This window comes from Helianthus annuus, chromosome 15 (assembly GCF_002127325.2).
Source record: "Helianthus annuus cultivar XRQ/B chromosome 15, HanXRQr2.0-SUNRISE, whole genome shotgun sequence".
Lineage (NCBI taxonomy): Eukaryota > Viridiplantae > Streptophyta > Magnoliopsida > Asterales > Asteraceae > Helianthus > Helianthus annuus.
In genome coordinates, this window is record NC_035447.2 from 116,815,752 (window position 1) to 116,887,840 (window position 72,089).

At 40.3% G+C, this 72,089-nt stretch overlaps 1 protein-coding gene across 1 annotated transcript; it reads left to right on the plus strand.

Annotated features, from left to right (window-relative positions):
- The first annotated feature begins 27,178 nt into the window (after nucleotides 1-27,178).
- On the plus strand, nucleotides 27,179-27,523 carry LOC110914125. Its single transcript, XM_022158942.1, has one exon. The coding sequence runs from the start codon at nucleotides 27,179-27,181 to the stop codon at nucleotides 27,521-27,523; it is 345 nt and encodes a 114-aa protein (XP_022014634.1).
- Nucleotides 27,524-72,089: the final 44,566 nt, after the last annotated feature.

Consider the following 72,089-nt stretch of genomic DNA (forward strand, 5'->3'; position numbering starts at 1 on the left):
TTATGGGACCTTTCCCACCGTCAAAAGGAAACAAATATATACTTGTGGCGGTAGATTACTTGTCTAAATGGGCCGAGGCCGAGGCACTTCCAACAAACGATGGAAGAGTCGTGGTAAGATTTCTAAAAAAAATATTCTCTCATTTTGGCACACCTAAAGCATTAATAAGTAATAGAGGTACCCATTTTTGTAATTTTCAACTTGAAATTTTTTTAACAAGATATGGGGTCTATCACAGGGTCTCTACAGCATATCACCCTCAAACAAATGGACAAGCCGAAGTGACTAATAGAGGTTTAAAACGAATACTTGAAAATACTGTAGGGTTAAATAAAAAGGAATGGACCGATAAATTAGATGATGCTTTATGGGCTTTTCGAACTGCTTCTAAAACAACAATAGGTACAACCCCATATAAGCTCGTCTATGGAAAAAGCTGTCATTTGCCAGTAGAAATAGCCCACAAAGCCTACTGGGCAATTAAAAATGTAAACTTAGATTTAGAATTTGCCGGTAAAAATCGATTTTGTCAATTAAATGAATTAGACAAATTAAGGAATTATGCATACTCTAACTCTAAAATTTAAAAGGAAAGAATGAAAAATTTGCATGATAAAGACATTAAACCTAATGAATTTCGAGTAGGAGATCAGGTTCTATTGTTTAATTCACGACTGCGATTGTTTCCTGGTAAATTAAAGTCTAGGTGGTCAGGACCTTTTTCCATCACCCATATTTTCCCACACGGTGCAGTAGAAATTAAATCTCGGAATGGAATTCCATTCAAAGTCAATGGCCAACGGCTGAAGCTCTATCAAGGATTCATTGAGGATGAAGAGGAAGAAATCTCGCTTCAAACGGTCGAAGAGTAAAAGGATCAACATCATACCTGGTAAGTTACGAACAAGCGGGTTGACATCTTAATCGGTAATTCTTCTAACCAAGTTTTGGGAAAACAGGGCACTCACACGAGCACTAAAACAAATTTGCTCGGCACGAGGCCGTGTCCGCACGAGTGTCGAGATGAAACCCCTTTTCCAAACAGTTTCTTCATTTCCACACGCCCCGTTTCCCCGAAAACTCTCTGGTTCAGGCGATTTTCTGCAGAATTTCGACGTCTCCTCTACTTCTAACAACATCAAGGTATGATTCTATCATCATTAGTAGTTAGATTAAGCACTTGCATGTAGTTAAAACATCAAAAATTTGGGGAAAAATCTAGGGTTCTTGAACTTCATCCGGATCGAACCTCAAATTTTTGCATAAATCTGTAAGCATTAGTTTAGATTAGTGTTATGGGAAGTAAATCCACTTGTATTGTTCATAGATTTGCCCGATTTCTCACAAAACCCCAAACCCTTATTTTTGAACCGAAAAAAATAAAATCGAAGGGGTAAACGGTTTGTTTTGGGAAAAACGGCACTTGGGGTTTCATTTTCGGGGGAAACCGCACCTACTGGACCAAAAATTTTCAAGTTTTCGGGGCCGGGTCGAAAAATGAAGTTTTTGAGTAACAGACGCATGGACACGGGGTCGTGTCCGCTGAGCACGGGGCCGTGTCCAGCAAGCTGTTTTCAGTTTTCTCCGAGTATTTCACTGTTTCATGCTAACTTTTGGTGTATTCTTTCAGATGTCGAAGAAATTCACAAGGTTCAATGCAAATGAGCTCGATGCTAAAGGAAGATACGACGTGCTTCAAACCAGGCCGGAGGAATACCCGAGACAAGTATGCACGGATCTTTTGGGATTAGTGAACCAATGGGACCGCTTCAACAACCTAGTCACCGGGCCGCTGAGAGTCGCCCTTACTACTCGCCTTCGCTCGGTCCCCGAATATACTCTGGAATTCTATAGCACATTCGTGTTCAATTCAAAGTGCGACCCATTCGATAACGAGGGGGTAGAATTCCGATGTGGGGTATGACACTCTGGGTTTTCCCGAGCATAAATCTTGTAGTGACAATGTGTGCGTATATATTATTAAATGAAAGTTGTGTATTATCTTGATGTGCTATGTGTTGATAACATGTACGTAGAATGTATATATATATGTGTATATGTATGGGGTGAGCCGAGACCTTGAACCCGACTCGAGACCACTCGGTCTCGAGTAAACAGTAAACAGTTGGGCCGGTTGGGAGCATGCACAGCTGGGCCGGTTGGGCCGCAACCTTCCTTAGCCCACTCGGTACCCATTAGGGTACACCAACTTGGAACAAGTATAAAACTCATGCTCCTAGCCAACCTTGCCATTTTTGGGCAACCAACATTCCCTCACACTCACTTCCACACTCTCCTTCTCCCTCTTCTCTCATCTTTCTCTCACTAGAAAACCCTAAAGTTCCACCATCATCCTCCTCCCTTCTACTCGGAACCAACCGGCAACAAAAGGGCCTTCGGATCGGCTTGTAATCATCACTCGGAGACTCCACTTTATCACCTTCTTGCACACCTTTGAGTTGCACAACAATCGGTTAGTTGTTTCTTTTGAACAAGATAATATTCTATGCAAAAAGTGCTCATTTGTGTGGATAGTTTGATGTATGATGATGATAATATATGACAAAAATGTGTGCTTGATGAATAATGTACATGCTTGGTTTTAAATGTCTAAGATGAACAATGCTCTTTTTGTGAAATGTTGTATGATAATGTCTTGACAAGATATTTTGATCAAAGAATGATAGTTAGGGTGCTCATGACCATCCGGTTTAGGTTAAACATTATAAAACAAACACTTTGTTGATGATGGCTCACATGATTAGGTGTAGGATGAGCATGTTGATTTGATAAGAAAACCCTAATGAAGAACATTATGAATGTGTGTTGAATATGATATGAATATTTCAAATTATTGTGTTTGATCCGTTTTGTTGAGAATTAGACAAAGAAACATGTTTGTGTGTTTTCATTGGATAGTACACAAAATCATAAATGGAATTCTATTGGTTACTACAAGGGATTGCAGGTGTGCCCGAATCAGCAGACAAATGAGCCGAGACCTCTGGTTTCGACTCGAGACCATTAAGTTACAACTCGAGACCCCGGTGATTGCGACTCGAGACCATTGAATTCCAACTCGGGACAGACTTCAGGGACTCGAGACCAGCTTGGTCTCGACTCGAGATCCCATGATCTCGACTCGGGATTGGGCTCGAGACCTCTGAGGTTGCGACTCATGCCTGCACAACTCGAGACCAGAAGTCCATGACTCGAGACCTCCTGGTTGCGACTCAAGACCGCGTGTTCTCGAGTCAAGATCACCTGGTCTCGACTGGGTTGCTTACCTTAGTTATTGGGCCACAATGTGTTTTGGTTTGGGCTGCCTGTTGACTGGACTACGTGTTAACTGTTACTGTTTAACTGTGAAATTATTAGAACGGGCCCAATAACTCAACAAGTAACTGTATGCCTGCTATGTGTTAGCTATGTGTAGAATATACGTGATCTACCTGTAACCAAACCTGACCTATACTGGTAACCATGTTAGGACGTGGTGACCAGCGTACTTAACCAAGTAAACTGTCTGCCGAGCAACCCAAGGTGAGTTCACAACTTCTAAAGCATGCGTTCCCGGTGGTTTGGGAAAATGAAACTTAAAACAACGCTATCCCTTGTAAGGGATAAAAACTTATTTTCTCCCCTTGTGCGGGACTCTTAGTTAATTACTGTTTATACGGAATGCAACGAGCAACACTAAACGAAACTCTATCACTCAAGTCCCTACTACTTAATACCGATTAGTCGCCGGGGCCAGGCGAACGGGTTATTAGTTGATAGCGCTATTTAGGATCGACCAACCTCACACCGACCCTTGTTACTGGGAACGGGCGTGAACTAATAGACTCTGGCAACCATCAATGATGATAGAACATTGACAAACGGGGCACTGCGAAAACGTACGGTCAAGTAAGGATTCGGTATTGGAAAAACAGTTTAGTCGCTTACTTATGGGGTAGCTCCCCATGGCATGTATAAACGGATAAATTAACTGGTGAAACAAGTTTTTGGTAATTAAAAACTGGACAACTCGTGAACTCGCCAACATTTTTGTTGATATCCTACTGCATGCTTTGCAGGTACCCAGTGACTCAGGAGCTTGCTACTTGGGGATGTGTAGTGGTCGTCTAACCCATGTGTTGGGTTCTAAATAAACTTGAACCATGAACTTTGTTTTAAACTGTTTGTCTACGCTTCCGCTACTTATGTTACTATTTGAACTTAAAACTCTTAAACTTGATTATGATATTTGCTAACCCTGTGGTTGGTGAATCATACTTATGCTATTAATTAAATTGCTCAGTATAATTGGTGGCTGGATCCTGGTCAGCACGCCCCCAAGCGGTGGTACTCCGCATGTGGATTTTGGGGGTGTGACATGGGGGAACCAAGTACTCAATTTCGATGGCACACTTTGGGTCGATGGTGGGCTTGTATGCGGAAGCAGATGCGGGTAATGAAGAGAACACCGGAGGGTTACAAGAATTATCAGAGAACGAACGCCAAGCCGCTTGGGCTTAATTAGGAGATGGGTAATACAAGTTGTTAGACCCGAATGAGTCGTTCAGAAGAGTTGTTTATCCGAATCAGAGGTGGAATCAATGACACGGACGCTCAATTAATATAAATGTCTCTGATATTGATTTAATAATGTTTACAGCACCTGGAGACAATTCGGCAGCACTTCGTTACAAATTCTGAAGCCGTACCAAATGAAACAACAAGTACCCTATTTATACTAGATGGGGGTTCGCTTGAAATGGTCAAGTCCATTTCAAGCGGAATCACTTAGTTCTGATTTCGCTTGAAATGGCACTTGATCATTTCAAGCGGAATCACTACCATTTCTCTTAAAAACTGTTTCTCGAACCTCGGGTACTGAATATCCTATCCTATCCGATTACATGATACAAGACGAAGTCAACAGACATAGTGCACTAACAGACTCCCCCTTGGATTTGACGAAGTCTTCAGTGTCTAGTCTTCAGCATGACACATCTTCAGTCTTGATCATTCTGCCTTCTCATCCAAATTGTAACATTGTGAAAATCTTTTAATCTTTATCTTCGTCTATCAGCTTCAGGCTCCCCCTTTCGTCAAGCTTCCGTGCTTTGGGATCGACACCTAGCTTTCCATCTACAAGCTCCCCCTTGCTTCAAGCTTGTCTTCAGACTCCCCCTTAGACTCTTCTCTCGGGATCGTAGTCTGGACTATCTGCAATCACTCAAACATCTATAAATATAATGTTTTCAAATCATCAATCAAATTCTCTAATCCACTCCCCCTATCAATAGACTTCATTGATTTGGCAATTTCAGCAAACAGGATCGTAAACTGGCTTTATAATAATATAAGCATCCAGATCCAACTCCCTCACATTTAATCATCCAAGTCCAAATTAATGACCTTGGAGATATCACAAACTGTTTTTGATTTTTGATAAAAAAAATAATTTCAAGTTTCAACTTAATGAACTTGATTTATTTTCAGAAACACAATCAGCTTAATTAAATTTTGAAACTCAGCATTTCAGACCTCGGTTGTCGAAAACAAAGCAGAATCAAAAATCTTTTTGTATTTTTCTGAAAATATAAAGCAGTAAAGAAATATGTACAAACATATTTACAGACAATATTTTTGTTTGAGTATGCGTCAGAGGATCATATCAGTTTTTGACAAGTCACAAGTACCGTTGAGCTTAGTTACACATTAAGACTTAAACAATTCACTTAGATTGTCGATAAACTGATCCACTTAAATTTTCACACAAATTTCAACTGATTCAGGATACGAATTAGGTGTTTTAAGAACTTAAACTCATTCATGTGTCCCACCTCTTGAATATACTCCCGTATCCAGATCCCAATATTCAGTCTTACAGGCGAGTATACCTAGATGATATCTGTAAGGGGTTAGATGCGAAACCGTGAGAGCTCAGGTCAGAACTTCCGTTCAGCAGAGAGATGACGGTTCGACTTTAGGTGTGTCCCCTTTAGAGGATCTTTTCTTCAACAGCAATGATTATCAATTTTATTGTTTCATCATTTTTGCTGAGGGTTGTGCTATGTTTCAAGCAATGCGGAAGGTATTATTCGGGGACTAGGTCAGAATTTCCATTCAGCAGAAGTCCCGGAATAATACCCCAGATATCACTAACCATAAAGACCTAGTGTCTCAGAAAGAGGGGTCCTTCAAACGAGATTTCAGGGGTTACCTATATATCCAAGTAGTGTTCCCCACGAAATAAGTAAGTTTGAATTTAGGTTTATATCCAGAAAAAGTTTACTAAATGTATAAAAACCGATCGGCATATCATCAGTGAGACTGTTTAACGCTATTTAATCATTACATTTCTTTAGCATACTGTAACTGTCTACTGATGTACTATCATGTCCTCTTTTTTTCACAAAAACTCAATTTTCAAATTTTATCATGTTTTTGGATTTTTCAAATTTTCCAATGTTTTTGGATTTTCTGACATTTTTTCTCCCCCTAAAATGCAAAATCATTAAAAGAAAATTTGACAACACGATACCGATAGCTTTGTCTCGCTATCCATATTCTGCTTAATGTGCTCTGTTTTGCAGAAAATCTAATATAAAGTACCCCCATGATTTACAACCCATTGATTTTCGACAGTTTGAAAATCGTTTTTCAATCTTGAGAAAGTAATCATGTTTGTTCCGTTGTGAGGGTTTCGGCATATTCAATCAACACATATATATTTTTTTTTTAATTTTCTATTTTTGACAAGAATTAAAAAACAAACACATTTTTGGTTTTTCAAGTTTTTAACAAACTAAAAACATATTTTTGGTTTTTAATTTTTCAAATTTTTAGGGTTTTTGAAAATATTGTTTATTTATTTACAGAAAAACAAATAAACTCCCTGTTTCACCCAACACAGGCTCCAGCAGCCTTCTCCTCCTCTCGGTGTGCCAGACTGCTCCAATTTTATTCTCACATTCTTCATTCACCTTGAGCACCTGCACATTTAACTAACTCAATTATTTGAACAATTTAGTCTACGTCTGTTGGACCTTAGGCAATTCAACACAATATGCATTCAATGCTGGAAACTCTTTATCATCATTCACAATGACTTTTTCTACGTTAACTTCAATTTTCTCATCTTTTACCGAAGTCACTTGTTTCTTAACAGACCATTTTTGACCTTTTGGAGTACCACGTTTGTAAAAATGTGAATCTTTTTGAACCTTTTGATTTTGAACAACAATTTTTGGTTTCCAAAACTCTTGGAGTTTTGCCATATCGACTGATGTTTTCCAACTCTCTGTTGTTCTGAATCTGGGTTTGTGAGAATTCCAGGTCTGTCTTGAATCGAACCTGTTCGGGTTTAATTTCCAATTTTGATTTGAAGCAAACTTGTTTGTATTGTACCTCCAAGTTTGTTTCGAATCAAATATGGTTGACCTTTGTCTCACATCCTCAGATTTCTGTGTTTCCACATTTTCAGACTTTGTTTTTAAATCAACATCCACAGGTTTCAAATTTGGACACTTTCGTGCAAGATGTCCAATTTGATCACATTTGAAACATGTTCTTTTGGACACATCTTTGACCTGTGGTTGTTGCTTTTTCTTTTGAGCTAAGAACTCATCAATAGACTGTCGTCTAAAATTTAGTTCTTTCTCTTCTTCTGATGTTATTCCATGAACAAAACTCATCTTTGCCTGATAATTTGGCACTTCATTTTTCTTCCAATTCTGTTTCTTTTTATAACCCAACCCAGTCTTCATGTTTTTCTTCTTAAATCCTGGTTTGTTATAAAAAGTTTTGTGACCTTTACCAGCAAACTTTGGAATCTCAGAATTTTCAATCTCAACCATTTTGAAAACTTTGTCCATCTTTTCTGAAATCACATTCTGAATTGTGAATACAACATCTAAGAATAATTTGTCTGATCCAATCATGGTATAAACCAATCCTTTTGAATCATCATTCAAATTTTTCTCGGATTTTGTGTTTTTCAGATATCCATCATGAAAATTACCTTCATTTTCATCATGTGATTCTGATTTACCTGTATCAACCGACTCTTCTTTCAACCCACTTTCAACGACTTTACCTACCACCTCTGAATCATGAGAATCATCAGATTTCGAATAGGTAACATCGATGTTGTCTGGCAATTGATCAACCAGGTTGAAAGCTTTTTCGACCTTTTCTTCATCATAAAACACAAACTTTTCCGGTGGTGGAACTTGATGAAACTCTGAGCCGATGCCTTTCTTGTTTTGCTCAGACTCACCCTGTCACACCCCCAAAATCCACCTGCGGAGTATCACCGCTTGGAGGCGTGACATGACCAGGATCAAGCGACCAATCATATTGAACATGCAATAAATAGTAATACTCATCAATTAATACGAATGGTGTTTATCAAAACCAATGTAAATAAGTGTAGCGGAAGCAATTATGTAAATCCCAACAAAAGTATTAAGGTTTAAACATGTCATAAGTGTTCAATAAGTATTCATAATCCATCTGCCCACAACGACCTGCTCCTCCTTGTGCAAGCTCCATAAAGTACCTAAGGTCCTGCAAGGCATGCAGCAACTAATCAACAAACTAGTTGAGCGAGTTCACAGAAAGTAAGTTCATAACAGTAATGCGTAAGTTCATCTAGTGGTGAGGGATTCTCACGATTATCCTTAACAATGGGGGATTCCCATTATAGTACTTACTAGACTAGTGCAACCATGTGTTCTTCTTAACCCGAGAACAGGAATACGTACAGGGTCACGCAGGATTTACGTGACGTGCCCTTCCCCGAGGACAGTGGTACGTGTGGGGGGCTGCGCAGGATTTACGCAGCGTGTCCTTCCGACCCGGAAGACAGTAGAAGGTATTGGGTTACGCAGGATTTACGTAACGTGTCCTCCCGACCCGGGAGACAATTGGCATTTACTGGGTTACGCAGGATTTACGTAACGTGTCCTGACTATCCTGAGGACGATGGTCTATAGTCTAGTGATTACGTAAGTACGAGTAATCATTCCATATCAAATCATTCCAACCCAATTCCCACCCGGGAATCCCATGCCTTGGCTGTGTGAACTCACCTTGATTTGCTCGGCAGATACACAAAAGAGTACAGATAAGCTAGTAAATGGTCAACCACGTCCTATCATGGTTGTAATACAAGTCAGGTTTTGACTAAGGAAATGCACGTATGTGTCACATAAGATAACATGTTAAAAGCACATATAAGTCATGGCAACACTTATTGCACGGCATCAGTCAGTTTGTATAATAGGATCATACTTTGAGCGATTAAACAATTGGGCCCAACAACTTAACAAATTCAATAACAAATCTCGGCCCAATAACATACACGTGTGACTTGTGCGATCCAACTTGTGTTGTGCGATCTAAAGTAGCCCAGCCCAACATTTCATCCGGCCCAAACAATCAAATAACCATCTTTACATGTACGGCCCAAATAACGAGACAGTTAACTTGTGCGGTTAGTGTAAGCTTGTGCGTCGGGAGACCCTTGTGCGATCAGGGCCTCTTGTGCGACTGGGGATATGTTGTGCGGTCAGTGTGGGCTTGTACGGCCCAAACTGTCGTCCGGCCCAACATCACAGCTTGTGCGATCCAAGGGGATCTTGTGCGACCGAGAGACCTTGTGCGGCTGGGTCAGCTTGTGTGATCGGACCAGTTTGTGCGAGTGGGCTTGTGTGATCCAGCCTAGTTATGTGATTGGTTTTACATATCCGGATAACAAGCAATCGGTTAAAACTAATTTAAATGGTTTCCATACTTATCCTTTCAATCAACAGTTTCCTTACACAACAATTATCAATTAACACCAAACCCACAATTCAATTAACAATATGTCGATCAAAAAGAACAATTGCAACATTAATTCACATGAACCCTAAAATTATTCATCACATAACTATCAACTACAACATTCATACACTAACGGATTCAAGACTTGGCACAATTAAATCATCCGATTAAAACACATTCACAGCCGATTATTCCAAGCATTCGGTTCTTGGTTAGCATCATGCAACCCGATTAGCATTTATATGTTTCTAAATCGACAATATGCAAGCTGAATTATATGATCATCATCACATCGAGAACCATTCAATATTCATACAAGTACACTAGTTATCTCATAACATCATGGCAACAATACTCACAAGAACATCATCATATAGCAGCCGATTCATCAACAACATTCAAAATAACAACCAACATATCAAGTACTAACCGGATTAGAGAAGAAACAAGAGTGATCCGAATAGGGATCTTGAGCCGTCGGGTTCCAAGCAAACGAGAGAGAGAAGTCGTCTAGGGTTGTGTGTGTAGATTGTTTGGTAAAAAGTGAGAATGGTTACAACATCCCTAAGTGTCATTCGGTTTAGGGAAGGATGGGCCGAACCCACCACTTGGGCCGCCCTATAGCTCAATTACAAGTAACACGGCCCAAAGGCCTTGTGCGGGTGATGTGTGTGTTGTGCGATCCTTGTGCGGTTCAATACATACATACATACAATATATACACAACACATTTTTCACAAAGTTCACGTAACATTCATTAGTTCAAGGTATCGCATAGACACGTAACGTTACATTAAAGTGAGTCTAAAGTTCGAGTTGTCACATTATCCCCAACTAATTGGAAATTTCGTCCCGAAATTTGGTATGCACTCACTGAGGAGGCTAGGTAAGTTCAATCGTTCACTGGTTTTCCTGGGGTGTCACATCCTCCCCCCGTTGATCTGGAATTTCGTCCCGAAATTCCGAAGTAGTAGCTTCAGCCTCAGTAGTGGTTGCACTGGTTTCGAATAACTGGGGGTACTTTTCTGTCATCCTGTCTTCGCGTTCCCAGGTGTACTCTGGGCCACGTTTGGAGTTCCAACGTACTCGAACAAGAGGGATTCTCTTGTTTTTGAGGACCTTTACATCCCGGTCCGTGATTTCAACTGGTTCCTCGACGAACTGCAACCGCTCGTCGATAGTGAGTTCTTTGGAAGGAATGATGAGGGTTTCATCTGATAGGCACTTCTTTAGGTTCGATACATGAAAGACATTGTGAACTGCCCCGAGTTCAGCTGGTAGGTTCAACTTGTAGGCTACTTTGCCAATCTTTTCTATGATTTCGAATGGTCCGACGTATCGCGGATTCAGTTTGACCCGTTTGCCAAAACGTACTACACCCTTCCAGGGTGAAACTTTTAATAAAACCCGGTCCCCGACCTGAAATTCCAATGGCTTTCTACGCTTGTCCGCGTAGGCTTTCTGACGGTCGCGTGCTGCCGCCATGCGTTGTCGTATCTGTGCAATCTTTTCTGTGGCGTCCACTACAATCTCTGGACCCGTGATCTGACTATCCCCCACCTCTGCCCAACAGAGAGGTGACCGGCATTTACGCCCGTACAATGCCTTGAATGGAGCGGCTTGAATGCTGGTGTGATAACTATTATTATACGAGAACTCCACCAAAGGGAGGTGCTTTTCCCAGCCGTTGCCGAAATCAATAACGCATGCCCGAAGCATATCTTCAAGAGTTTGGATCGTTCGCTCAGACTGTCCATCCGTCTGAGGGTGATAAGCTGTGCTCATGTCTAATCGTGAGCCGAAGGATTTGTGCATCGCTTGCCATAGCTCTGACGTGAATCGTGCATCGCGATCCGAAATGATGGATGTGGGCACCCCGTGCCTCGAAACAACTTCTTTAAGGTAGATGTCTGCGAGAGTGGAGAACTTATCCGTTTCCTTTATAGCTAGGAAGTGTGCAGACTTGGTGAGTCGATCCACGATCACCCATATGGTATCATTCCCACGCTGGGATCTAGGTAAGCCTGTAACGAAATCCATGGAAATTTCTTCCCATTTCCATTGCGGTATCTTAGGCTGCTGAAGTAGGCCAGCTGGTTTCTGATATTCAACCTTGACCCTTGCACAGGTCAGGCATTTTCCAACGTACGTAGCGATGTGGGCCTTCATACTAGGCCACCAGTATGTAGTGCTGATGTCGTGGTACATTTTGTCCGACCCTGGATGTACCGAGTAGCGAGACTTGTGTGCTTCGTCCATCACAAGTTCGCGTAGACCGCCATAAAGTGGAACCCAAATACGCCCCGTTACATAGTAGGCGCCGTCTGCCTTCTGTTCCATTTGCTGTCGTGAGCCGCGTAAGGCTTCAGCCTTGACGTTTTCGGGCTTCAATGCTTCTATCTGAGCATTTCGTATATGTGTAGAAAGGCTAGACTGAATTGTAAGCTGTAGCGCTCGCACGCGCCGAGGTAAAGTGTCTTTCCGACTGAGGGCATCGGCCACAACGTTGGCCTTGCCTGGATGGTACTTGATAGCGCATTCGTAATCGTTCAGTAGCTCGACCCATCGTCGTTGACGCATATTCAAATCATTCTGCTTAAGAATATGCTCGAGACTCCTGTGATCGGTATAAATCGTGCACCTGGTACCGTACAGGTAGTGTCGCCATATCTTAAGCGCGAAAACAACAGCTCCCAGCTCTAAATCGTGCGTCGTGTAATTCCGTTTGTGAACCTTGAGTTGACGTGAAGCGTAAGCAATGACCTTGTCGCGCTGCATTAACACACATCCAAGTCCCCGAATGGATGCATCACAATAAACCACGAAGTCATCTGTGCCCTCTGGCAGAGAGAGGATAGGTGCGCTGCAAAGCCTATCCTTTAGGTACTGAAAAGCAGTCTCCTGGGGCTCTCCCCAGCGATAAACGACACCCTTCTGTGTCAGTAGTGTAAGCGGCTGAGCAATCTTTGAAAAGTCCTTGATGAACCGTCGATAATATCCTGCCAAACCCAAAAATTGGCGTATTTCTGTCGGTGTACGCGGTGCAGGCCAGTTTCTGATCGAATCTACCTTGGATGGATCGACATGGATCCCATCCCTGTTCACCACATGACCTAAGAAGTGGACTTCACGAAGCCAGAAGTCGCATTTAGAAAGCTTGGCGTACAGCTGTTCCTTCCGAAGGAGTTCCAAAATAAGGCGAAGATGTTGTTCGTGCTCCTCCTGACTCTTGGAGTAAATCAGAATGTCGTCGATGAATACTATAATGAACTTGTCAAGATAGGGTTTGCACACCCTGTTCATAAGATCCATAAATACAGCAGGCGCGTTTGTTAACCCAAATGGCATGACGAGGAACTCGTAGTGACCGTAACGAGTTCTGAATGCGGTTTTGGAGGCGTCCTCATCCCGGACTCTCAGCTGGTGATACCCTGACCTCAAATCTATCTTGGAATAGTAACTCGACCCTTGCAACTGGTCGAATAAGTCGTCGATGCGCGATAGAGGATAACGGTTCTTCACCGTCACCTTGTTGAGTTCACGGTAGTCGATGCACATTCTGAACGTACCGTCTTTCTTCCTTACGAATAGTACTGGAGCTCCCCAAGGCGAAGAGCTTGGACGAATAAAACCCTTTTCCAAAAGCTCTTGCAGCTGTTTTGACAGTTCTTCCAATTCCGATGGAGCTAAACGATATGGTGCGCGAGCTATGGGTGCTGCTCCTGGAGCGAGCTCGATTTGAAATTCGACCTGACGATGAGGCGGTAAGCCAGGTAAGTCTTCAGGGAACACCTGAGGAAAGTCACGTACAACTGGTATATCCTCCAGTCTCTTTTCTTTCGCCGATGCATCCGAAACAAGAGCCAAAATGGCTGTGTGACCCTTACGTAAGCATTTCTGAGCTTTCAAGAAAGAGATGATGCCGACCACTGCACCACTCTTGTCACCTTGGACTTCGATAGGTTCTTGACCAGAACGTGGAATACGAATGATCTTCTCACTGCATAGAATTTCTGCCTGGTGTTGGGATAGCCAATCCATCCCAATTACGACGTCGAAGCTACCCAAAACTATGGGAATGAGATCGATAGAGAAAGCTTGACCAGCTAGGATAAGATTACAACCCTGAACTACGTGCGTGGCTTCTAGACTTTTACCGTTAGCTAACTCTACTACATGCTTGGTGGGTAAAAGTGTTGGTGCACGTTTTAACAGTTGACTCATTTTCACAGACATATAGCTTGTATCCGCACCCGAATCAAATAAAACAGTAACGTAAATATTGTCGAGGAGAAACTTACCCATAACCACGTTGGGATCGTTCACTGCGTCACCTCGACCTAGCACAAAAGCGCGTCCCCTAGCCTGGTTGCCATCATTGTTGTTGTTCCCACCGTTGTTGTTCCCGTTGCCCTGATTGTTGTTGCGGTTCTGATTCTGGTTCAACTGAGGGCAATCGCGCTTGAAGTGACCTTCAGCCCCACACTGAAAACATCCCCGGTTTCCACGCTGTGGCTGTTGTTGCTGGTTCTGGTTTTGCGGAGCTGGTAGTTGAGGTTGCTGGTTCTGATTTGCAGGCCGTGGGCTCCTACAGTCTTTAGCCTCGTGCCCCATCTTGAGACACCTTTGGCAACGACCCTTGTTGCATGGGCCGCTATGGTGCCTGTTGCAATTGTGATACTTGGGGTGAAAACCCTGATATCTTCCCCGTCTATGACCACCAGAGGATTGCTGACTGGGACTCTGGTAATGGTCAGTCTTCTGTTGCTGAGCTTGAGACTGAACGGATACTGAACCTTTACTAGAATCTCCATCCCACTTTCTTTTGCTGTCACCAGTAGTAGCGGGAGTAGCTGAAGGAGTGACTGTAGCAGTAGCGCTGACACGCTTAGGCAGTTTATTCTGATCCACTGCCTGGTCGGTGATACGATGAGCGAGGCGTTGAATTTCCTGGATGTTGTCAAGATTAGCCGAGGTAACATGGCTCTGGATTTCTGGCGCCAATCCCTTGAGATACATCTCAATGCGCTTGTATGGAGGGTCCACCATGGTTGGACACAGCACGGCCAGCTCATTCGACCGTTTAGTATACGCTTCGATCTCTGACCCAACCATTTTCAAATTATACAGCTCGTCTTCCAACTTGTGAATATCTTCACGTGTACAATACTCCCTCTTGATAAGTTCCTTAAAATCGTTCCAGGGTGTGGCGTTAGCAGCTGCCAACCCTAAGATCTGAACTTGGGCGTTCCACCAAGTTAATGCTATCCCTTCCAAGGTGCCAGTTGCATACTTAACCTTGCGAGCCTCAGGGCACTCGCACATTTCGAACACTGACTCTAGCTTTTCAAACCAATGGAGGAGTCCCACTGCCCCCTCGGTGCCACTGAAGGAATTTGGACGACAGTCCATGAAGTTCTTGAAAGTGCAGACAGGCTGCTGCGCGTGTTGACCTATTGTGTACGAATAGGACGAGATTTAAATTCGAGAGTTAATGCTGGATCTAAGGATCCTAGTATGAATCTATACTGCAGGGTATACTACCTGCTTGAGCAGCTGCAAGTGCCGCAGCAACTTGAGCTTGAACGAGAGCCTCTAGCTGGGCTTGAGTCATGTTGATCCGTCCAGACATGATCTTCATAGTAAAAGTAACGTGAGTGAGAGTGGTTCGCGAGTAGGGCGATGACAGAAAAGTGTAAGCACGTAGGGATTCTCATGCTATAGTATCATGTGTATCTAAACGTAATGCGAGCAAAGTTCTAAGCAGTTCTAGCAAACAGGCAATAAACATAAACCTTATTACCTAGGATGTCGAGTCTTGCACGTGGAGCGAAGCGTCGTTGTGGATCGTTGAGAGCACTGTTCTGGTTATAGTCTGGTTTTAATAAAACGTTTTCCCATATTAAAACCAAGTTCTCTATAACCAATGGCTCTGATACCAATCTGTCACACCCCCAAAATCCACCTGCGGAGTATCACCGCTTGGAGGCGTGACATGACCAGGATCAAGCCACCAATCATATTGAACATGCAATAAATAGTAATACTCATCAATCAATACGAATGGTGTTTATCAAAACCAATGTAAATAAGTGTAGCGGAAGCAATTATGTAAATCCCAACAAAAGTATTAAGGTTTAAACATGTCATAAGTGTTCAATAAGTATTCATAATCCATCTGCCCACAACGACCTGCTCCTCCTTGTGCAAGCTCCATAAAGTACCTAAGGTCCTGCAAGGCATGCAGCAACTAATCAACAAACTAGTTGAGCGAGTTCACAGAAAGTAAGTTCATAACAGTAATGCGTAAGTTCATCTAGTGGTGAGGGATTCTCACGATTATCCTTAACAATGGGGGATTCCCATTATAGTACTTACTAGACTAGTGCAACCATGTGTTCTTCTTAACCCGAGAACAGGAATACGTACAGGGTCACGCAGGATTTACGTGACGTGCCCTTCCCCGAGGACAGTGGTACGTGTGGGGGGCTGCGCAGGATTTACGCAGCGTGTCCTTCCGACCCGGAAGACAGTAGAAGGTATTGGGTTACGCAGGATTTACGTAACGTGTCCTCCCGACCCGGGAGACAATTGGCATTTACTGGGTTACGCAGGATTTACGTAACGTGTCCTGACTATCCTGAGGACGATGGTCTATAGTCTAGTGATTGCGTAAGTACGAGTAATCATTCCATATCAAATCATTCCAACCCAATTCCCACCCGGGAATCCCATGCCTTGGCTGTGTGAACTCACCTTGGTTTGCTCGGCAGATACACAAAAGAGTACAGATAAGCTAGTAAATGGTCAACCACGTCCTATCATGGTTGTAATACAAGTCAGGTTTTGACTAAGGAAATGCACGTATGTGTCACATAAGATAACATGTTAAAAGCACATATAAGTCATGGCAACACTTATTGCACGGCATCAGTCAGTTTGTATAATAGGATCATACTTTGAGCGATTAAACAATTGGGCCCAACAACTTAACAAATTCAATTACAAATCTCGGCCCAATAACATACACGTGTGACTTGTGCGATCCAACTTGTGTTGTGCGATCTAAAGTAGCCTAGCCCAACATTTCATCAAGCCCAAACAATCAAATAACCATCTTTACATGTACGGCCCAAATAACGAGACAGTCAACTTGTGCGGTTCGTGTAAGCTTGTGCGTCGGGAGACCCTTGTGCGATCAGGGCCTCTTGTGCGACTGGGGATATGTTGTGCGGTCAGTGTGGGCTTGTACGGCCCAAACTGTCGTCCGGCCCAACATCACAGCTTGTGCGATCCAAGGGGATCTTGTGCGACCGAGAGACCTTGTGCGGCTGGGTCAGCTTGTGTGATCGGACCAGTTTGTGCGAGTGGGCTTGTGTGATCCAGCCTAGTTATGCGATTGGTTTTACATATCTGGATAACAAGCAATCGGTTACAACTAATTTAAATGGTTTCCATACTTATCCTTTCAATCAACAGTTTCCTTACACAACAATTATCAATTAACACCAAACCCACAATTCAATTAACAATATGTCGATCAAAAAGAACAATTGCAACATTAATTCACATGAACCCTAAAATTATTCATCACATAACTATCAACTACAACATTCATACACTAACGGATTCAAGACTTGGCACAATTAAATCATCCGATTAAAACACATTCACAGCCGATTATTCCAAGCATTCGGTTCTTGGTTAACATCATGCAACCCGATTAGCATTTATATGTTTCTAAATCGACAATATGCAAGCTGAATTATATGATCATCATCACATCGAGAACCATTCAATATTCATACAAGTACACTAGTTATCTCATAACATCATGGCAACAATACTCACAAGAACATCATCATATAGCAGCCGATTCATCAACAACATTCAAAATAACAACCAACATATCAAGTACTAACCGGATTAGAGAAGAAACAAGAGTGATCCGAATAGGGATCTTGTGCCGTCGGGTTCCAAGCAAACGAGAGAGAGAAGTCGTCTAGGGTTGTGTGTGTAGATTGTTTGGTAAAAAGTGAGAATGGTTACAACATCCCTAAGTGTCATTCGGTTTAGGGAAGGATGGGCCGAACCCACCACTTAGGCCGCCCTATAGCTCAATTACAAGTAACACGGCCCAAAGGCCTTGTGCGGGTGATGTGTGTGTTGTGCGATCCTTGTGCGGTTCAATACATACATACATACAATATATACACAACACATTTTTCACAAAGTTCACGTAACATTCATTAGTTCAAGGTATCGCATAGACACGTAACGTTACATTAAAGTGAGTCTAAAGTTCGAGTTGTCACACACCCTCTCCCGGTTTTATATTGAAAATTCTTTCAAGCACATATGACGACACGTGATAACTTTTTAACTTGTTGTTGTCCTATTCTAAATCAGCCATCTGTCGCTTTAGCTTAGCAACATCCTCAATATAAGAATTTACAACACGTTGTTTAATTTCATACATTCGTTTAAGCTCTTTAGTTGTTTCAGAAAGATAATTCATTCTAGATTGAGCAAATTTCATTTCATCTTTCACTTTTTCATATGACTCTTTTGTAATCTGATATGCCAGTTTCATTAAGTCATATTCTTTCTTCAATTCTTGACAAACATTTTCTTTTTGATCACATTCTTCTGTCTTTTTCAAAACATTTTCTTTCAAAGCTTCATTTTCTTTTTCTAACTTTTTAAATTTATCTAAAAGTTTTTCATCATTTTCTTTTAAAACTTTTTCTTTTTCAAGCATATCTTTGCATTTTTCTTTGAAAATGTTTTCGATTTTTGTGAATTCAAGATCTATTGTTCTGAACTTCTGATCTTTTTCAGTACAAGCTCTGCATGTTTCCATGCATTTCTTGCACTGTTCAATCGATTGTAAGATTTCAGAATCAGAATTTACCTCAGTGATTGGCACTTCGGTGTTTTCAGCTATCTCGGTCTGCTTCATCTCAGCAACATTCTGCTTTTCTTCAACACTTGATTCATCACCAGCATCATCAGCTTCCAAAATCTCATTCTTTACCTCTGCCAAACTTTCAGTTTTCTTCTCATCTTCTCCAATTTGCTGTTCTTCAGTAACAGCTTTCTCAACTTCTTCTTTCAGTTCTTCAACATTCACAACTTTGATTTCTTTCACAGCCTCAACTTCAACATCTTCAGCTTTAACCTCTTCAGCAACTTTCTTCAGATTGTTCACCATTTCTTCAACATTCTTCTTCATTCTCTCTTCATCCCTTTTTCTCAGACATGATGCCATGGCATATCTGATTTCCTTTTCATGCCTTTTTGCATACGTGTCATCTTTCAACACATTTCTATAGTATTCGGCTCTTAAAGGAATTATGAGAAGAACATCTTCAAAGATTATGTCTTTCTTTGGAAAAACTGGTTCACCTTCTCGGTTAAAGTAGCATTCTCTCTTCTTATCCCATCTCTTGTTGCTGACAGCACTCTCATATTCTTCTTGCATGTCATCCATTTTGTTCAAAACAATGTTTCTTTCGCGATAAGTTTTCTCACTCAAAATCTCTTCTCGAGTTTTCTCCTTGACCTCAACAACAACATTTTCTTCTTTGTTTTCAGCTGTGTCTTTGTCTTTGTTTTCATCTTTAATTTCAGCAACCATAACTAATTGTCTTTTCTCTGTCATAGCTCTGCCATGAGCTGTTTTTCGAACATTCTCCAAACGGTCTTCTTCTGGACAAATCTCGGACCAATCAAAACCTTCATCATCTTGAATTACAAAACAAGCTCTTGATTTTTCTCTGGGTTTGTCTTCAATCATCTTCGGCTCTTCTCTGCTTCGATGATAAATTGCCTTTCGGTAGTAATCATCATTGAACGAATGTTCATTTCCACCAACTGCAGAATTAGTACATTCTCTCTTAAAATGACCTTTCTGCTTACATTTGAAGCAGGTCACTTTGGCTTTGTCAAATCCAAGTTTTGTTGATGCACCTCCAAGAGATTGTTTCCCAGTAATTTCCATATACCTCTGCGCTCTGCGGATGCAACTAGCTAAACACCAACAGGTGTTAATGAGTTCCATCTCTTCCGGATCAATCTGGTCGTAGTCTTCTTTGATCAATTCGGAGTTTCCAATTTTTCCAGCTACAAGACCCTCATATGATTCCAGAATTGATGCAAGAAAACTCATTTGTTGCTTAGCTGCATTGATGCTCATTGCAGGAGAATTCTTCAATTTGAGAGCAATGTTGCAAAGTATCTCCTCTGCTTCTTCCGAACTAGCCTTTGAAGCCGATGAATGATAACTCGGATCATAACTTGATGAGCTTTTCTCGGGTTCTTTTGTTCTCTCACCACTGAATGCTGTCTTTGGAGAACTGACAACTTTCTCTGAAGGTAAACTTCCTTTGTAATACAAGCCAACATTCTGTTGATGTGAAGAACTACTCATCTTGTTCTGTTTCTGCAATTCAAGCTCATGAGTTTCAATCTTTTCAAACAATGTGTCAAGAGAGATTGTTTCATACAAAGCATCATTTTTTAAAATAAAAACAAACGTTTGCCACTGATCAGCTCGTGGTAACGCTTCAATCACTTTGTCTATAAGTTCCTCTCTTGTTTTCACTATCCCAAATCTCTCAAGTTCAATTTTAAGATGACAGAACCTCTCAATCATTTGCCTCACAGTCTCTCCTTTTAAACTATCAAACAGATCAAATTCTTTTTTAAGCAACACAATTTTGTTCTTTTTAATCTGTTTACCTCCCTCAGCTTTAACACGTAAAGCTTCCCAAACTGATTTAGACGATCCATCATGATTAAGCAACGCAAAAATATCATTTCTAATTGCCGACTGGATCAACGCAATCATTCTTTGTTCGGCGGCAAATTCAGATTTATCCTCTCTTGTTAATTTCTTGATTGGAAGTTCTTCGCCTTTATCATCTTTTGGTCTCTCATATCCGAACTCTAAACAGAACCAACTCTCATGTGCATACGCTTTCGCCCAGTTAAGAAACCGTTCTTTCCACCAAGTATAATCTTCAATGCTTTCCAGCGTTAGTGGCTTAGAGTGTGTTTCGTAGAAATTATCATGCTTGATGTTCTCATTGATCGCTTTTGTGATGGTTTTTGGGGTTACAGTTGTAATTTCTGAAGATTCAGATGTGAACGCGTTGAAAAACGTGTTGTAAAACTCTTCAGCCATGATGTGATCCTGGACAAAATCAATCAAACAAACACAATCAGTACAAATTCGACAGCACTTCATTACAAATTCTAAAGCCGTACCAAATGAAACAACAAGTACCCTATTTATACTAGATGGGGTTTCGCTTGAAATGGTCAAGTCCATTTCAAGCGGAATCACTTAGTTCTGATTTCGCTTGAAATGGCACTTGATCATTTCAAGCAGAATCACTACCATTTCTCTTAAAAACTGTTTCTCGAACCTCGGGTACTGAATATCCTATCCTATCTGATTACATGATACAAGACGAAGTCAACAGACATAGTGCACTAACACCAAGCAGCACTAAGAGCACTAGGTTGAGGGACCCTCTCTACCGCTACATCCATCGGGTCCTCACCTACTCTCTTAGTCAAAGGCATGATAGTAGTGGCGTTGTTGGGCTGAGAGATCTGATAGTTCTTCATTGCATTCATACCCGCAGACACCTTGATGTTCCGTACCTCCTGCTGCGAAACATGCATTGGAACCGGCTTGCTACTCCACCAATCCCTATCTTCTTCGGGGGGTGGATATACCGTCTCTTCAAGCGCTTCGTGAACATGCCTTGGTCTTTCTAGAGCAGCCCATGGTCGGGAAGAGTGGACATACACATCTGCCGCTCCATGAACTTGATCTATGAAGCCGAAGACGGGTCAGTTAGCTTCCAACGAGTCCAAGGGCATGCATGGAACCCGCAAGAGGCACCCATCCTTCACGCTCCACAGTTCCGACCACTTCCTCAATACCAATACCAGCCCCATGGTGATCCGGGCCAATCCTTCTCACAAGGAGGCGGTTTTCCTAACTTCCACAGTTTACATGATTTGTTGCAGGAAAACCTCATTTGCACCAGAAACACCTATAACCTGGCGAGCAACACGTACACCCGGGTCAGAGCAATTGAGAGAAACATCTCCGACATTCAGGATAACATCGGGAACATACATGAGTACATGGCAGGGCACGGAGGAGGAGGTGATGATGAGGATGAGGACATGGACTAGGTGGGTGGAGTAGAGGCAGGAGCAGCTGGTAGGAGGTCCCACAGGTTAATCCTCTTTTATCTTGAACAATTTCCAGCCTGCGTGCCGTGTGTTGAACAATTTACTTTCCTTTAACTCTTTTTACTTTCTGCATTTGTTTTTCTTTTTAACTTTGTGACGTGGATGTTGAACTATGGTAATTTAGGATGTTTGCTATGGTTTGGCGTAGTGTCCAGCCAACACGCCCCCGTGCCCACTTCCCCAGACCTGCTGTTTGTTTAAATTCTGCAGACTTTTTCCAGACACGGGGTCATGCCCAGTCAACACGCCCCTGTGTCCACCTTCTGTAAGTTTTCGTTATTGGTCCTCTGAACACGGGGTCGTGTCCATCCGACACGGGACAGTGTCCAGACGTCCAGTAACACAAATTTTTGCTTTTCACACATTTTTACACATTCAATCTACCTAAAAGCTTATTTTTGGGACACATTGAGGACAATGTGTAATTTAAGTGTGGGAGGGATGCTAAAACCTTGAATCTTGCAAATCCTAAATACTAGCCTTATACAAAACTCTATTGGAACCGCTAATCACCCCAAATTTTTTTCAAAATTTTTTTTTTCATTTTTTTTACTTGTCTAGGTTTAAGTTGGGAAATTCAAGTTCTAAAAAGGTTATATTTTTACAAATTTACAACCGACAGCGTCGTGATAAAAAGAACCAACATAAGAAAATTATGAAACGGCATGAAAAGTTTAGTTAAAATTTGATTATATATACTTGATCACATAAAAATCCATTCCCACAAAAAGTGAGTTTTGAGCCTTTATTGAGCATACAAATACATATATTTAAACTAAATGCTCATTTTTCGTTTCTTGTGTGAATAGCCGCTTGGTTCTTACAACTCTAGAACTTGCCACGACAATACATTCCCGGTCCTTACCAACTTAAACTCGAGTAAGTAAATGATGGAGGCATTAGGACTAACCCCTTTTTATTTCTACACCATTATTTTTCTTTTTTTTACCACCTACCCAAAATCCCCCTAGTTAACCCCTTTGAGCCTAAACCTTTTCATTTCTTAACCCAAAACAAACACCCTTTTACCCACTAAAACCCTTTTTCATTTTAAACCCTTTATTTAAGTAACAAGGCTCGGTTTTTCTTATGACTTGCTTATGAAAAAAAAAATTTTGAATGAAGCCAAAGGAAATAAACAAACAAGTTTATCAAAAAGAACTTTGTTTGAAAGAAATGCTTCATCAAAATAAAGAGTTATAAAAAAATAATAACAAGTCTTACAAAAACCGACGCTTTTTACGCCTTTCGCCCTTTTACTAACTGCTTACCCAACCACCCACCTTTAGCCCAAGCCTAACCTTTCACCCAAAAGTCCTTTTGATATTTACAAAGGTATATAGTTAAAAAGGAGGAGGATTGATTGCTTGGAAAGCTTATGGTAGGAGTAAGTTCCATGCCGCTCTCGAGTGATTCACTAAAAATATATCTTCAGCCGAGTGTTGAGTGATCCCCCGTGAGATATGTGAACTTGTATATAAATAGAATTTTAGAAAGGCATGTTATGCCCTAATAAGTAATTTATCTTATGTAATGTTTTTAATAAATCATAACGAATAGGATTGTAAATAAATAAAAATAAAACTTAATAAAGAATCTTGGAAATCCCGACACTCTATGACAAGCCCAAAAACCTTCTCTTCTACCCATTCCATTTGGGACTGTAAAGCCACATTATAAATTACATCAATTGTGGCATAAAACTAACCCTTTTTTAGTACTAATGTTGGAAAAAGTGTGTTTTTGTCTTCCTTTTGTATTTTCAGGATTAAATGAGCTCAAATGAACAAAAGAAACAAAAAGGCAGTTAAATCTAACATAAATACAAGAAAAGGGACAAACGTGGCATGCCCGACCCACCGACAGCATCTTCCCAAGCAAAAACAAGAGAACAGAAGGCTGAACACGCCCCGTGCTCAATGAGCACGGGGGCGTGCCCAAGTGTCAGCAGAAAAGACAAAGTTGTAGAAGCTTCTATCGCCCTCCACGGGGCCGTGCTCAGCGTACACGGGGCCATGGTCAACTCTAAGATTCGCAGAATCTAGGGAAGTCTTGATAGTACAAATACGCTTCTACACACGGGGTCGTGCTCAGCGGACACGGGGCGTGGTCAACTAATGCAGAAAAACTGCAATTAATGAAGAAAGAGAAGGGGGATGGACACAGGGCCGTGCCTAATGGACACGGGGCCGTGCCCGAGCTGCTGTTCAGGCTATAAATATGGGTTCTTGGCTCATTTGCAAACTATCCCTTGGCACACCACCTCTCTCACACTTCACCCACCACCCACCAGCATCACAACACCATCATCCACCACCACCACCACCATCCATCATCCATCATAGAGCGTGTGAGTCGTCTCGGGATCCAAGATTGATCGTAAGAGTTCTTAACAATCAAAGGCCATGTTTGCCTAAGTCTCTTACATCATTTGGTGAAGACAAGTGTTTTGTGTAATACTTTTTATTTTTAATCTTTTCGCACTTTTTATTTGGTTATGTATTAATGACTTTAATAACTAGTTTCTTATGTTGAAGGTGATTCTTCCTTATCGTTTGTCCGTGGTGTCTTGGTATTATTTTACTATCTATATAAAATAAAAGATTTTCACCATTCATATCTCCACAGTCTATATGGAGGTATGTTGGCTACCTGGTCGGGGGTTAAGGGAACGGTTTGGTAAGAGTCTTGCCATTGTTCAGTGTATAGATCCTACAAAGGACCTGGGTCAAATTTAGTAGGACCTCCTTCAATACCTACCGGTATTGGATGGCGGGGGTCCAAACTCTTTGATCCCCTCATAAGTAAGCTACTATTAAAACTTTAACCCGGCTACTTAGGACTGTATCCCTGCTGACTCAGACTACTTAGCCAAGGGTAACGTCACCTTCAAAAGAGGGGCCTACCACATTATGCATTAATAACTTAATTAATTATCTTTCAATAATCCGACCCTTTAGGATTGTATCCTTGCTGACTCAAACTACTGGGTTGAGGGTAACGTCACCTTCAAAAGATGGGCCTACTACAATAACTAAGATAATCTCTTAAAAAGTGCAAAAGTGCGGAAATAATCAAAGGTTACACTACACACGAGTCAGATCCAAGTGATTCATCTTGTCTATCTGTTTTTACTTTTATTTTATTTTTCAGCATTTTAGTTAGTTTTATTTTTCTAGTTTAAAAACCTTTTTCTAACTTTTGATTTGATTAGACGTTGAGGATAAACCGGTACTAAAAGCTCTTGTGTCCTTGGACAACCTCGGTATCTTACCAACACTATAATACGTCCACGATGGGTGCACTTGCCCATATGTGTGTTTAGTGTTAGTAAATATCGTGTTTTATAAATTTAAAACTTGGCTAAAAAGTGTAAAAGGGCTTAAAATATACATTAAAAATCTATTACACTAAACGCACATCAACACTCTGACATGACTGGGATACCTCGGGATAAGGCAGAGCACAAGTTAGCAACACTCCCGGGCATCAAGCCAGTCGCACAGGGTAAACGTAGCATGGCTTCTGATCGAAAAGCAGTTGCAGTCAAAGAAGTATGAAAGCTGGTCGAAGCTGGAATTCTTAGAGAAACAAAGTATCACATATGGGTATCAAACCCCGTGATGGTTAAGAAACCAAATGGCACATGGCAGATGTGCATCGACTTCAAAGACTTGAACAAGGCATGCCCTAAAGATGCTTATCTGCTGCCTGAGATGGATTTCAAGGTTGACTCCCTGGTCCCTTATAGGCACAAGTGTCTTTTAGATGCCTATAAGGACTACCACCAGATCAAAATGTCAAGTTAAGACGAAGAAAAAACGGTGTTTCACACCGATATGGGCATCTTCTGCTATACCAAAATGCCTTTTGGTCTACGAAACGCCGGAGCCACAAACCAACGTCTCATGGACAAGGCTTTCGAAAAGCTAATCGGCAGAAACTTGGAAGTATATGTCGACGACTTAGTAATCAAGAGCAGAGAGGAACATCAAATGCTAGAAGACATTGAAGAAACCTTCCAAAAGCTGAGAGAATACAACATCAAGCTCAACCCTAAGAAATGTTCATTTGGGGTAGAAGAAGGCAAATTCTTGGGGGTGGTGGTCACCCGGGACGGCTTTAGAGCTAACCCGGAAAAGGTAGCCGCCATAGCGCGAATGCCCTCCCCCATGACTTTAAAAGAGGCACAAGCGTTAAATGGGTGTCTAGTGGCCATAAACAGATTCCTGGAAAGACACGCCGAGAGATCTTTGCCATTAATAAAGACGTTGAAAGATTTCCTTAACAAGAAACACTTCAAGTGGACCAGTGAAGCATAAGAGGCTTTACAAGACATGAAGTAGTTCATTGAAAAACTACCCATGTTGACAGCGCCATACCTAGAGGAACTCTTAAAAATGTACCTGGCGGCAGCTCACAACGTGGTAAGCGCGGTACTCATGGTAGAAAGGGATGGAAAACAAACACCCATATACTACATCAGCCGAGTCCTAGCGGGACCAGAAACGCAGTATCTAACACTTGAAAAGTTGGTACTGGCACTAGTCCACGCCTCCCGACGTCTCAGAAGATATTTTCAAAGGCACCGCGTACAGGTCTTAACAAATTACCCGCTACAGCAAATCTTGCACAAGCCTGAAATCTCAGGAAGGTTGGCCAAATGGGTGATAGATTTGGGAGCCCTGGATATTGAATATCGAAAGTGAACAACAATTAAGGGACAAGTGATAGCTGATTTCTTGGCTGAGATTCCCGAAGGAGAAGTAATACAAGATCCTGCGGTTCAGGACATACCAGAATCCAGCACAGCCAGGCAAACCTGGAAATTATACACCAATGGATCTTCCAGCAGAAAAGGATCTGGCGCGGGCCTCATGCTAATAAGCCCAGATGAAATAAGGCTAATGTACGCTATGCGGTTTGACTTCGAATGCTCCAACAACGAAGCAGAATATGAGGCGCTACTCGCGGGCTTGAGAATGGCCCAATCTATGGGAGCAACGAGGTCGACGCATACGTTGACTCTTTGCTAGTCAATAATCAGGTGAACGAAACCTATGAAGCCAAAGATGAAACGATGGCAAAATATTTAGCTAAGACCAAGGAGCTCATAGCTTCCTTCGACAGCGTCACACTTAATCACGTTCATCGAGGAAAAAACCAAATAGCTGACGCCTTGAGCAAGCTCGCTACCTCTGGTATGGAAAAGGAAGTAAAGGTAGAAACATTACAAGCGCCTTCCATAGAACCCCGGGAAGTGTCCGCCATCACAGCGGAAGAACCCTGTTGGTACACTCCAATTCTAAAGTTCCTCACGGAGGGGGAATTACCCCCTGCACTAGGCGAAGCACAAAAGATACAAACAAAGGCGTTGCAATATGAAGTGAACAACGGCGTCCTATACAGAAAATCATACTTGTGACCACTACTGCGGTGTGTATCCATAGCGGAAGCAAAATACCTAATTCAAGAAATACACGCCGGTATATGTGGCATTCACGCCGGACCCCGGGCAGTTGTCGCCAAAATCCACAACGTCGGGTACTATTGGCCCAGGATGCATGAAGACGCGGTGGATGTACTCAGGAAGTGCCGTAGTTGTCAAAAATTTGCTCCTCAAACTCTCCGCCCCAAGAACAATTTAATTACTGTCACGGCGGCCTGGCCATTTCAAAAGTGGGCAGTCGATATCGTGGGGCCATTCCCGCTGGCCCCCAGGAAGCTAAAGTACTTAATTGTGGCAATCGACTATTTCACCAAGTGGGTTGAAGCCAAACCCTTGGCTAAAATAACCGCTGAAAACGCCAAAAAATTCCTATGCGAACACATAGTGTGCCTATTTGGATTGCCACTATACCTGGTGAGCGACAATCGAACGCAATTCACAGACAGGGTCTTACAAGATTGGTGTGCAGAGCTTTAGATTCAACAAATCTTTACATCAGTGGCACATCCCCAGGGAAACGGCCAAGTGGAGCGGGCAAATAGGAGTTTGCTAGATGGAATAAAAAGAAGGTTAGGTTGTGAAGGAAGCTTTTGGGTGGAAGAATTGCCGAATGTCCTCTGGGCACATCGAACCATGCCCAAGACAAGCAACAATGAAATCCCCTTCAGCCTAACCTATGGCGCGGAAGCCATGATACCCGCAGAAGTGGGATTACCATCGCTGAGACGCCTCACTACTAACGATGACAATGATAGGCTCCAAAGGGAAGGCCTAGATTTGCTGAAAGAACGGCGCGAGGCGGCCACCATCAGCGAATCAAAATACAAGAAAACTTTGGAAAAGTACTACAACCAGCGCGTGGCTCAGCATACTTTCAAGGAAGGCAAATATGTCATGCGCGACAATGAAGCCAGTAGAGCGGAGCCCTCAGGCAAACTGGGACCCAACTGGGAAGGTCCCTATATCATTTAAGTAAACCTAGGCAAAGGGGCTCACCGCCTATCCAGGCTAGATGGCACCGCGGTTCCACGTAGCTGGAACGCGGCTCAATTGAAAAAAATGTTATATGTAAAGCCCACCCCTAACGGCGGGTTTGATTGTTTTTTCTTTTACAAACAAGTGTAATGCATCTTTAACGATGTCTCTTTTTTCCTTTAAGTATTGAGTTAATAAAAGTTCTTTCTTTTTTATTATTTTCCCTCATTACTTACATGCACAATAACAATTACCATCGTATTCATACTGCACTTTACGGTACAAACAATTACCATCGCATTCAAACTGCACATAACGGTAAAAAAACATCCTTGACACAAAATATTTTTCATATATAAGTCAAAGGATTAAAAATATACAGCGCTAAGAGTGGGTATCTTGGTAATAGATACATTAACCACTACAAAAAGATAGGTATTTTGGTAATAAATACATACAACTATCTTACAAAAACCAAGTACTTGTCCCTGTTTCTAAACACCAACATACGGGAACCAAAAAACGAACATGTTCTAAATATCTACTTCTTGGAAAGCATTGCTCTCACCTCTGCAGGGGTGTACAATGCCACACTATAATCTTCCAACGGATGAGGATCAACGATCAGGTCATCGAAATTAACCTCATCTACCGGAAAAGCTAACACCCTCCAATCATCAACCAAGCTTGTATAGCGACGGCCACTGCGGCGTCGTTCATACACCAGTCTACAGTGTTGAACATGGCCAGGAGGAAAAGCTTCCATCAGAGTGTCAGCTGATAGAGAGATCACACCCGCATCAGCTTTCGAAGGACCCTCATCTTCGACACTCTTGCAAGACCGGCTAACCCGGGGTACAGTATCATCGGAGTTCACCTCCCTTCCTTCGATTATCTCCTCCGTCACCAGAACTTGAAGATGAATCAGAGCATCAGCTGCGTCCAAACGACGAAGAACATGGGAAATTTTCTGTGTATGGCATTTTCGCCCCATCTTTTCAAATTACCAAATTTGAAAAAGATATGATTTAATTTATACAAGTTTAAAGGGCCTGACAGTGATGACGACGGCAAAATTAATAAAAAGTCATCATTACACATCAAATCGCCACATTTCAAGCAAACGGCGTCGTCATTCATCATGATATTAGCATTAAATGTCTGACAGAAAATCAAGTATTTGCACATAAACCAAACGAAACAGTGTTTATATAAAATATCTAAGAATTAGTGTACATAACAAAATAAAACACTCATTCCTCTTCCGACTCCTCAGCTGGTTCCAACATTAGGCGTAAAGGGTCCACGCCGTCTTCAGCCACTTTGCTCGTCAGATCCGCATACGCGGGTAGGAGATCATTGCACGCCGCTTTAAGAGCATCCGCCATATCTCCCTAAAGTTTGCCTCTTTTCGTGTGAAATGCGGGAGTAATCTTATCTGACTGCTGACATTCAAAGTAACCATGGTAAACGCCATCATGGTGACCCGATTGATAAGCTGCAGCAGAAAGGCGGTCCAACAAAGCAGTAAAAGACTCGGATTGGCGTAGGTACTCAAACGCCCCAACCAGGCCATTGGTTATCAACCAATTCATGTCAACTCGCAGTCCAGCAAGTTGACTGGTAAGGCTATCCACTTCGGCGTTTGATTGTTCCAATGCATTTTCCGCCTCTTTAAGGCGTGCCTGGTGGGTGGCGGAAGACTCAACCAGTTTGTTCTTCTCGTAGACAAGGGAATCGCACTGTTGCTGAACCTCCCTCAGCCGTGCCTCCCGCTCCTCTAATTCAACCTGCTTGGCCTGAACCTTGGCGTTGGATGACTCTAACTCCACAGTTAAGGCTTGGTACCGCTCCTGCACCTGAGACACGAAATCAGTGTAAATACGGAACTTTTCCATTTTAGCAGACATCTCAAATCTCACCTTTTGAGCTTCAGTAGCAGCTTTACGTTCCAGCTCTTCCTGAACATTCTTAGCATGAGCAAGGACCCGGTCCTTCTCCGCTATATCACGAGCCCACAATATCCTTTCCTTGGCAAGGTTAGCAGTCACCCGCTTCAAGTTATCTTCTGCCTTATTCTTCTCTGAAACAAACCTGCTCTCCCTCAGACCAGCAACTTGGAGTTGACTTTCCAACCGGTACTTTTCATCTTTCAGCTCTTGAATAGCAGCCCGTGCCTGGTGGAGCTCATTGTTATCATGCATCTACCGACGCCGGATTTCTGCTAGCCTCCGAGGCTGACTAACGGAATCCACCATAGTGGCATTCATCAAGTTTTCATTGTTTAAACCCTCAAAATAGGCTGACTCAGCCGGAGGGTATGCCCGCTCAACCCAGTGCTGAATCACTGGAGGAAAGATCAACCTCGATGATTTCGCTATCTTCCACTTGGGCTGATAGCGCTTATCTTGCACGTTGGAATCCCAGTTAATGGTAGGCAAATAAATATCATCACCCAAACGGGTCCCATCATCAGCAATTCCGCTGCTTGATCCCCCAGCATCACTCATTGCGGCATCCCTGGCACTGGTTGCCTCGTGAGCAGCGGACACCGTAGGCATCTCTTTCTCGATTGTAGAAAAAAAGCTAAACGGAGAGTCAAACAAGGATGTGGGAGTGATACTAGAAGGCAGCATTGTAGATACCGGACTGGTGGTCACAATCACAGCAGTTGTGGGCATAGGAGGCAGCATAGAACAACTGACAGCAGCGGCAACACTTGCCTTTGATATAAGCTCCGAAAGGCTTGGTCCGCTAGCAGCGGAAGGTATAACTTCCACAGATGTCAAAGGGGCAGAGGACACACCCTCAACTTGAACCCCAACAGTAGAACTTGTGTTAAATCAGACGTTCAGCAACATGGAATGCAAAGTCCACAATAACACCCACAAACAAAATTACTTACCAGTGGGCATGGCATAGGCGGTTTGAATAGCCTAAAAAGTAGTCAGGGCAGGAACAATTTTGCGTTTTTTCGACACGCGAGTTAGACTCACCAACTCAGCGGCAGCGGATGTAACAGCAACATCCCCAGCGGGCACAGAAACGCCAACCGTAACAGCGGAAGTAGCGGCCCCCGCGGCTATGTACTTCCTCCCGGTGACTCTCACCCGGATCGGTTTTTTCGCCTCTACGGCACAAACACCACCTCCTCCGCTGGGGGGAGGCTGGGAAATATAAGTAGCCGGATCCGCCAACACAGCAGGCAGCAAAAACTGCTCCAGGTGGATCTTCAGTACATCAGGCTCCTGTTCACCAATTACGCGGTCCGCGGCCCTCAAAGCAGCATTCCGTGGAGGATCAACAAAGTCAAACAAACTCCACTTACCTGTGATGTTTACGCATGTTAATTCACAAACAATTAACAAAGCATATTCAAAGCAAAAGAGATACATACCTTCATCATCCCTCCGGAAGGAAGGATACAGCTTGATATCACGCCATAGCAGGCTCATTCCCGCCATTATCAAAGCTCCCTCCGGGATCACCGTGCACTTGGAAGGGCATTCACACAAGCGCTTAAAAAGAGCGTTTGCAACATAAGCATCTTTTGGGGGACCGTCGTCTTTAACCTTGTCCTTGGGTCCCATCTCCCTCCACTGCATTTCTCCGGGGATAACACCGGCATCAATGTAGATGAACTTTTTCTTCCAATCCTTATCCTTAGAACTGGCAGTGATGTCCCTCAAACAAGACACATCGGTGTCCCTCCTGTCGAAGGTAAAAAAGGGGGATTTCCACATGAGAAGGAAAAAAGCCCTAAAAACGGCGAGTTCCGGGATGTGACCCAGGGCTATACAAGCGAATTCAAACTGTCAGAGTTTGACCAACCCTAATGGATGCAGTTGGGAAATGTGGATGGGATAATAATCAAGAACCAACTTACAAAACTTGGTGATCGGCATTCGGAAGTTGTAAAATTTGAAAAAATCACTAAACAGAGTGATTTTACCCTTCTTCAACGGAAATGTCGTGTCTGTCTTTGACGGCAGTACCGGATTCCACTCCACCCTAATATCGTAATCTTGAATAAGATTGTTGAACGATACAATCCCCCATTTGACATAAAGGGCATTAGAACTTGCTTGTGCAGAAGAAGAAGATTCGCCGGTTTTGGAAGCCATTTTTAGAATTCAAGTAGTTGAAGGAAGTGGTTGTGAACAAGGAAGGAAATGAAATCCCAAACCCTAAACGGGACACCTACTTATAAGGGATTGCAACCTTTCGAATTTAAAAAGGCAAATGGGTGGGAACGCGTGTCAAGACAGGGGAGGTACAACTGTCATCCTAATGATGACTTAACTGTCACATCTTTTCCCATCGCCGCCATTTTTCAAAAAACAATTACGGTACCCCACTCGGGAAACTTACACTCAAAGGGGAATTATAATTTTTTCCGTTTTTAGTCCGATTTCATGAATTTCATCTCATAACTTCGGACTGGGGGGACATGACGAGGTATGACCCGGATCGGCTAACCCGACCCGGTCAAAACCTATTATTTTATTATAAATATTCAATGCATGTTTATTCTAGAATGTTCTATTCTGCATGGATAAACCACGTAACCAAATCCCCAACTTTTTGGGAAGATCATGCAAATCCCTAACTTATCGGAGCCCATCCTAAGTTAGGGGAAACCCTAATGGTAAACTATAAATAGAGGTAAACACCAAAGGTACGAATCATCTTGCTCTCGTTTACTCTCTCTCTCTACATTCATACTTTCTTTCTCCCAAACCGAGACTTATTCTCACGCCGGAGGGTGGTTACAGGAATAACTCCATTCCTGTAACGAGTCCTAACGGTGTTCTGTTTTGCAGTCAGCTGTTCGGATCACCAAAGAGTTGAAGTACTAGCCAGAGCTTACCCATAAGGTCAGTGTTTCTTCAGTTTCATTCTGAATGGTCTTAAAATACTAATTTGTAACTTTAAGTGCTATCTTATAGTCTCATAATAACTTTTTTAGATACTTAGTTGTTTAAAAAAGGTATAACACTAAACAACGTTATCGTAGAAATAAAACATAAAAATAAAATTTGAAAATAAAGGTCCACTTGATGTTTTGATTTGAGATAAATAGGGCTGTAAACGAACCGAACGAACACGAACAAGCCCTTGTTCATGTTCGTTCGTTAAGGAAATAAATGTGTTCACGAACGGTTCATGAACACTTAACGAACGAGATTTTGTGTTCGTGTTCGTTCATTAAGGAAATGACGTGTTCGCGAACGGTTCACGAACACAAATAAATTTGGCGAACGCGGTGAAGGATAAAGATAGATGGCCCAGAGAGTAGCACTCGAACTTTAATCCCTTATTGTGGAACGGAGGTCGATCGTATTCGCCGGTGTAAATAATGATAAATAAAAGGGAAATGATGCATAAACAAGGTGAAAGTGGGTTTCCTAGTTTCATTGTTAGGTTAATAAAATAAATAAAAGTTTAATAATATAAAAGTATAAATAAAATATAAGAAAGTACAAAGATCTTCAATTAAAACACAAACACACGAACATAAATGAACACAAATCAACGAATGTTCACGAACACGTTCACGAACACCTTACCGAACGTTCACGAACACAATCGAACGAACGAGACCTCTGTTCATGTTCGTTCATTTAACTAATCGAACGGAATTTCTTGTTCATGTTCGTTCGTTTATTAAACGAACGAACATAAACGAACTTCCCGCTGAACGGTTCACGAACTGTTCGCTGAACTTTCAGTTCGTTCACAGCCCTAGAGATAAATTTAAATTGGTCAAGCACTATCAAGAAATAGTGTCATTGGCGTCATAGAAGGATCACATGTTTCACATTATCAGGTCTTAATTTTTATCGATTTAAATGATATATTGGTGTAAACTGTCAAAATGATTCATGATCACTTTTGTCACATTAGTCTAAAACTTAAACCTTTTAAATCTGGGTTTCTATGGTTTTAAATTTGTTATCATTTTTATCAAAAATCAAAATCTGGTCAGATTTTTCAGTTAACATCCAGCTTTGCTCTCTTATTCCTCCCTTTTAATGAAGGGCAATGGTCTTTTAACATTTTGTTATAACAAATTAAAAAAATCTGACAATTTTGCCTTTTGTTAAAAATGAAGAAAAAGACAAAAAAACTGAATGTTAATTGAAAAATCTGACCAAAATTTTCTTTTGTTATAACAAATTCAAAAAACTGATCATTTTGCCCTTCGTTAAAAATGAAGAAAAAGACAAAAAAAAAACTAAATATTAACTGAAAAATGGACCCAGATTCAAAAGGGTTGAGTTTTGGACTAAAGTGTCTAAACTGACCAAACCTTAGGGGCCATTTTGGCAGTTTACTCAAACCATTTTATTAAATACCAATTCTTTTTACCAAAATTCAAATACAGATATCAAAATCCAAATATTCGGGCAAGAGTTCGATTGATTTCGATACACTCATTATTTTGAACTAGTGTGGACTCTCCTCACTACTTGTTCTGTTTTGGTTTTTGTCAATATATAGAATCACCAGGGTAACCCTTTACCAAAAAAAATTGTGTACAAAATGGTATCGATGCGTGCTTGGTTCTTAACAAACTATAAATTAGCAACGTAATTGTGCATATAGGTGTTGTATTTATGTTTTGGGAGTTTTTCAAAAAAAAATTTGGATACTACACTTTTAACCCATATCTATTTGACTTTTTTACTTTTAACCCAAAGGTTTTCATCTTTTGCAATTTAACCTCATAACTTTTTTACTTTCAACTTTGATCGTCCATACATTTCATATTTCGAAGATTTTTTTTACGTTTCATTTTAAATTATGCGAGTTAACACAACGTAACGTGGGTGTAGTTCAACGTTTTTATGGTTCATTTTACGCTCCGTACTAGACTTTGCGAGTTAAGACGGCTCAACGTGCGTGTGTGGTTCAACATTTTAACGTCGTGTATTTTTTTCTCATTTGACAGGTTCATTACAACGCGCATCTCCTAAATCGACTTAATTTTTATTTTCTATGTTTTACGTTGCAGTCTAATTTCTTTGCATCAACACCTCGAAATTTTAGTATTGATTGTTGTTGACGATGGTGTGACATTGATACTATTTGACATGGTTTTACGTCTTGCCGCATTACAACGGATGGTAAATCTAATTAAAAACATTTCTAAAATCATTAAATTAATTTTAGATAAATAATATTTCACAAATCATTAAATAAAAAAAGTTTTATGAAACATAAAGTCTTAAACAATAAGTCAAATAGAGTTATTAAATCAACTAATAATACAACAATGTCAAAAGTGAAAATTCATACAAAATTAATTAAATTAATTTGATAGAAACTAATTCCTTATTGGCACACCTTGGAGATTAAATCGACACCCTCAATACGCATTGTATAGGTCTATACGATGTGTATTGAGGTGGGTTCAAACTTCTATGCCTGCCAAAGGCTGCCATTGTCCCCTACCAAAAAGTAATACGCATCGTATAGGCCTATACGATGCGTATTGAGGGTGTCGATTTAATTTTTTAATTTTTGCAAGGTAGCTTCCTGTCACGCGGTAGCTTTCCGTCACGCGAACGAAGAAGTAACACTTTGGACATTTGTTGGTTTTCAAACATCTAGGAAAACATTATTTGAGAATACCCCTTAATTTATCGAAGCTGTCGAATGAGATCCTCCACTGTTGGGTTATCATCTTTCAACCCCATTTTCCCTAAATTTATCGATTATGTTTTTCAACAGGGATGTAATGCAATGATTCCTCTCAATTGAATAGACCGACACTTGCTTCATAGGACTCACTTGAATCGTCTCGGATGTAATAACAATACGTTTAGCATCCGTGCCTGCTTGAATTGTAGAAAGCAAAGGGTAACGAAGATGAACATTGTATTTATCACGAAAGTACTGAACAATCGAGATAACAGCTCCGGTTTCATCAACTGCAATTGGAATTGATCTTGGAACAACATACTCTTGTTACCATCAATAATCTTGGAATTGATCTTGGAACAACATACTTTTGTTAACAACGGTTCTCCAATTCCAGATCAATAAAGGTTGCGGTTTGCAGATTCAATCTTCATTGCTTCATTAAAATAAACAAGGCGGTCTCTTTGCTTCGTCCACTAGAACTATTTGTGTATGCATTCTTAGGGTTTTTATTATTTGATCAATGGAAGTTGAAATCGGCTTTGAAACCGGACAGAATCTATGAAGAAACTGTTCGATTTCACGGTTTGTTTGAGAACCTGATTCAGATACATAACGGTCTCTTTGCTTTGTCCACTAGAACTATTTGTGTATGCATTCTTTTGGTAGTGAACAACACTGATGGTACTGAACAACAGCTCCGGTTTCATTTGCTTCGTTCACTAGAACTATTTGTGTATGCATTCTGTTGGTACTGAACAACAGAATCAGGTTCTCAAAACAAGGATCGTTCTAATAGATTAAGGAGAACTATTTCAGTTATTTCTGTTGATCCACAAATTACAACAATTTGTGTCTAATGCAAGGATCTTCGAATGCGGTGTGTGCGTTAAATACCGTTCACCGCTTGTTTAGTTGCTTCTCCTGTTAAGTTTCTGAACCAACCGAAATCCACAAATTCAAACAGTTTCTCCGTCGCTAATTTCTCCACTCACCGTGAAATCGAACAGTTTCTTTGTAGATTCCATCTGGTTTCAAAGCCGGTTGAGGATTACGAGTGATCTAGACTCGTTCAAGGCATGCAATGTTTCCTCTCAATTGAATAGACCGACACTTGCTTCATAGGACTCACTTGAATCATCTCGGAAGTGGATTACGGTTGGTTCAGATCTCTTTGGGTATATTTGAAACCAACTAAAATACGTTGAAGTACTGAATCAACGAAATAACTGAAAATACTTGAATCGTCTCGGAAGTACTGAACAACAGAAGGATGAGATATCGGTGGTTAGCTCGAAGGAGTTTCTCTCAATCAGGTGTTCCATTAGACATCCCCTTTTATCATGTGTCATACGTTACGAGATTCTTCGAGAATTAGAAAAGGAGAAAATACGGAACGACAAGGGTAGTATGAGTCTGAGTCCATTTAAACGGCGTGCTCCGATTTCGGTTGCTTCATAGGACTCACTTGAATCGTCTCGGAAGTGGGTTTCGGTTGGTTCAGATCTCTTTGGGTATATTCGAAACCAACTAAAATACGTTGAATTACTGAATCAACAGAAATAACTGAAATAACTTGAATCATCTCGGAAGTACTGAACAACAGAAGGATGAGATATCGGCGGTAGCTCGAAGAAGTTTCTCTCAATCAGGGATCTTCGAATGCGGTGTGTACGTTAAATACCGTTCACCGCTTTTTTAGTTGCTTCTCTTATTAAGTTTCTGAACCAACTGAAATCCACAAATACAAACAGTTTCTCCATCGCTAATTTTTCCACTCACCATGAAATCGAACAGTTTCTTCGTAGATTCCAACAAAGTTAATAGTCACTGTGGTGGATGCAAGCATAAAGTTAGAAACCGGTGGTATTGAACCAACATTTCCTTCAAACATTCTAAACACTACAAGGATGTTGGGAATTAAACGCATGTACTGTCACGGCCCCCGACCCGGTTTGACCCGTTTCATGAGCCGCGGGACAGAAATCCTGCGGTATTTTAATTTAGGCGACAGCGGAAGTCTTTTAAAACAGGATCTTTAGTATTAAAACTGCTCATTACATATTTTAGGGATAAAACCCAGTAATTTACAATAATGTGATTTCCATGGAAATCTTTATTTTCAAAACATGTTTCTTTATTTATTTACACTGAGCCACTTTTCTAAGCTGGTAGTGCTTTCTGGCACTTTTCTTTGCTCACAACAGATTACCTGAAACATGTTTGAAAAAGGTTTTGTCAGCGGGGAAATACTGAGTGAGTTCATTCAGTTTTTAGGAATTGACCCATAGTTATAAATTACAGCATAAGAGCGATTACAATGGTTTATATCTTATTTTTATCTGGCTTTCTGTCACAATGGTGACAAGTCACAATGGTGACGATGGTCATACCACTATTAGGTCAATGAACTCTAATAGTGACGTTTCTCCCTAGTAGGTCAATGAACCTAACTGGGAGAAATAGTAATGTGCACAATACCCCACTAACCAATAAATCAAGATATCCACGACTTAGTCCCTGTAATTATAACACTTTGAAAATAATTTGGAGTATTGTAAAACAGTTGATAAAAAGAGAATGACTCACATTGCAGATTTAGCGAGCAGTGTATAAGCCTACTGATTAGCCTTGATTATTTCTAATTTAACAATAATGCACACAAAACAGGATTAGTGATCAATACAGCAGTTACGATAACTTCCGAGATCAATTTCTCACAATGAATGACCAAGTGCAATACTTCAACTCATTTATCAAAATGACAAATGACAAAGTATAGTACTTCAACTCATTTATCGAATTATCGACAAACGACAAAGTACAATGCTTCAACTCATTTATCGGATTACCGACAAACGACAAAGCATAGCCCAATGTGGGCGGCACTTAGACATTCTTTGAATGTATTGATTCCAGAAACTGAATCGTAATAGCGATCGAGTAATTACCCTGTTCCGCGGCAGCACCTCGTGATTAGTGTGTGTGTGTTGGACTGTTTCTGTGATAATTCGCTCTACGTAACTCAATTTTACGTCGTTCCAAAGACAGAATTCAAGTCCCAGACTCCTCTATTTATACACGAAATTTGACCCTGTCGCGTAGCGCGAGGGGTACCCCTATAGGCGTCGCGCTACGCGAGGGGTAACCTAGTTTCTATAGGTAGCCACGTCCCTAACTAGGCTTGCTGTGTTGTCAGTTTCCTAAAATTCGATTTTTACAGATAGTTATGAAGATAATCGTTGGCTAGGGTTTATCCCCCCCTGAGTTTTAGGGGCCCTGATCCTGATTCTGATTGTTCTGGAAATTTTAGGGTTAGTGCAGAATTACTTGGGTTTCTTAATTAGGGTTTTCTTAATAGATAATTAACATTCTAATTATTAAATTTAATGAGAGTTGTTACATCCTCCCCACCTTAAAAAATCTCGTCCTCGAGATTCACTGAAATAGATGAGGGTGCTTTCATTTCATCTTTGATTTCAGTTCCCAAGTGTACTCTGGTCCTCTTCTGGATTCCTATTTGACTTTCACTAGCACTAGTCGTTTGTGTTTGAGAAACTTAATTTTCCGATCTTCTATTTGTAGGGGTTTCTCTATGAATTTTAGCTTTTCATTTACCTCTATATCTTGAAGAGTTACTACCAGAGATTCGTCTGTGAGACATTTCTTGTGAAAACACATCATGTACTCCTGCTAACTCTTCTGGTAGTTGTAAATGATAAGCTACTGGTGCTATGCGTTGGATTACTGGAAATGGTCCTACGTATAAGAGACTTAGCTTCTTCTCTTACCGAATTTATAAATTCCTTTCCAAGGAAAGCATTTTGTCTCCAACTCGAACTTCGACGGCTTTTGTTTATTATTTGTATAGTTCTTCTAACCGTCTTCAGCCTTTCCTTCGTGATACTAAATATCACAGTCGTAGTCACCGAGGATTTCCTTTTCCTCATGTTTAATTCTTGTTGCTCAAATATGTATCTTAAATTCTTATGACCCATATGGATAGTAAGCTTGCTTAGATAATGTTTCCTAATCTTAAGGGTAACTTGTGGTTTCTAATTTTTTAAGCTTACAAGTGGTAAGGCTTTCTTCGTGCTTTTGCAATTGCCTTGATGCATACACAATTACCTTTTTGTGTCGCATTACCATACATCCAAATTTTAACTTTGAAGCATTACCGTATACTTTAAAATCTTCTGTTCCTTCTGGTAAGGCTAGCTAGAGGCTTTTTTTTTTTTGGGTTCTTATTTAGAATTAACTGTTTTAGCTTAGTTAAGGATATACCTATTTAAAAGAATCCTTAATAAACTGGCTAAATTTACAAAATTCCTAATTTCCATTTAAAGATTGCGAACTCTTCCATTGCTATCTTAGCAGGATCTAAGTAAATATTTTCATGATTTATCATGTGACCTTACGTGATTTATTTCCTATAATCATAAATACTTCTCCGACGGTTACCTGGATTTTCTATAAAGTTCTTATCACAGAGAATTCGAATAGGGTTGGCTACTAACCAATGTATTTCTAACACAACATCAAACTCGGCTAATTTCATAGGAATTAGGTTAGCGAAGAATTATATGACCTGAGAGTTCTATATTTTCCTTTTTGCCTGTTTTGACTGTAAAGATTTGTCTAAGTTAAGAGTTTGACAGAATGAAGTATTTATAAAACTTTGGTGTGCATCAGAGTTAGTTAATACTTTTTGTGTAAACGTTGTAACCTAGGACGTACCGGCTATTACATCTGGAATGAGCTCTGTTTCCTGAGCAGTCAATTGAAAGGCTCTTGCATTCCTTTTTGCTTCTTCTGCAGGTTTGGCTTTAGTGTCAGATGGTTTGTTTAGTTTTGGACAATTTGGCCTAAGATGTCCAGTTTCTCCACAGTTGTAACAAACTGAAAATTTCTTCCTCCTGCAGTCTTCTTCCTGATGCCCCGGAATTTTGCAAAAATTACAGTATCCTTTGCATCTTCCAAAATGCTTTCTTTTGCAAAAATTGCAAAATGGACTAGTGGAAGATTGCCCATTCCCTCCTTTCTTAAAATCGTTATGGTTATCCGAACGGATTACCTGGGTAATCTTTTGGGCTACTTCCTTCCTTTTATTTTCTTCTCTTGTCCGTACTAGTTCGTCAGTCAGAGTATTGGCTAAATCCACCGCATCATCAATCGTGCGAGGTTTCGCAGCCTTGACGATGTTACGGATTTCAGAAATCAATCCCCAAATATATCGAGAAATAAGTACTGGCTCTGGCGAAGCCAGGGTTGGTACTACTCGAGCATATTCGAAGAATGTCGTAGTATACTTTCGACAATCTACATCAACCATTCGGTGGGTTAAAAACTTGTTTGTCATTTGTTCTTTTTCATATTCGGGACATAATTTTCTTTCTACCAAGCTCTTAAATTCTTCCTAGTTCATAGCATACGCCATCCTTCTTCCTTTTGATTGTAACACCGTATTCCACCATTCTAGCGCTCCTTCTTTGAAAAGATTTGACGCGTACATGACCTGATCATCTTGAGCACATTTACTTATGGCAATTACTGCCTCAGTTTTCTCTAACCAACGTAGTGCCGCAGTTGCTCCTTCATTGTCTGCAAACTCAGATGGTTTACAAGCAAGAAATTCCTTGTAAGTGCAACCAGGCGTTGCAACTTTCATTTTCTTAGGGAGCGGCGCTGGTTGTGGTTCATGATTAACATGATCATTGCCTCCGTTTATGCTATTACTGAAGTTATCTTCAGAAATACGTTTGCTAGGAACGGGTTGTTGTGGTTCTTTTGGATTTTTAACAGCAGCAACGATTGCTGGAATAGCGTTGGCTATCCCTTGAGCAACGATATTTTCTATATCCTGCCTAGTCATATATTGATCCCCCGGTTATTGCTCAGAATCATTAACTGGTTCGTTTTCCATTCGATAACTAATTTATAGATAAATAATTAGTATACAAGAAATAATCCAATATCATACTTAATTGCACATAATCACGTATACGAACAAAATTTATAAATTTTCTAAAATTTCATGCTTCTATATACAACCGTTTTATTATTTATCTTACACATACTGATTTTACTATTACTATTACATAATAACAGTTTCATAAATCCCCTATTCTTTTTGTCAACGATATTCTAGTAACTGTGTTCCCTCTTATCATATTTCCAGGAGATTTGTCCCCCAATCTCTTGGATCCTATTCCCAGTATTAGTTCTTCACCAAAGCGAAGTTCAGCCGTATTCTTGTTACTTATTGGTGGATTTGGTAAAGGTTCTAGATGGAATTTGAGGAAAAAGCTTATAGGGATGGTTTTGTAACTGTATTTCATTAATTAACCATTCGTCTATTTGCGAGTGGATTGAAGGGTTTGGAATAGCTGGTTCTAAGTTCATTGGTAGTTATGTTTCAAAAGAGCGATTAAAAATAGTTTCATTAACAGGCTTAATAGTATTATGGCTTGCTATTATAGAATCTAACTCTTCCTGAGATGGTAACTTTTCAATTTGCCTGGAACTTTCCCCAATTTCTATTTCCTTGGGCTTGGGTTTCTTGGGAGGTAAAGCATCGAATTCTATAGGTTCTTCTATATCTAGTATATACCTATTGAAATCTCTGGAAACTTCTACTCTTACTGGATAGAGATTTAAATTCTGAAGGGCCTCAGACAAGTTACTCATGCTGTTTAGCAAAAATAGACATAGTCAGAATTTATAAAATTTATAGAAAACTTTTTAAATATTAGTTCCTACTGGGTACTATTGAAATTTACATCACACGAGGTTTTATTTGGAAATTTTATGATTTTCTTGATAAGACTTCTAGACTGTAGATAATAAAGGTACTAATACTTGAGTCAAATTATTTAAGAATTTGCATTACTTACTACATTGACTAGCATATAAAGATCTGCTCATACTGTACACAATTAGTCAGATAAATAAACAAATAATCACAAAATAGCAATTAATAAAAATTAAGTATTTTCTAAATACTTAATTGGCTTAAATCAGTGGCTTGAGAAGTGGCTCTGATACCACCTTATTTCTGTCACGGCCCCCGACCCGGTTTGACCCGTTTCAGGAGCCGCGGGACAGAAATTCTGCGGTATTTTAATTTAGGCGACAACGGAAGTCTTGTAAAACAGGATCTTTAGTATTAAAACTGCTCATTACATATTTTAGGGATAAAACCCAGTAATTTACAATAATGTGATTTCCATGGAAATCTTTATTTTCAAAACATGTTTCTTTATTTATTTACACTGAGCCACTTTTCTAAGCTGGTAGTGCTTTCTGGCACTTTTCTTTGCTCACAACAGATTACCTGAAACATGTTTGAAAAAGGTTTTGTCAGCGGGGAAATAGAGTGAGTTCATTCAGTTTTTAGGAATTGACCCATAGTTATAAATTACAGCATAAGAGTGATTACAATGGTTTATATCTTATTTTTATCTGGCTTTCTGTCACAATGGTGACAAGTCACAATGGTGACGATGGTCATACCACTATTAGGTCAATGAACTCTAATAGTGACGTTTCTCCCTAGTAGGTCAATGAACCTAACTGGGAGAAATAGTAATGTGCACAATACCCCACTAACCAATAAATCAAGATATCCACGACTTAGTCCCTGTAATTATAACACTTTGAAAATAATTTGGAGTATTGTAAAACAGTTGATAAAAAGAGAATGGCTCACATTGCAGATTTAACGAGCAGTGTATAAGCCTACTGATTAGCCTTAATTATTTCTAATTTAACAATAATGCACACAAAACAGGATTAGTGATCAATACAGCAGTTACGATAACTTCCGAGATCAATTTCTCACAATGAATGACCAAGTGCAATACTTCAACTCATTTATCAAAATGACAAACGACAAAGTATAGTACTTCAACTCATTTATCGAATTATCGACAAACGACAAAGTACAATGCTTCAACTCATTTATCGGATTACCGACAAACGACAAAGCATAGCCCAATGTGGGCGGCACTTAGACATTCTTTGAATGTATTGATTCCGGAAACTGAATCGTAATAGCGATCGAGTAATTACCCTGTTCCGCGGCAGCACCTCGTGATTAGTGTGTGTGTGTTGGACTGTTTCTGTGATAATTCGCTCTACGTAACTCAATTTTACGTCGTTCCAAAGACAGAATTCAAGTCCCAGACTCCACTATTTATACACGAAATTTGACCCTGTCGCGTAGCGCGAGGGGTACCCCTATAGGCGTCGCGCTACGCGAGGGGTAACCTAGTTTCTATAGGTAGCCACGTCCCTAACTAGGCTTGCTGTGTTGTCAGTTTCCTAAAATTCGATTTTTACAGATAGTTATGAAGATAATCGTTGGCTAGGGTTTATCCCCCCTTGAGTTTTAGGGGCCCTGATCCTGATTCTGATTGTTCTGGAAATTTTAGGGTTAGTGCAGAATTACTTGGGTTTCTTAATTAGGGTTTTCTTAATAGATAATTAACATTCTAATTATTAAATTTAATGAGATTTGTTACATGTACGTGACAAAACAAGGATCGTTCTAATAGATTAAAAGAGAATAAACCAAGTTCTGAACAACAGAAGGATGAGATATCGGCGGTTAGCTCGAAGAAGTTTCTCTCAATCAGGGATCTTCGAATGCGGTGTGTACGTTAAATACCGTTCACTACTTTTTTAGTTGCTTCTCTTGTTAAGTTTCTGAACCAACCCAAATCCATAAATACAAACAGTTCTCCGTCGCTAATTTCTCCACTCACCGTGAAATCGAACAGTTTCTTCGTAGATTCCAACAAAGTTAATATTCACTGTGGTGGATGCAAGCATAAAGTTAGAAACCGGTGGTATTGAACCAACATTTCCTTCAAACATTCTAAACACTACAAGGATGTTGGGAATTAAACGCATGTACGTGACAAAACAAGGATCGTTCTAATAGATTTAAAGAGAATAAACCAAGTACAAAATCATCTGCTTTCTGAATCTGAATCTGAATGTTAACTTTGGCTCATAAACCCTTGAATCCCAACGCTTCTATGACGATATCAGCGTTGTTTATCACCCTGTGTGAGCATTGGAAGCCCGACCACTAGCAGAAGAACCCGACACGTCTTCTATGATGATTCAGAGGTCGGTCTCGGGTGGGCATAAGATCCGTGGGCCCTATTGTCGGATATGTGACTCAAGAAAGTCATTGGACTGCCGCCGATGAAGTCAAATGTGATCAAACTTGGACATCAGACGTAAATATTGAAGAAAGAGAACATAATCCCAGATTGTCTAAAGAAGCGCTTTTATCATGTGTGATCCAAAGAAGACGTATCGGGTGAGTTGTGGTTGATTTTGTAGGAGGAGATTATGAAACGAATATATGTTTATGCGAATTTAAAGGACAATACTGACAGAGGTGCTGGTCTTTTCTCTCACTGTTCAAACTTAAAAAATCTCACCATAACACATCTAATATGACACATGATAAAAGCGTTTCTTTTATCAATCATATCATCGACCAACTGCTCGAAATCCCTTTCGTTTCTCGGGTTCGCATTCGACACAACACAACAAAAAATAAATTCAAAAAAACAGCGGCCTGATACGCATCGTATAGGCCTATACGATGCGTATCAGGCCCGCCGCTAGACATAACCTGCACCTGTCAGTCTGCCATGTTTTTTACTTTAATTCAATACGCATCGTATAGGCCTATACGATGCTATTGAATTGAAAAAGTGTATAGATAGACAGGGGGTGCCATTAGAAAAGCCCTTTCTCAATCTCTAGAATCTAGATAGATGCAAAAGAATTCTTTTTTTAAAAAGCCACGTGGCCTAATAAATAAATTTAGTTAAGGGGAAGGGACACTCTAAGGCAAGTGGTGGCGGCGCTTACCCTATCCTTAAGACTATGGGGTGTGGAGGGGTTAGAGTTGGGCCGTTTGGAGCATTGCTCGACACGTGACGAGTGTGAAATCCACAAGCTAAAACTAAAAAAATAGGAGTGTGGTAGGGCGTCCCTTAGCTGGACGTGACCAGCCATGTGAAAACTAATTTTTTTAAAAACTATTTAGAATTTCATTTTATAAAACTGACACACTAACTAAATTAAAAGATTACATAGAATGTTTTAAAAAATACAAAGAAAATAAAAAAAACATACAAAAAATAAAAAAAATAACAAAATAAAAAACAACATAAAACTTACTCCATGTTGTTTTTTTTTTATTATTTCTTCTTTCATTTCCAACGTCATTGCCAATTATGGGCCGGTAAAGTGATCGACGGGCATGGCGAAAAATTTCATATCTTCGCGTTTGTCTTTTAGAGATATTTTTTTATCGAACGACGTTTGGATGTTTTTACCTGATCTCGATCCTTTGTTGTTGGAGCAAATTAAAAAGATACATTGTAGGATGTTGTGGGTTGATTTTATAAAAAATAAAGAGATATGATAGAAGTAGAGAAGTGGTAAAAATTGTAAAAAAATTGGTGGGTATTTATAAAGGTTTAATATGTAAATAATTTTTTTTATTTAAACTAGTTGTTTGGCAACGGCTACCTCCAACAGGGGCGTACTTAGATGAAGCCCAAGGTGGGCTGGCGCACCCCTTGAAAACAAAAAATTTAGTGTATTTTTTTAGGTAAAAAACCCGACCGTACCCTTTGAAAATATGCTTGAACCACTCATTCGCACCCCCATCAAATAATTTCTGGGTGCGCCACTGACCCCCAACAGCTACATTGAACCAGCCAACCAAAGCTCGGCATGTCACCCAGCCCCCCTCCCCACGCCAGACACAACCCCCACGCCAAGCGGGCAACACCATGCCCAACGCTTGGCTAGTGTGATTTAGCCAGCTTTAAAGCCAATCCGCCGCTCTAACCCACGCCCCACACCCATAGTCTAAACATATACCCTTTAAAACATGGTCCCCACTATTTTACCTCACCCACCAATCACACACTCTTTTAACCTTAAACTCATCAAACAACCCAACTGACGACGGGGGTAGCCCAAGGATAAACAAAATGATTAATATGCAAAGAGCTTAAAAGGTTGAAAGGTTCATCGGATGAAAAGCTGTAAATTGAGGGAATCGAGAAACAGTAACTAGTCATGTCCAAACAGCTCGTCCCACCAACTCACGCTCACCAACCCACAAAGTCAGAGCAGGTCTGCACAAGCACACTCTATTAACCAGGGGTCCAAAGCCTTCAACCCCAAAAGGGGAAACCCTCCATAAGCAAACAGGTCTCGCTAGTATAGTCCATACCATTTCGGGAGGTGTCTTCCACTATAAGAAGACAGCTCATAAACACTTCAAAGACATTCCGAAAAGGCAGAGAGATTCCTTAATCTCTGGTCATTCAAAGAGTTCTTTGTCATTCGAAATAACTCTTCATCAAATTCACCTCATTCATTCTATTTGCTTTCTTTTCTGGATCCGAGCCGGTCTTGGAGAAAGAACTTCAAAGCAAATAATCCAAACATACTAGTGAACCTCCTTCCACGTTTTGCAAACGTGGAGGGACCCCGCGACCTGCGTTAGGCAAAGTTGAACCCTTCAACCCTTTTGCCTAACCATCCCAGCTACCATCCTTGGTCCCGTATTTGTTGCATCAACAAGTTGGCGCCCACCGTGGGGCTACGCCGCTGTTTCTCCTCAAAAGAGACCTGGTACGTGTAGCTCCTTCCATCCCAAACCACTATGTCAGAAAGTGGATCTCCGGGAGAGGTAAACCAAATCCCTAACACCTCTACCCCGGGAAGTGGTCAAGCTCACACAACAATAACAACGCCTTTTTCAACTCCGGGGAGTACACCCGAGTTCCTCACCTTTAACACACCAACCCCATCCAGATCTGGAGCTCCGTCTCCCAACGTTGGTGTGTCTGACACTCCGACACGCGTTGAACTTACCCCCGAGGGGGTCGCTCATAACTTCCTTGAGCTGAGATCACTTCTTAACCAACATGTGAACAGAGAAAGGGAAAAGGGTGTAAGGATTCGTCTAGATTACGACGAGCCTGAGCCAACGTTATCTCCTGGACCACCTCTACCACCCTTCGTTACAAGAAGTGAAGCCGGTCCTAGCAACCCTTCAAACCTTCACCCTTATCTGTCCACTGTGACAAACCCCACTGTTCATCCTATTCTCTCTTCCCAACCAACTGTTAGTGGTACTCCTCTGGGACACGAGTTAACACTCGACCAACTCCTACAATCCCCGGTGACCAGTTGTCCCACTTCTCTAACTACCACATGGGAGCAAGCCCTATCCGTGCTCCCTTTAGCACGAAGTGCTGTGGCCAGCACCCCCCTTGGGGTAAGTTGCTCAGTTGGGCCGGGAAGCCTTCAAGGTTTCAATTTCATACCCAACATGATGTCTCAGATGATGGCCAACTTCCCCTGGCAACACTTCATCAATCAGGTGCTTGCCACCCAGGGAAACCCTGGCAACAACAACAACGTAGGTACAAGACATGAAGAAGACCTGGCTAAACCTTACAAGCCAAGTAACCTTTCATGCTTTTCTAGACAGATAGCTGATTATGATTTTCAGTCTAAAATCAAGATGCCAGCTCACATCAGAACGTATGATGGGACTGAAGATCCCGAAGATCATCTTCAGATCTTCACTGGCGCTGCTCGAACAGAAAAATGGACGAACGCTGAATGCTGCCTAATGTTTATGCAGACTCTTGTTGGGTCCGCTAGAATCTGGTTCAACGACCTACCAGCTCAAAGCATTCGAAGCTTCGACGATCTCAGCAGAGGCTTCCTAGCAAACTTCTCCCAACAAAGGAGATACGTTAAAGACGCGACAGTGATCTTCCAGATAAAACAACGAGATGATGAAAGCCTGCGAGCATTCATTGAACGGTACAAGAAAGAAGGGCTAACCTACGTGGGGGCTGATGAGAAAATGAGGGTTGCCGGTTTTATGAACGCCATAACCTCTAAGTATCTCACACGAGATTTCAACAAATCTCTACCCAAAACCTTGGAAGAAGCCCTCGAAAGAGCCGAGGCTCACATCCGAGGAGAGGAAGCTGTTGATATCAAAGAACAAAGAAAAAGGGGCTCCGGTTGGCGAAGCAGCAGCCCAGCCAGAAAGAGAGGAAACTTTAACTCTTACGACAGACGCTCAAAGGGTTCAGACCCTCGAAGGGTTGAAGGGCGAAACCCTCCAAGCAGAGATAAGAGTATGAGTTTCACTCCTCTCACCAAAACCCCTCAAGAAATCCTGGCAACGGAAGAGGTCAAGCAAAACTTCAGACCTCCCAGACCTCTTCCCAAAAGTCGGAAAAACGAGAACTCCACTCAGTTCTGTGAATTCCATGAAGAAAAGGGACATCACACCAACGATTGCTTCCAGCTGAAAAAGAGAATTGAAGAAGCTGTCAAGTCAGGGGAACTTGCCCACTTGGTCAAGGGAGTTCGAGACAAGATGGCTGAAAACAAAGGGAAGGAAGTAAACATGGTATGTTCTGACGAAAAGGTCCCTTACAAGAAGCGACGGTTGGAGGATTGGGAGCTTCAGTGTGTCTGCTTCCCCCCAACAAGGAAGGACCCGCTCCCTGGTCCCCTTGTGGTTGAAGCCATCGTGGGTACCTTACAAACATGCAAAGCATACATAGACACGGGAGCAGCCACTGAAATCATGTTCGAGAAGTTTTTCAATCAACTAAGCAACGAGGAGCGTTCAAGGCTTCAACCCTCCGGGACCTCCATAAAGGGTATCGCTGACATAACCCTGAAGCCTTTGGGGCAAATAACCCTTGATGTCTGTCTTAAGGAGGGATCAAAGGAAAGAACACGATCATTAACCTTCGTGGTTATCAACATCCCTTCCAATTACGACGTAATCATAGGGAGGCCCGGACAATGTGCATTTTACATGGCTGTATCTGTTGGCCATGGCACCGTCAAGTTTCCCACTGAGAGAGGAATTGCAACCCTTCAACCCTCTCAGGAAGCTTACCTGATCGAAGGAGAGAGTTCTAATGACGAGAAAGACAAGCAGGGGTTAGTCATCAACCCTAAGTACCCCGAACAGCGGATAAGGGTCAATCCCAACCTCTCTCAAGATACTCTTTCATACCTTGAAAAGCTGCTAAAACATCACAGCGATGTGTTCGCCTGGTCTCCCGAAGACATGACCGGGATCCCTCGAAGCATTGCTGAACATGAGCTAAAAATACCACCGAATGTCAAGCCAGTGGTTCAAAAGAAAAGAAGTTTGGCACCTGAAAGAAGCCTGGCAGCTTGCCAAGAGGTTGAAAAGCTTGTATCAGCTGGCATTCTCCGAGAGGTTAAGTATCAATCATGGATTGCTAATCCTGTCATGGTCCGGAAACCCGACAACTCTTGGAGAATGTGTATAGATTTCAAGGATCTTAACAAAGCTTGTCCTAAAGATTGCTACCCGCTTCCAGAAATTGACCTTAAGGTTGATTCCCTCACGGGATACCCGTTCAAGTGCTTTCTTGATGCATACAAAGGCTATCACCAGATCCTCATGAAAGAAGAGGATGAAGAAAAAACGGCTTTCCACACAGACAAGGGCATTTTCTGTTACCAAAAGATGCCTTTTGGCCTCAAGAACGCGGGAGCCACTTACCAACGACTCGTCGATAAAGCCTTCGAAAGCCAAATTGGAAGAAACATGGAAGCGTATGTCGATGACCTGGTGATCAAAAGCAAAACGGAATACCAGATGCTTGATGACATCCAAGAAACCTTCAAGAATCTTAGAAAAATCAACATGAAGCTTAACCCGGAAAAATGTTCGTTCGGATTTGATGAAGGAAAATTCCTGGGTCATATTGTTGGAAAACAAAGCATCAAGGCCAACCCCAACAAAGTAAAAGCTGTTCTCGAAGCTAAACCACCAAGAACCAAGAAGGAGGTTGAAAGCTTGAATGGGAAGCTTGCAGCCTTGAAGCGTTTTACCTCAAAACTGGCCGAAAGGTCTCTACCATTCTACAAAACGCTCAAGAATTGTTCAGATAAGAAAGATTTCAGATGGACCGATGAGGCTGAGGAAGCTTTCAATCAAATGAAGCAGCACCTTGCTTCACTACCAGATATTGCAGCACCAGAAACCGGGGAGCTCATATCGGTGTACCTCTCAGTCGCCGACGAAGCCATCAGTGCAGTCCTCACCATTGAAAGGGACAAGGCTCAGGTACCCGTCTATTTTTTCAGCAAAACTTTAAAACTAGCTGAAACCAAATATCCTCCCCTTGAAAAACTAGCCCTAGCCTTGGTCCAAACAGCCAGAAGGCTTAGAAGATACTTTCAAGCACATCCTATACAAGTGGTCACTGACCAACCTGTCAAGAACGTGCTTGAAAAGCCTGAAAACTCAGGTAGATTGGCAAAATGGGCAGTGGAACTAGGTGAACATAACATCACCTACGTCCCACGAAAAGCAATCAAAGCTCAGGTTTTGGCTGACTTCCTAGTAGAAGTCCCAAGCCAAAAAAACTGAAGAAGTAAACACCACAACCACTGAACCCTCCAACCCTGAAGCCTGGAAACTGTTCACCGACGGGGCTTCAAGCGTTGAAGGGTCAGGAGCTGGTGTAATCCTAATCAACCCTGAGGGGCTAGAATTCACATATGCTCTTCGTTTCAACTTTCAGACCACTAATAGCGAGGCTGAATACGAAGCACTGATCGCTGGCCTCCGGCTAGCCAAAGAAATGAAAGTCAAAAAGCTTGAAGTGTTCACTGATTCGCTACTAGTATCAAGCCAAGTCAATGACAGCTATGTCGCCAAGGAGCCCAACATGAGAAGGTACAAAGAAAAATCGAAGGAATTAATGAACACCTTCCAGGCATGCAACATCAAACAGATTCCAAGATCCCAAAACAAAAAGGCTGACGCCTTAAGCAAGTTAGCGTCCCTCACATTCGCCCACCTCACAAAAAAGGTGTTGGTTGAAGTGTTGAAGGCTCGTTCAATTGACGAATTGGAAGTACAAGATGTGGTCACCGAGGAAGATCCAAATTGGATGACTCCCATAAAGAAATTCCTTCAAAACAACGAACTACCCAGCGATCAAATAGAAGCTGAAAGGGTAAAGATCAAAGCAAGACAGTATGTGTTGCAAGGAGAAATCCTCTATAAAAAAGGATACCTTGCACCATTGCTAAGGTGTGTGGGCCCTGAACAAAGCAAGTATTTGGTTAAAGAAGTGCATGAAGGACTATGTGGAGCTCATTTCGGAGCTAGGTCGGTGGTTGCAAAACTCATGAACTTGGGATATTTCTGGCCTTCAATGCATCGGGATACCGTCGAGCAATTGAAGAAATGCGATGCCTGCCAAATCCACTCCCCAATACCAAAAAGTCCAAAACATGACTTGGTCCCCATAACTTCAGCATGGCCATTCCATAAATGGGGAATGGACATTGTTGGACCATTCCCTCCAAGCAAAGGGGGAGTAAAATTCCTGTTGGTAGCAATTGATTACTTCAGCAAATGGCCAGAGGTCAAACCCCTTGCCAAGATCACAGGAAAGCAAATCATAGACTTTGTATGGGAGAATATCATATGCCGCTATGGGCTGCCAGGGGTAATCGTCACCGATAATGGGAAACAATTCGCTGAGAAACCCTTCAGCCTTTGGTGCAAGGAGTACAGGATCAACCAAATCTTCAGCTCAGTGGCTTACCCGCAGTCAAACGGTCAGGTTGAAAGGACCAACAGAAGCATAGTGGAAGGCATCAAAACAAGATTGGGGAGATACGAAAGTAATTGGCTGGAAGAATTGCCTAGCGTTTTATGGGCAATCAGAACAACAGAAAAAGCAAGTCACAGAAAAACACCTTATAGCTTGGTATTCGGATCCGAAGCCGTAATCCCCGCTGAAATAGGAGTTGTAACCCAACGAATTGTCAACATGGATCCCGAGGTAAACACACAAGAGACCATGTTGAACTTACAACTCTTAGAAGAGGCCCGGGATCAAGCAGCAATACAAGAAGCCAAATACAAGCAAAGGATGGAAAGCTATTACAACAAGAAGGTCAAGAACGAACGATTCAAGCCAGGGGATCTTGTCCTCAGAAACAACGAAGCAAACAAAAAAGAAAATCAGGGAAAACTAGGACCGAAATGGGAAGGTCCATACACCATCCTCGAAGCACACAAAGGAGGATCCTACAAGCTGGGAGATCTAGAAGGCAAAAGGCTCCCAAGGCACTGGAACGGAAAAACTTTAAGAAAGTTCTATGTTTAGAAAGTTTGGTTTGTAGCAAAACAAAAACCTTTTGTAAAAGCAAATGTTGCTTGAATGAATGAAGTTACTTTATCAAACTTGTCTTTCTATCCTAAAATCAGGTTGAGAACCTAGCAAAAAACTCCATGGCAAGGGCCATGTAAGGGGATGAGCTCCCAGGCCATATCGCTCAATAGGTTCAAGGGTTGAATGGACCTATATAAGGGGTGAGTTCCTAAATCAATACAACTCCATGAGACTTATCAAAGAAAAACAATAGTGTCTCATAGACAGGTTTGAACAGCCTACACCAATAATGTACTCAATAAACAGACTTACGAAATCAAACAAATTACAACGAAATAAAGAAAAGGATAGATACTACGTCTTGATGATAAACACTAAGGCAAAGTGACTGCAGCACTGAACCCTTTAAAGTGTAAAAAACATAAAGACAAAGTAAACAAAGACAAGGCAAGAAAATAAAAACAAACAAGCCTATCAACCAAACATACAAACCAAATCAGAAGCTACCCAAAGTTCAACCAACAGGTACTGAGCTCGAAAGGTTAAAGGCTTCAACCCGTCAGCAACTGTACAAAAAGCTTGAAGGGTTGAAACCCCACAAAACAAAACCAAGCAAATGGAACCAACAAAAACATCAACGATAACCATCATGTCATAGTTAGAAAGGCCATAAAAGACCTTCATAAGATAGTCAAAGCAAGCCCTAGTGGCTTGCAAATTAAACTAGTGTTCAACGGCCATATAGGCCTAACCAACCATAGGAACCTTAAGGGTTCCCAAAACCTAAACATTGTTTAAAACATTACAAAACATTATAGTGTTTGCTAAGAAAGCTACGAATAAATGTCAGTTATCAGAAGGCCTAGAACCTTCACCCTTCGACTTTTTGGCTTTCTTAGTCTTCTTCATCTTGGCACCTTCTTCACCACCAACAGCAGAGGTTTCCAAACCAGCATCCTTTGAGGTTTCAGGCAGACTCGAAAGGGTATCATCACTGTCCCCAGAGTAAGACCTCTTCCTCGACAAAGAACCCAAAACCTCAGCACAAACCTTCTCATTCAACCCCTCAGGCTTCAATCCCTGTAAAACAGACAAAGGCTTACCAGAGCAAGAGGATACCTCATGAATGTAAGGGTAGGTTAGCCTCTCCATCTGCTCAACAGAAGCCTTGAAGATATCAGAAGCCTCGGGGCGAAACATGGGGGACTTCTCCAAAGGTTGTCCAGATTCATGAAGTTTATAGCCAGCAGTAAGGCCTTGATGCTTCCCCAGGTTCAGCAACTTTGTGTAAACATCACCAAGGGCAGAGTTAAATTCCTTGGAATGCAAAAGGTAAGTAACCACCTGCTGGAAACCATGCTCGATCAACCATTGATTGTCAGCAGTCACCTGACCAACTGAAGCTTTCAACCCTTCCTTTTCTTCACGAAAAGCCTGCTGCTGGACAGACAAGGCCTCTCGATCAGCCTTCAGCTTCAACAAATTTGCTTCAAAGCTCTTCCTCAGGTCACCCATCTCAATGGCATGCATCTTCTTCAGATCATCAACCTCTTTCTTCCACGCCGCCTCCTTCTCTGCAAACCCGGCCACTTCCTTCTTCATCGATGCTAGGGAGGATTTCATTTTGTCCTTCTTCTTAGAAAAATCCTCATACTCCCGCATCCTTTGGCGAAAGCGTGTAATCCCTTGAGGAAGCATGGCAGCAAGGTTGCAAGTAGTTAGAACCATGCGAGATAACATAAAGTCATCGTCCATCTCAGCAATGGTTTCACGAACAGAGGGAGGAGCAAGATGACTAAGAGCATCCTCACAGACGGCAGCATCCTTGAAAGTATCATCATTCTTCACTTGCCAAGCAGGCACATAAACACCTTCAGGATCCAACCCTCCAGCGTCCCTGCTTGATGATTCTTGAACAGGGGTAACCTTCTTACCTCGAACCTTCTTGCCATGAACAACCAACTCCTTATCTTGTTCAACACCCGCTTCAACCTGATCCTCTGAAACCTCAATATCATCAGTCAAATCCACTGGCTCAGTGGAAGTGGATTGAGGCCCAGCTTTCAGCAAACGACGAGAAGATCGGCGACTTGAAGACTTAGGGGCAGTAGACTTGGTAAAACCCTTAACATTGGCAACATTAGCATAACCCGTGCCCTCAAACCTTTGCTCAGAGGTTCTCACCACAACATTCTCACCCGGAACAGTTGGAGCATCTTCAAAAATAACATCGGACGTATCATCACTCTTGATGAAGTCCAAAGCAGACATAACTGCCAAAAAACAAACAAAGAAAAATAAGTCACAAACAAAGTAAAGTAAAAAGGCATAAAAGGGGAAAATGCATACCAACGCCATTTCTCATTAACACCGGATCCCGATCGGCTTTTGCCCAAATATTACTAACCCCTAAAAGCACTAACAAATGTTCGGGAAAGGGACGAACCCTCGAAGGGCACCCCCGAATGGCTGAAAGAAAGGCATCGTTCAAATCAGACTCAGAAGGTTCCGGATCATTGAGAACAGCATCCGGACGCCTCCATATCATTTTAAAAGGAATGATAGAATCAGAAACCCAGAAAAATTGATCCTTCCAGGACCCAAGGGTTGTAACCATTGATGAAACAAGGCAAGTATCAACCTTTGTCGCTTCAAAAGTAAACCAATCGCCATTTTTGGCTAAACGAAAAAACCTCCGGAAAAGCAACAGAGATGGATCATAGCCAAGAGCACGACAGAGCACTTCAAAGTGCAAAACCCTAGCCATTCCTTTTGGATGAACTTGCCCAAAAGATACTCGGTAATACTCAAGCAAGTTTAGAATAAAAAGCGAGAAAGGGTAACGAAGATTGGACCATTGAAAATGGCGACAATACAAAGCAATCGAACCTGGAATCGGTTTGTCAATAGAAACATCACAAGAAGGGGCGGTTGGATTAAACTTTTTATTAATACCATATTCAAGGCAAAATAGGTCTACCTCCTCTTGGGTCATCCGAGAGAATGACCTCGCTAAATCCTTAAGGGCACCCATGATAGAACAAAGTAAAAGTGAAAATGGAGAAGAGAAACTAACCTGAGGAAGGAAAAACTGTGAACGATTGTAAGGAAAATGAAGAAAGTTTGCAACTGTTAAAATAAATATGAAAGTAAAGTAGGGGTATTAAAGGTAAATAAATAATCTCTGCCAATCCGCCGCCTGACACATGTCAATCAAATCAACTGTCAAATCGTTTCAAATTCAAATTTCAAAAAAGTAACTACCTCAAACCTTTCAAGCCTCCAAGCAACGAACCTTTCAAGCCTTTAAAAGACATGCATAAAAGTCAGAAGTCTTTGAGTGTACTGCCCCAAAAACCTCTGACTTGGGGGGCTGACGACGGGGGTAGCCCAAGGATAAACAAAATGATTAATATGCAAAGAGCTTAAAAGGTTGAAAGGTTCATCGGATGAAAAGCTGTAAATTGAGGGAATCGAGAAACAGTAACTAGTCATGTCCAAACAGCTCGTCCCACCAACTCACGCTCACCAACCCACAAAGTCAGAGCAGGTCTGCACAAGCACACTCTATTAACCAGGGGTCCAAAGCCTTCAACCCCAAAAGGGGAAACCCTCCATAAGCAAACAGGTCTCGCTAGTATAGTCCATACCATTTCGGGAGGTGTCTTCCACTATAAGAAGACAGCTCATAAACACTTCAAAGACATTCCGAAAAGGCAGAGAGATTCCTTAATCTCTGGTCATTCAAAGAGTTCTTTGTCATTCGAAATAACTCTTCATCAAATTCACCTCATTCATTCTATTTGCTTTCTTTTCTGGATCCGAGCCGGTCTTGGAGAAAGAACTTCAAAGCAAATAATCCAAACATACTAGTGAACCTCCTTCCACGTTTTGCAAACGTGGAGGGACCCCGCGACCTGCGTTAGGCAAAGTTGAACCCTTCAACCCTTTTGCCTAACCATCCCAGCTACCATCCTTGGTCCCGTATTTGTTGCATCAACACCAACCCTCATCTATTACCCGTAGCTAGTAGACAAAACTGCTTAAGAACCCGGTTAAAGGTAACCCCCATTGGTGACGTCCAAGTTGTGGCACTATAACAAAACCAGAAAGGGTACCTGCATGGGTGCCCCGTCTCCCCTTAGAACTTCTTTAATTTTATATAGATATAATATGCAGTCAATCTTTTGGCTGCCCTCTGCATCTAATATTTTATAAGTTGTAAAAAGATATTACCTTTACAGAAAAACACATCAAAGCGTTATATCTTCTAGCATTTAACATCACACATTTGACAACACTTTTTAAGTGAATAACATCACGTTTTGCCAATAATTTACAACCAACCACAAACAAAAACTACACTATAATTACATTAAGAAATCGAATTAACACCAATTCTCCCAGAAAATAGACCTATGCTTCGACTTATTCGAAAACTAAAAAATCCCAAAGCTTTTGTATCTTCAATGATCTTCACTTACCAGTGTAACAACCTTGTTTGCAAACCGTCAACATATATTATTCTGATTTTAACGCAATTCTTAAAACCAAAACTAGTATCTATGAATAAAATGAGCAGATTACAACTCACCTGATCTATGAATAAGACGAGCAGATTACAACTCGCCTGATCTATGAATAAGAGGGCAGATTACAACTCACCTAAAATGTACTAGAATTTTTATCTTTAAACCATCTTTTCATATTTACAATAAGATTATTATACTTATAGAATTATTTTTTACTTAATAATTTAATTACATAAAAAACTAAAAAGGTATAGATTGATCATATAACTAAGTATTGTCGGTTTTAACTTTACTACAACAATTTTGACAATTGCATTCGACATATTGTGGGTCATGGTTGATAAAAGAATAAAAAAACAAATAATAAAAAAACAAAATATGGAGGATTATGCTTTTAGAACTTTATAGAAAGGAAAGGGTATTATTCCTTGTCTTTACAATCGGGCAACTTTTCCTTTTGTTGGCTAAAAGTCACAAAACACGTCTTCTTGGAAGGATCAACTTACCACCACTTAGTACAAATCATTATATCTCGTGATACACATTATTTTCCTCTTATCTAACATCAATATATTCATTGGCAGATTTGGATCTAGAACTTTTAATATCGCTATTTTATTATTAGTTACATATGTAGAGATATATCTTGGTGTGGGTCTTAGAAAGGCATCCTACAATTGTGGCCTCGTGCCCAAAGTAATGGACTTAGGCCTAATGTCATCGTAGCCAAGTTTGAAACACTCGATACGAGACTTTTAGCGCCTAAAGCACCTCACCGAGCCTTGCTGAGAGACCTTGGTGAGAGACCACTCTTTAGACGTATGCATATGCCATGGCCATTTTAAAATACATGACTAAGTGTTTCTCAGCCTAAAATCATGTATGATACGAGAAATTCGACTATAGATGTAGATTTCTCCACACGCCTACATGCGTATAATAGGAATAATAGGAAGAATTTAATCTCCCTACCATCGGTGTCTCATTGCCACATTAAATCTAAGACATTAATTAGAGGTTTGGAGTGAATCCTCATGACCATGTAAACCCCTTTAACGTTCTCTTTCTATATTGCAACGACGATATCAACTCTTAGTAATGCAACCATGAGACTTTTGTCTCCGCTAGGGATGGGCTTAATTTTAACCACTGGAGTCTGTTATTCTCGATGCTCAGATGTCTATCAACTAGATAGAATTCCTAAGCCTGGTCGGGTCAAATAAAAATATACATGAAGGATAGTAAACACCCTAAGAAATTCAGTTTTTTTAAACAATAATGAAATCCACTATTTTCACCGTTAAAGTCATTAAAAAAGAATCTTTAAGATCCATTTAAAGAAGATGATAATTTGAATGACAGAAAAGAAAAAAATAGAATGATTCCTTTATGAAGGTTTGAAACTTGACCAAAACAGAAAAAAGAAAGTAAAAAAAGAGCTTGACAAAGTAAAAAGGAGTGAAATAAAAGACAACCACCATGTTTAAAACCTTGTCAAGGAGATGGGTTTACCACTCCAACTATCTATCATCGTCTATTTCAATCACACAACAAATTCTTAGGAGTGGCCGTTAAAATAATTAGGGTCAAACAAGAAACGATAGTATACTTTAGATATAAAATAAAACATTGTGGAGTCACTTGACCCCGAAACCTATAAAGTAGCCCATCGTCCTCACTTATTGGTGATTTTTCATAGCATCAACACGTATTCTCATACGAGAAGATAAAAGTTATTCTGATGGAAAAGTCAAACATGACATGTTAGACCTAAGTCATGATCACAGTTTTTACATTTATCCATGTATTTTTTACCTGTTTTCGGCTCAAAAGAGACTTCTTATGTGTTATGAATCGTACTTTCTACTCGGTCTAAAGCTCTTAGTCTTTCTTAGATCTTAAATCTCACTGTTTTTCAAACATCGTTTTTGTTCTATTTGCATCATATAATAAATATTAATAAAATTTAGAAAAAAAAACATGAGGGTTATAAACTATGGCCATAGTTGTCATCAAAATGTGGAATGTGGGATAACTATTGTTTGGTTCACGACCATAAGTTGGGTCCAAAGACGAATAAGACAAGTAAAGCCCAGCCCATTTGATTAAGTTTATGAAGATCCGAGAGGCCACCGCGTATCATCATCAAATTATAATCCGTTAATACTATACTAGTATTAAGCCCCTGCGTTGCAGTTGTCAGCAACTACCAACACCGAAAAACTCGTAAAAGCAAAATAAATAAAAACAAGAAAAAAATAACGCCGAGCGAAGAGCAAAGGTAAAATTTTTGAATCACGCACGCTCGTTGCTGAGAAATTAAACCGAAACATAAAATATAGAAAAAAAATAACTAAGTCCATCCAGGACCCGCGTGTTGGACGAACTTGTCAAACGCAGAAAAATAGATGTGACGCGACGGGTCAGTCAAACGGGAAAAAAATATACGAAAAAATGTTGAACCCCACACGCACATTTTGATGCGTTAACTCACAAAATTTAGAACGAAACGAAAAACTTGGGAAAAATAAAAAGTATGGTGAACCAAAATTGAAAATAAAAAAGAGTTGGGATTAAATTGTAAAAGATGAAAAACTTTGGCTTAAAAGGGTCTAAATTGTAAAATTGAAGTTATTTATTAATTTTAGTTAAAGATAAGGATAAAATAAGTGATATTTATATATTGGTTATTAATTAATATTAATATTAAAAAAAATTTGTTAAACAAATATAAATAAAATTTATGAGGTTGAAGGAGAGAATGCCATGTGGCATTATTTAGAGTCTTTTATTATAAGTTAGATTATTATTTTAAAACCGATAGAACTATTCCAATTTTAAATAGTTAACTTTCGTTTTGCTCCCTATGGTTGGTCATCTTAACGGTTTTGTTCCAATAGTTTAAAAATAGTCATTTTCCTCCCTGATCTTTCGAGTTTGTCGCCAGTTTGCTCCCTGGCTCTAACTCAGTTAAAACGTTCAATTAAAAGTAGGGGTATTTCTGTAGTTTACTCCTTAGCTCTTACTCAATTAAAACGTTTAGTTAAAAGTCGCGGTAGTCGTGGTCGGCAGGTGGTGGTGGATGGTGGTGGCCGGTAGAAAGAGTGGTTGGAAAGATGTGAGATTAGAAAAGAATTACTTATATACATATAAATAAACAAGTTATAGGTTTATTTAGGTGAAAAGACTTATATGCCTTTGCTTTTATCTATAAAAATACCAAAATACCCTTTTAGTTAATGGATTTTTTGGATGGAACTAGAGGCGAGGAGCAAAATGACGATAAGTTAGAAAAATCACGGAGGAAAATGGCTATTTTTAAATTATTGGGGCAAAACTGTTAAAATAACCAAATCATAGGGAGTAAAATGAAAGTTAACTCAATTTTAAATTAGTCTGTTTTTATTTAAACGATTTAGTTCATGGTTTGAAATTTGGAATCACTCATATATATTGAATCAATTATTTTATTACTTTTTTCCTTTTGAAATATAAAGTACGTTATATAAGCCTATAAATGAACTAAACGTGTTCGTTCATTTAACTTTAATCAAACACGAACACATAATCAAACAATTTTTTTGTTCGTGTTCGTTCATTAAGGAAATGGTCGTGTTCGTCCATATTCGTTCGTTTAAAACCTAAATGAACAATTTACGAACGTAAACGAACACAAAAAAAATAAACTTAAATGAATATAATTGAATAAACATAAACAAACATTAATGAAAATAACACAAATAACTACAATTAAAAAAACATAAATGAACATATAACATTAATGAACACAAACGAACAAGCTTAATTATACATTAAGCTACTCGGTACGGGGGAAGTCCCCACCACGTCGAAGCCCGTCGCCAGCCCTCCACATCGTTTCCACAGGGACGTTGGCGTCTTCAGCGTCGCTCTGCAACCGTTCCAGCCAGCCAACCACCTCATCACATAAAGCCACAAATTTCTGATGAACAGCAGGTTTGCCACCGTCATTCACAATCACGTGATTTTTCATCTTCTTCACCGATAATTACACCTTTTCTCGATTTTCAGTTCCGTTGAATTTGATTCAATTAGATCTGAAAAAAAAGGATGAAGAAAACTTGTTTCGATTGGGCTTGATTGTCTCTCGTTTCACCGGATTAATCTACCAAGTTGGCATTGTTTGTATCTTTTGTTGATTAATTTGCTCGTGATGTGATGAATTTGTTCAGATTTGACATTGTATCATTTGTTGAAGAAAATCGTATTGAGAAACAAATATGATCGCAATTAAAAAAACAGATCTTAAAAATGGGAAATAGATCTATGATTCGAAGAACAAATTTGGAATTGAATACAGTGGAACAAAACAGAAGAGAAAAATATTAGATCAGAAGAATAGGTGATCAGAGAAGATGATATCTCGCCGGAAAGAGAATATAGCCTCAAGAATCTCAATCTGATATCATAAGTGGATTTTTAAGAAAAAAATTAAATAATTGGGGGAGGCCCATCCTCCATTTCCCTTGGTACATCCTTGGAGGGGCATCCTCCTTAGATGTTGACATGGCGATGACATGGAGGGGCATCCTCCAAGGACTTGCCTCCTTGTCACACCCCGATTTCTGGTGGGCCCGGAGGGGTTTAGTTGTGACGTTTGGGTAGCAGTTATCACAATATAATAATAATGCAGCGGAACTATTTAAGAGTAAAAATATTCATAACATTTAAAAGTGTCGAATATTCCAAATACATAGATGTTCAAGTGTTTAAATAACGCCCATAGGCGGATCGAGATATAACGAAGCTTAGACATCATAGGCCTTAAACTAGGAGTTGCAAATTCCAAAGCTTTTAACATAGCCGACCCGAATTCCCATCCTAACATCAAGGTTCGGTACCTGCAGTTCAATTTTTTGAAAATACGTCAGCTTTCGCTGGAAAATACAATTAACTAACTCATTTTGGAAATAGTTTTTCAAAAATGATTTTATACATAGAGAAAACCCGTAGGTAATCATTTAATATTTCTTGGGATTTTATCTTGTCAATAGATTTACATATTTGTCATACAATGGGAACCAGATATCAAAGCCAGTCATTTTCAGTGCTATAATGATTAAGGTACACACCAAAGTTGAATAACGTGTCTTACAGTTAGTATGCCTACCCCGACACATTATTCTGTATGGCCATAATAGTTTATGAGTCGAGACGCCTGGACACGGTACCAATAATCCCCAATTGTTTCAGTTATCATAGGCGACCCGATTATGTAATACCCGCTCCAAGTGGCGTATTCACCATACCCCAAGTTTAAAAACAAAATAAGTTAAGAGTATTTACCTTTTTGCTAGCTTCCAACCGATAACAGTTTTCAAATATAATAAAAGACGTAAAGACAAAATATTAAACTCAAGTCCGATTATCTGGGGGGTTCTATAGTCCGGAGTGAACAGATTTAGCTATCTATTAGAATGTATACGTGCCATAGGTTAGTTCCTTTAACACGACCCATTACGTAAGAATAGATTAATTCGCTAGATTGGATAAAGGTTAATCAGACCAACATTCTGATTTTGAAAGGTTATAAAAGGTTTGGACCCGTTACGCCTAGTTTATGCGAAATAAGTTTGCATAACTACTTACACGCATAAAACAGGTTTTGAAGGTTGGATGGGCTTATGACAAGTCTTAGTATCAAAATACAGTTTAGTTGAAGTATCTACTGACTTAAAGTCAGATTGTAAGTTTGGTTTAGTTTAAAATCATTCATTTAGCTCATTTGACCACATAAGGGCATTGTGGTCATTTTCAACAATATATTCAAGACTTGTCGTTTATCCCATCAAACGGACTGAGCATGTGGTATAACTTCAAAGAGTTATACTCAACAATAAAATGGTCTTAAAACAAGTTTAAAACATGTCTAAACGTTGACTAAACGGGTCAGAATCAAAAGTCAAAGCAAAAGTCAAACTGGTTGACTTATGACATAGAATTAGACCTTAAACTGAATTGGACAAGTTAAGCATGCTATTATTAGTTTATATTAGTTATAAAACTTGTATATATGTCAAAACATCTGAGTTTTAAGTAATAGAACTCATTTATGCAATTAAGTCAAAAATTAAAGTTTTACATAATATGCTCAACTTAACAATTCAACTAGTAAACATAATAATCCGAAGGTATGATCACAGAGGAATTATACCAACATTATTATGATCATGTAGGAGAGTTCGGATTGAACTTTACCTTGACCAAAATAGTCAGAAGCTAAAGTCAAACAGAAAGTCAACTGTTTAACTTTAGACTTCAAAACAGCTAAATAAAATGAAATAAGATTAATGGAAACACTTACTTGGAAGTGTTGCGTAGAAAATCCACTGAGAATGGAGTCCTATTGTCTAGAGGAAAGCTCCAAGATAGAATTAGAGAAGAGAATGAGAATGAGCAAGTTCAAAGAAGGAAAACATGGCCTACTTATACTTGAAGAGGATGAAGGAGATGATGCCATGTGTGAGGAGGCTTCTCAGATGTTTGCAGGTGTCATAGAGGTGGTAAAGAGTGAGCAAGGGTGGCCAAAATGCGAGATAGGTGGCAAAATGGCAGCTGGCCTTGGGCTGCAAGCAAAACTCCCTATGGCAGTTCCTTACGGACCATTAGGATTAAGTGCTTATGGTCCATAAGGACCTTAAGCGCGCAGAGTTTTGAACTTGCTTACGGACCGTAAGTAGGAAGGCTTTGCGGTCCGTATGAGAATTCCAAAATTGAATTTTTGAGAATTTTCATGTTTAGTACTGGACTTTACATCTTTGGTCATTTGGCACATTTAGTCCCTCTCCTTCCTTGTAGTTGGGATTTAGTCAAAGATCCAGGACGTGTTTTAGCTAACGCTCAATAATAATCTTTCTCTCCTTCCCAGAATCGGGATTAGTCAGAGATTCAAAACACGTTTCAGTACACTCAATGTAGGTCCTTCCTTCTTCCACACAGTCGGGATTAGTTGGAGAATTGGACACGTGTCGTCACATAATTGGACGGAATTTTCGGGGTGTTACATCCTCACCCCTTTAAAGGAAATCTCGTCCTCAAGATTTATTCAAACAGATACGGGTGTTTTCGTCTCATTTCGGATTTAACCTCCCAAGTATATTCTGGGCCATGACGAGAATCCCATTTTACCTTGACGAGGGAAAACTTTTTCTTACGGAGCTTTTTGACTTCACGGTCCTCAATGGACAAAGGTTTTTCAATAAACCTTAACCTTTCGTCAATTTGAACGTCATGATGAGACATGACAAGTGCTTCATCAGCTAAGCACTTTTTCAGATTAGAGATATGGAATACATCATGGATTCCACTCTGCTCTTCAGGTAGTTTAAGTCTGTATGCTACAGACCCGACACATTCTGTTATTTCGAATGATCCAATATATCTAGGGCTTAGCTTACCCTTCTTTCCATATCACATTACGCCTTTTCAAGGCGAGACCTTGAGCATCACCCTGCCTCCAATTTGGAATTTGAGAGGCTTCCGCCTTTTATCAGCATAGCTCTTTTTCCTATCTCGGGCAGCTTTGAGTCTATCTTTGATTTGTAAAATTTTATCAGTTGTTTCAAGGACAATCTCATGTCCAGAGAGCTGGCTTTCGCCAACTTTAGCCTAACAGACGGGTGTTCTACACTTTCTCTCATATAAAGCCTTAAAAGGTGTCGCTTTTATACTAGTGTGATAGCTGTTGTTATAGGAAAATTCGATCAGGGGTAGATGTTCATCCCAGCTACAACCTAAGTCAATCGTGCACGCGCGTAGCATATCTTCCAAAGTTTGGACTGTATGCTTACTCTGCCCATCAGTCTGGGGGTGATAAGCCGTACTTAAATTTAAGCGCGTACCAAGTGCTTGCTGGAAACTTTTCCAGAAGTGCAAAGTGTATCTAGTATCTCTATCCGATACTATGGACAACGGTACTCCATGAAGAGACACAATGTTGTCAACATACAACTTAGCTAGCTTGTTAGAGTTGTAAGTTTCCTTTATTGGTAGGAAGTGAGCCGACTTAGTCAGTTTGTCGACTATAACCCATATGGTGTCATTGCCACGACTAGTTTTAGGTAACTTGGTAATCAGATCCATCGTTACCATTTCCTATTTCCAGGTGGGAATCTCCAGTTATTGTAGCAGACCAGATGGTCTTTAATGTTCGGCCTTAACTTGCGAACATGTTAAACATTTTGCTACATGGGTGGCTATGGACTTTTTCATGCCCCTACACCAATAGTTCTGTCTCCACCAGGATGTACTGAATATTTCAAGTAATGTGATTCCTCAAGAATCAACTCTCTAAGTCCTCCATAGATGGAACCCAGATTCTATCCTTCAGTCTCAGGATTCAATCCTTTCCAAGTGTCAACTGTTCTCCAGTTCCACCTAATCCTTTAGTTTGAACATTCGCCTCTAGCAGGGCTTGCTTATGAGCCTCTAATAGTTTTTCAATCAAGCTAGTACGTAGCTCAATTCTCTTGGCATTAACCCTAATTGGTTTAGCCCTTTCTTTGCGACTTAAAGCGTCTGCAACGACATTAGCCTTACCTGGATGGTACCGAATCTCACATTCGTAATCATTTAGAGTTTCCATCCATCGGCGTTGTCTCATATAAGATCTTTTTTATTAAAAAGATATTGGAGACTTTTATGGTATTGTACGTACAAGTAATGTCTCCACAGTTTCAGTGCAAACACCATTGCACCCAGTTCTAGATCATGGGTGGTGTAATTTCTTTCGTGTACCTTGAGCTGACGTGATGCATAAGCAATCACTTTGCCTCTCTACATAAGCACGCAACCAATTCCTATGTGCGAAGCATCACAGTATACAACAATATCTTCAATTCCTTCGGGCAGGGTTAGAACGGGAGCATTGCTCAGTTTCTGCTTCAGAATCTCAACGGATTCCTTCTGCTTAGGACCCCAGTCAAATTTCACATTCTTTCGAGTCAACGCAGTTAAAGGAGTGGCGATTCGAGAGAAGTTCTCAATGAACCTTCTATAGTAGCCTGCCAATCCTAAGAAACTGCGGATTTTTGAAAGGGTTTTGGGTGCTTGATCGGTGCATTTTAGGTACAATTTATTGCATATTAATTATCAAATAAAATGAATTGATTTTACTTAAAATATATAACTCTTAGTTGTTTTTGTGTTTCTAGGTTTACAATATAAAATTATTAAAACAAGAAAAAACCTAAAGCAAATCTAGATATTTATAAGTGTGGGTTACATTGGTTAAACGGTGATGAATTTATTTAGATTAGCTCACGAGTGAATGGAATAAAATGGATTGATTCAACTAGTTAGTTACTAATATTGTAATTCATTAATTATTACAAATGACCAACAAATTATATGTGAATCAATTGATAAGTCATAATATATTATTGAATCACTTTTACAGATGCATAGTCGATAATCAAGAAAGAAATAAAGAGTGCTGATACGGCTTGGGCTCATAATAGAATTACATACTAGGCTATGGTCATCGCATGGGCTTACATAGTCAATTTGGTAGACATTGGGCTGCATTGCAAAAAGGAAGTCGGTGAAGTTTTTCTTTAACTTTTGAGGGAATTAGAAAGGGACATGATGATTAGAAAAGGGGTTGTTGACATACGGCTGAATTATTATTGGGAGATTGAACGGCTGAGAGAGATCGCAAGGCACGGAAGGCAGCCACCTTTTGGCGGCTGTACAAGGTTCAAGGCATGAGCGTCTAGATGGCTTTCTCTAAGTGAACGGTTCGTAGGGTTGAACACTTTTCTCAGGTTTCTTTATATTTGGATTTGTTTTGACATTGGCAATGTCGTATAAACAATTTGATGGGTTGGTTTATTTATACTATTTGCGTGTGTTTGAGTTCTTGATTTACAACTTGCTCGGTTGATGACAAGACCTTGTAGCTTGTTAGGTGACATAGAGTAGGTTGACTCACATTAGTAAATAGGGTAATTGAACTGTAAAAGATCTGATGACAAAGACCTGTTTTTGATTACCACTTAAATCAACCGACTTTTCAACACCATGTCTATGTGTTGTCTAATTAATGATTAGACTGAGTTTGGTGTGAACCTAGAATCTGAAACTTGGAGGACGTTACCTTTATCTCTTGTGACTTTCCTCGGATGATTGATTTCTAGATTTTCACATTAAACTCTGTTTTTCTAATTTTTTTTAACTGGTAAATCTTTACCACTTGTGTTGATTTTGTGAAACGTTTATTATATTTGAATTGTTTGTCGTTTATCAAGCGTATTGGCGATTTCCTTGCATCGCTAGCGGGTTGGTAAATTAGTGGGTAATTGGTATAATCAAACGGGTTATTAGGTTGTATGGTTTGTCTTAAAAATTATCTCTAATAACTAATCAAAGTCATTAATTCCAAGGCCATGTCTATTTGGTGTTATGAATATGTAAACGAGTTTTTTGTGTTAAACTTGCAATCGGGATTCTGGGTGGGAGTTGCTTTTCTGTAATATATAATAATTCTCTAGTTAGACACTAACCACAAATTCCTCGTGGATACGATACCCCACTTACGCTATCTACTTAGGTTGATTAGCTTTTTGATTGACCCTTACAACAGTCATCAAAATAGCGTCGTTGCCGGTGAATTAGTGCGCTTAGTGTTTTTCTAGTTTTCTAAAAAATTACAAATTTTTTTTAAAAAAATTAAGAAAAAAACTAAAAAAATAATAAAAAACAAAAATCTAAAAATATTTTTCTTTTATTTTGTATTATTTATTTTTGTTTAGTTCGGTATTACGCTTGGGTATGCTTGTTTGAGTTTGTACAGGTGAATTCTTCGAAACATGGATCGAGCTTATTAGAGGCCGATCAGGATTCAGTCAGAACTGTCCGTACTCAATCTCCATTTGAATGACGATGATTTGAACATCATTTGTATAGAGAGCAACCCGAGTTTTTGCGAAACGCGACCGCGAAAGAAATGCTATACGGTCGCCGTGGAACATTCATGAGGATTTTGCTGCTTTAAATCAGGGGAGTCTGTTCCATTTTTGTTATTGTTGTATTTTTATTTTTATTTTAGTTTTTTAGTAGGTAGTTTCTCGCTTCATTGGGGACAATGTCATATTCAAGTGTGGGGAGGGGAAAATAGCGTTCAAGTCAGTGTTGTATATAGTTTTTAGTAAAAAAAAAAAGAAAAAAAACGAAAAAAAAAATTTAGAAAAAAAACTTGAAAAAAATCAAAAATAAAAAAAAATTGAAAAAAATTGAAAATTTCTCGTAAATGTTTTTGCACAAAATGGAAGATGATAGGTATAATCAAATCGTTGGCTTTCGATTACTATATATAAGAGATAATGAATGGTCGAGCATGCGTCTAATTTAGGATATGTGTGTAGGCCCAGCCAGTTGATGAGTTTCTTAGTAATGATATAAAATACCTTAAATTAGGAGTCTTGTGGGTTCTCACCTTAGAAGCTATGACAAAACCGAAACTGTGGAGAGTATAAGGGGTATGTCATAAGTAAAAAGCTTAAAAGTTTTCCGATTAAATTGGCACACCTGTTTCTTTTTGTGAAAACAAATCTGAAACAGTGTGGCTCCCGAAAAAAATATTCCATCCATTCATTGAGCACATGTTGAAAAAAAAAACGAAGCCTATGGTATTGCCACGGGGATGGTGACTCATGTGACAACCCGAGATTTCGAGGTCTTCCCTATACACATCAATTGCTTCACAATCCCGTTAGTCGTGTGTGGTTATTTGTCAGTTGTATGTTAATTGTGTAATGTGTGGTTGTCAAAATGTGAAAATGTGAAACTTGGTGATTAAATGTGAAGTCTTAATTTCGGAAATCAATATATTATATATATTCGATGTCTACGCCTATCAATAACCTCAGACCAACAAACTAACTTATTAACAAATTGAAGTTTATGATTTCTTATCCCGACTTTATAATATGTATATGGACATAGTAAACATATTATATTCCAAGAGCACTATTATACTAGATCTTAAAAACAAAAGAATTATTCAGTCAAGTTGTTCAAACATGTGCGGCCCATATTGATTTTCAAATGTCAGCCCATCATTTAAATTGGTCCAATCCTAGAATTAGAAAAACAGGTATGACTCGCCATAAGTATTACCCGACGAAACACCTAGACTTTCGTCACCCTCAAGCTCGACGAAACTTAGAGCTTTCGTCATCACTTCACACGGCGAAAGATGTCTTTCGTCAACAAGGGCCTCGGCCCAGGGAAGTTACGGCCCAACTAGTAATGTTTTGTATAAGTCTCGTAATCATTTGACGTAAACACACAAACCCTACTTCTCCTCTCTCTCACTCGAAGTCGGCGGTTACCACCTCTCCTCAGCCGAAGCCTGCTAGGATCATATCATCATCTTCTTTGTTCTAGCATCTTTGCACATTTCTTATCTCATGGTTAGTGAACTGACTCATACATCGGATTAGATTTTAAGTGTTTTTGTCTGTGAACATGTGTTATAATTATCTGCCTGATTGTCATTGTTGTGGTATGGGATAGATACTCATGTGGCATGATCTATATCTAAATTGATTATACTTTTACTGATATCGATGATATGATTTTATGTTGAGAATATGTTGGTAATCTACTTGAATATTATTGGATAATGGTAGCATATTGAAACCAATGAACTAGGGTTACTCAGGGATCTGAATTGATAATTATGATGATGATGAATTCTTGAATCGGTATAATCGTTTCAATCTATAAACTGCAATACCTAATCAGGAAGTTGACATGTTATCTGATTGATTTTGGCATTGAATTGTTCATGTTAGGGTTGGTTAGAGCAAGCAGATAACTGATGTAGATCCACTGCCCAGGTTTGGGAAGATACGTTAACTGTTATGTGACTTCGACGAAATACATTGAAGTTTCGTCATGCATCACCTCGACGAAACACTAATGTTTCGTCATAATTGACCCACGACGAAGGATATTATTTCGTCGCATGTGGGTGTTCGTCGAGGGGGGAATGCATGGTCAGAACAAGTCTTGTGTGATTTGTTAGTTTGTCCCATCTGTTTATGATAATAGCACGTGTCGTGGTTTTTCTGTATGAGGCATTATAGTAAATTAAATTGGTTGCGAGGGTCTTGACCCGACTTGTATGGGTGGTCAGTCTATCTGTTAGATGTTATCCTAAAGGTTGAGTACCTGTTATGCGATTTGAGTTGATCATGTGATAGAGGCAACTTGTGTGTAATAAATGACTTGTTTGATCATGTAACTGATGATTGATTGTAAAACGGTTGTTATTGGTAACCATTGTGGGAAACATGAACTTGTGATTATAAACATGCATGAGATCCAAATGCCTGCTATGTGTTATGTAACAATGGTACTACGTGTGACTTAATGTATACGCGAAGTCAATATGTGTTTATGAAACTGACTATTCTTGGTAACCACGGTAGGGTATCGTTGACTAACTTGGATCGGGTAATGTAACGTAACATACCGAGCAATCAAAGGTGAGTTGATTGCTCTTTTTCCAAGCATGCGTCCCGGGGAGGGACATCTGGTAAACGTTCCGGGGAGGAATGCTGGGTTATTGAGATGTTTGTTAATACTCACATATCTATCAAATCAAGTCCCATCTACCGATTGTTGCCGGGGAGGCAACGGGGTATTAGTTAATAGCGCTATTTAGGTTTGGCAACCTCACACCGCATCAGGGAGGTCGGGAGTGAACTAATGATCCTAGTCTTGACCATTGCTTTGATAGAGGCAATGGGGTTTGGGCAAAAAAACTTTAAGCCATCAGCGGTAAACGATTTATTACAACATCAAATCTGTGAAACGTTTTAATCTGGTAACTGGTATCTAAACACATTAACAAACTTTGAACTCACCAGCGTCGTCTGACACACTTGTCTGCATGCTTGTAGGTCTATAGGTTTATATCATTGGGACTTGCTGTCTGGGGTGCTGGAGTGGTCATGGGCCGAGATACGTGGAATCGCAATACAAGCTTAACGGTTTATGTACACATGGTTTATGAAACACTTAACAAATGAGTTATGCTTCCGCTGTATACAATGAATGATATGTAACGTTTGTAACACT

Coding starts and splice junctions, on each gene's coding strand:
- LOC110914125 (XM_022158942.1), top strand. CDS start 27,179: ATGGCAAAATATTTAGCTAAGACCAAGGAGCTCATAGCTTCCTTCGAC.